General features: G+C 45.7%; 1 long non-coding RNA gene across 3 annotated transcripts; it reads right to left on the bottom strand.

Moving 5' to 3' along the window:
* Positions 1-37,017: 37,017 nt before the first annotated feature.
* On the bottom strand, positions 37,018-53,347 carry LOC309857180. 3 transcript variants are annotated; one of them, XR_014307509.1, is made up of 4 exons: positions 46,497-46,543; positions 42,009-42,086; positions 37,976-38,052; positions 37,018-37,043 (listed from the first exon to the last, which is right to left on the bottom strand). It is a non-coding gene; the product is annotated as an uncharacterized lncRNA (long non-coding RNA). The 3 variants fall into 3 exon arrangements; XR_014307508.1 differs by lacking the exons at positions 37,018-37,043; positions 42,009-42,086; positions 46,497-46,543 and adding exons at positions 51,825-51,996; positions 53,277-53,347 and having other exon boundaries at positions 37,797-38,052; XR_014307510.1 differs by lacking the exon at positions 37,018-37,043 and having other exon boundaries at positions 37,797-38,052.
* Positions 53,348-72,089: the final 18,742 nt, after the last annotated feature.

Raw genomic sequence — 72,089 nt, 5'->3', positions numbered from 1 at the left:
GAAATGGAACAAATAATGCTAAAATTTATATGGAACCAGAAAAGACCTCGAATAGCCAAAGGGATATTGAAAAAGAAAGCCAACGTTGGTGGCATCACAATTCCGGACTTCAAGCTCTATTACAAAGCTGTCATCATCAAGACAGCATGGTACTGGCACAAAAACAGACACATAGATCAATGGAACAGAATAGAGAGCCCAGAAATAGACCCTCAAATCTATGGTCAACTAATCTTCGACAAAGCAGGAAAGAATGTCCAATGGAAAAAAGACAGCCTCTTCAATAAATGGTGCTGGGAAAATTGGACAGCCACATGCAGAAAAATGAAATTGGACCATTTCCTTACACCACACACAAAAATAGACTCAAAATGGATGAAGGACCTCAATGTACGAAAGGAATCCATCAAAATCCTTGAGGAGAACACGGGCAGCAACCTCTTCGACCTCAGCCGCAGCAACATCTTCCTAGGAACAACGCAAAAGGCAAGGGAAGCAAGGGCAAAAATGAACTATTGGGATTTCATCAAGATCAAAAGCTTTTGCACAGCAAAGGAAACAGTTAACAAAATCAAAAGACAACTGACAGAATGGGAGAAGATATTTGCAAACAACATATCAGATAAAGGACTAGTGTCCAGAATCTATAAAGAACTTAGCAAACTCAACACCCAAAGAACAAATAATCCAATCAAGAAATGGGCAGAGGACATGAACAGACATTTCTGCAAAGAAGACATCCAGATGGCGAACAGACACATGAAAAAGTGCTCCATATCACTCGGCATCAGGGAAATACAAATCAAAACCACAATGAGATATCACCTCACACCAGTCAGAATGGCTAAAATCAACAAGTCAGGAAATGACAGATGCTGCTGAGGATGCGGAGAAAGGGGAACCCTCCTACACTGTTGGTGGGAATGCAAGCTGGTGCAGCCACTCTGGAAAACAGCATGGAGGTTCCTCAAAATGTTGAAAATTGAACTGCCCTATGACCCAGCAATTGCCCTATTGGGTATTTACCCTAAAGATACAAATGTTGTGATCCAAATGGGCACGTGCACCCGAATGTTTATAGCAGCAATGTCCACAATAGCCAAACTATGGAAAGAACCTAGATGTCCATCAACAGATGAATGGATCAAGAAGATGTGGTATATATACACAATGGAATACTATGCAGCCATCAAAAGAAAAGAAATCTTGCCATTTGCAACAACATGGATGGAATTAGAGCATATCATGCTTAGCGAAATAAGTCAAGCAGAGAAAGACAACTATCATATGATCTCCCTGATATGAGGAAGAGGTGATGCAACATGGGGGCTTAAGTGGGTAGAAGAAGAATAAATGAAACAAGATGGGATTGGGAGAGAGACTAACCATAAGTGACTCTTAATCTGACAAAACAAACTGAGGGTTGCTGGGGGGAGGGGGTTTGGGAGAAGGGGGTGGGATTATGGACATTGGGGAGGGTATGTGATTTGGTGAGTGCTGTGAAGTGTGTAAACCTGGTGATTCACAGACCTGTACCCCTGGGGATAAAAATATATGTTTATAAAAAATAAAAAATTAAATCACTCAAAAAAAAAAAAGAAAGAAAACTAGAACATGCCTGCTCTCTGTTTTTGAAACTTTTTTTTTTAATTTTTTTATTTGACAGAGAGAGATCACAAGTAGGCAGAGAGGCAGGCAGAGAGAGAGGGGGAAGCAGGCTCCCTGCTGAGCAGAAAGCCTGATGTGGGGCTAGATCCCAGGACCCTGGGATCATGACCTGAGCTGAAGGTAGAGGCTTTAACCCACTGAGCCACCCAGGTGCCCCATCTGTTTTAGAATCTTGCCCAGCATCCCTACTGAGCCCTAGCCCAAGCTAGTCTGCTAGAGGATGAGAGACGCCCCCCTCCCCAGAGGGCCCCCAAATATGAGAAACTTCAGCCCAGTCGAGAGAACAGAGCCCCCTACTCGACCCCAGCGGTACTCATAGCATGGTGGGCCCAGCCAAGCCCAGAAGAACCTCCAGCTGACCTGGAGACAGTGAGCAAAAGAATCACTTCTTATTTTAAGCTGGGAGCCTGGGGGTGGTCTGTTAGGCAGCAACAGCTCACCGATACAGCATATGTGTGATGATAGTTATATAAGAATAATAAGATGGTAGCGAGAGCCATCCTGTACCACATTTCAAGGACTGTGCAGGTCATTATCTCTATCTGCTTCTGTCTCTAGATCTGTGTCTGTATTTAATTGTCACAGTGGCCCTTCTCATTTTACAGGGGAGGAAGCTGAGGCTTGCTTAAGATTTATCCTCATTGTCTAGCATCACTACTTGCTTTCCTCGGAGAAGCCAGGATTGGAACTTAGCTCTATCAGACTCCCGAGTTTTCTTTGTACTGTCTCTGAAGGGTGCTGACTAATCTACAGAAGAGCTGTTCTCAGAGGAAAGCCAGAGGAAGGCAAGGCAGGCCCTCCATGATGTAGCAGCACCCCCGTCCCGATCTCCCCTTTTGATCCTTCTCTGAATACATCCATGCCTTTGCCCAAGCCATTCCCTCTCCCCGGGGGGACCTTCCTTTCTTCCTCACCTAGAAAACTCTTATGCAACCTTCAAGACCCAGCTCCGTATCACCCCTATTGGTTCTTAGTAAAGCAATAAAGTAATAAAAAGTCCTTTTTTTTTTTTTCCAAACAGGCACAACCCATATGAAAATTTAATATCCCACACAAATGGAAGTCCGGAGGTGAGGGAGGAGGGTCCCCATTTGGTTGAGGCCACTGTGCAGTGTCCTCGAGAATCCCCACCCCTTCCAATTCTTTGCTTGGTAAGCTTGACCCATGGCAGGTGGCAAAGTAGCTGCTGTAGACCGGGCATTGCATCCAGACCCAACCACATAAAGAAATCAAAGGGTTTTTTATTTTAATGTGTGTCTCACTGTGACAGTCAAGGAAACCCCTCCCTTCAGCTTCCAGGCAGATCTCCCTCAAGTCTCTCTGTCCTGGAATGGGTACGTGTCTTCTCTGAGCTGGTCCCTGGCAGGAAGAGGACTACATCACTCTCATTGGCTTTGACACATCCAATCATCTCTAATGCAGCTGATGCAGAGGGTCAGCCGCCATCCATGGCCCCCAGGAAGCTACCTCTGACTTTTGAGCCTGGAGCATGTTCTCAGAGCTTCTCAACCTTGCCCATTTTAACACCGCATGGCCACTGGAACACGGCCTCCCTCCTGCACACCTCTATTCGCTGGGCATCACAGTAGCAGCTTCATCGGTAAGGCTTCTCCTCCAGCTTAGCTCTGTCATCCTCATCCATTATCCCCTGCACCACCCCAACACCCCCCACACTTAGAATTACTTACCCACCATCCTTCATGGGACATGAACTTCATGACAGCAGGTGTGGGTACAACTGCCTCCTTTCCTGCCTTATTCCCAGCCCCTTGCAGAGCATCAGACCCATTGACATGCCCAGGAAATATCTGTCTGGCCTGTGCCTGACTTGCTAAGCCTTGCTTTGAATTAGTGCAGGAGAGGGAACTGCAAGAGAAATATTGCAACGTCACCTTCAAGGGTGCCTTTATGCAGACTATCCCTGGGAAAGGCTTGAGGCTCAGCTGGGTGGCCACGAAGCTTCACTGGACACTCAGGGCCATCATATGAACGGCTCTGGAATCCTAGACAACCACTGTGGGTGTTCATGTCCCACAAAAGGTCTGCACACATATTAGTCCTTTGATCCTCACAGAAACTCCCAGAGTCATGTGAGAACCTCACTGTATAGATGACTCCTGGAGAGGTAAAGGGACATGCAGAGGCTTGGCCGTTCATTGATAGGGCTGAGATGCACATACTGAGTCTGTGTTGATTTCAAACGGGTGCTCTCTCTGATTCATAAAAAACACCAGGAGGGCGTCCAGCTTCCAACTCTGGAACTCAGCTCTCCTTGAGTGATCTGTAACCATTGATGACTGCCTATCCTGGATTTTCTAGTAGGGTTTTGTGTGTTTTTTTTTTTCTCTCTCTCCCTTAGAATATTAAAGACCTTCTATTAAACATAGGGTGTTTTGTACTATTATCCAGCAAGTAGTCACTCTCCCCTCCCTGGTCAGTGAGGAGAGTCCATTTCCTTACCCCCTAGATGTGGGACTTGGCCATGTGGATTGATGTGGCCACCAGAATGTGGGCAAAAGTGATGATGTCTCCCACTTCTAGGCAGTTGTGTCAAAGAACAGCTGTTGTCTCCAGAGAATAGCATTTCCAGATAGGAGCTGATCCTTTACGAGGGGCCCAAATGAGAAGACACATGGAGCAGACCCAAAAGGGACCCACCTCCCCTCCAGACATAAAAGTGAGAAATGACTCTGTTGGAGCTCTCTTGAGATTTGTGGGCAGTGTTTGTCACATGGCTTCATCACAGCACAAGCTAACTAATGCAGACACGATGTTCCTGGATCATGCAAAGCATTTTCAGGCATGAGTTTATTCAGTCCTCCCAACAACCCGTGAGTGGGGTACTATTAAATCCTCGCTGAGGTTTTGTGCCCTCTTGCCCAGCCCTGCTGCAACAGAACCTAGTACTCTGCCTGGCACATTGGTAAAGCAAGAGTTCACATTTTTAGATGAGTTAATAAAGTGAATGTAGGAACCATGTGGCACTTTCCTGCTTTTGTGACCAACATCTGAGTAATCCTAATGAACTACTATGTGTCAGGCATTGTTGATGTTTCTTTAAGTAAGAAATTATGTCAGTCGGGGGTACCTGGCTGGCTTAGTCAGAAGAGCATACAACTTGATCTCGGGAATCTGAGTTTGAGCCCCATGTTGGGGGCGTAGAGATTATTAAAAGAAAAGAATGAATTCTAAATAAAATTATTTCAACAAATATTTATCAAACACCTACTTCATTCCAGACATTGTTCTAGGTGCTGGGAAGATAGCAGGGAACAAAAGAGACAAAACTCCCTCCCTCCTGGGGCTGAAATTCTACTGGGGGTGAGCTAGAACACAAACAGAATATGTAAATCTATACTACATATATGAAAAAATAAATCAGAGCCACGAAGGGCTGAAGAGTGGTGAGAATAGAGTTGTGGTTTCTGACACGGCGGGGAGACCTCTTGGAGGAGGCAACATCTGAACGCAGACTCAGAAGAGATGACTGTGTGAGTTCTAAATGTCTGGGGCAGACTGACCAGTGGGAATAACAGTTATCACTCCCTTTTATGGATGACTAAATGGGCTTGGAAGGATTGGATTGATCGCCCGTTGTCAGATGGAGCTGGAACGTGGGCCAGTTTTCTGGCCTCAGGTTACCCAACCACAGTAAACGCACCCTAAGCTACTTTGTAGAGGGTCTTAACAGGGCTGGTCTTCACGGGGCTGCTGTGACTTAGCTGTGGGGCTGGGATTCCCCATGCTGATCCCAGGGCCTCCACCCAGAGCCCTGAGCTCTATCTTCATCTGCATTTCTGCCGATGACAGCGGGAAACCACTTTGGTCCCTAATGGATTCAGCACTCTCTGAACACTCTGTCCTTTTAGCCACGGAAATGGGCTTTGTCTTGTCCAGGAGTCATCACTTGATGGAACAAGCGGACACTCCATCTCCCTAAGCCAAAGGTGATTTAAAAACATTGGGAGAGCCAGCCTTAGATGAGGCTTATGTAAAGGGTCTCTTTAATTTGTTGGGGGTGGGCTGGGGGAATGGTCTCCCCAGGGCTCTGAGTTCCTGCTGTGGGCCGCTGGTAGGTCAGCATCCATCCCCACCTCCCCCACCCCTGCCCAGGCTCCTCTGGGGCTGGTGCCTATGAGCAAAGTTAACCTGGAGAGCAGAGGCAGGTCCTCCTGTGTCTCCCCATTGCCGGTGGGCAGAAGCAGAGCACAGGGCTCTAGGCCTTTTTTGGAGATGTTACTCCTGCTTCCTGTTTATATGTTCTCAAAGATTCCCTTCCCATCCTCCTTTATCTCCTCCTCTGTTTTCTCTTTTGGCCTGACCTGATCATCACCAAGCGTATGTGAGAGGAAAGGCTTTAGTCTGACTTCTGCTGTCCACAGAAGCCAGGAGCCATGTGTCTATGGGGCACTTGAAATGTGACAAGTCCACATTACTACAGGTCACAGTCCACAATGTGTAAGGGTAACATGGACGCTGGATTTTGCAGACTTGGTGTAAAAAAAAAAGTATAAAATATCTTAATAATTTATATTGTTTCCATGTAAAAATGCTAATATATTCAATAAGTTGGTTAAGTAAAATATTTAAAATATTACAGTATTTCACCTCGCATATATGGTCTGCATTTGTGGCTCTTACCGTATTTCTGGTAGAGAGCCTTAGCCTAGCACCTCTGCCTCATCCCCCCATATTAATTAATTAGTATTTTTTTCTCCCGAGGCGCCGCCCAGGATCACCATACCAGGTCGACATTTTGGCAGTAAATAAGTCAAATGGAAAGGAGCTGATGTTCCGGGGCCCCTCACTCTGTGTCTAACTCAGTGCTGCATGATTGACTTAGATCACCGTTTTTGCAACAGTGGTACCATCGACCTTTTGTTCTAGATGATCCATGCAGCTGGGGTGGGCGTGTGTGGAGGGAAGGGGTCCCTGTGTATTCTAGAACGTTGAGCAGCACCGACACGGTGACGGTATCACCCCCCAGTTCTAACAACTAAAAATGTCTCTAGATATCGTCAAAAGGTATTCCTCGGGAAAATTTCTCTGTGAGGTGTTGTTGTTATCACACAGAGTGGTGAATTCTTCTGCACAAGGGCACACAGCTAAGTAGGTGGTGTAGGTGGTGTTAGGACCCATATCTTTCTGACTCCGGAGACTCTGTAATCAGGTGCAGGGCCACGTGCTGAACGTGTACGTGTAGACAAGTATAAATTCTGGTTCAGAACTGGGCTCTGCTTCAGAGCACGGTTGGTGTAGATGGATTGGTTATCTGGGGTACACACTTCTGAAAATTAATAAAGGGAAACCTCGCTACTTAGCGTGGGGGCCTGGAACAGGGAGATGTGTTGCTCACTGTTAATTACAGGAAGAACTGTCAACTACAGACCCCAACGGAAGTATAGTCGAGAGGTATCATCAATTACAGGTCCCAACAGGGGAGAGATGTACATCCATCTCCAAGGAGAACTCAACGATTTCCACAAGTCTGCCCATGAGGACCCGTCATCACTCTGAACTGTTGCTTTTCTCTAAGGGACTTTTGTTCAAAGTGATGTCTTCCAACTTCCTCTCCACAGAATAACATTCCTCTCCTTTGTTTGTTGGACTTGCCTATGGTTTTGCCATAGTGTGTCCCACATTGTAATTCTCTACTCTTCTTGAGTAAACCCATTTTTGCTGGTAAAAGATCGACTTTTATTTTTAAGGTGGACATACCTTGAGGACCAGGAAACCTGACTCTGCACCCTCCTCTACCCCCATGGCCCAGGGTGGGCAAGACAACGGAGACCAGGGACCCTGCTCCCTAGAAGTCCCTGCCAACATTTTCACCTCCTCATCAGCCCATGGTTGAACAGGCAAACAGGCCTTAAGGCAAGCGGGTCTCTACCCTGGCAACAATTAGAACTACCTCAGCAGCTTTTAAACATGTCAGTGCCCAGGCCACACCTTGATTTACAAATCAGGTTCTGGGGATGGAGTCTAGGCATCTCAATCTTCTCTGACAAGGCTGTCCACTGGCCTCCTGCTGGGCGACTTTCTCAGCTAAGTGCTCGCCTCTGGGTGGCCAGAGCCCAGCGTGGTGCTTAGCACATGGTCAATGCTCAGTACAGATTTCAGGGCAAATGAACTTCTGCTTGGCACAGGCTCCCTGAAGACAGAGCAGCGGAAGTGGAAAGAAACCCAAGCAGTGCATTCCAAGGCCATGGACTGAAGACATGGGAACTTGCCACCAGTCTGTTTGCCTACTCCGTCCTGGCACCTTCAGGAGCCTGGACAGCTAAGAGTCTGGCTCGTTAAAGAAAGAGACCCCTTAGCCTTAGCCCCTTTAGGACTCTCAAGGGCCTTCTATTTTGAGCGTCCCCCAGAAGAGACGCTGAAGAAGGAGCAGATCCTTGGGAACAGCAGGAAGGGTGGGAGGGAAGGGAAGGGAAGGAAACCAACAAATAGGTGTTACTGAGCAAATGAGTGCTGTGGGCAGCCCCATGGCGGGGCTCTGGGACAGACAGGGTATAATGTGGACAGAGTTAGCCCACCCCAGGGACAAGCACCTGGGACATTTACCTACTTATTCTCATTTGCCAATTCTCTAGCACTTTGGCCCAGACACCCGGGTTGGCCTAAGAAGCTACTGCCCATGGGGCGCCTGGGTGGCTCGTGGGTTAAAGCCTCTGCCTTTGGCTCAGGTCATGATCCCAGGGTCCTGCACTGGGCTCTCTGCTCAGCAGGGGGCCTGCTTCCCTTCCTCTCTTTGCCTGCCTGTCTGTCTACTTGTGATCTCTGTCTGTCAAATAAATAAAAAAAAAATCTTAAAAAAAAAGAAGAAGAAAAGAAGCTACTGCCAAGTAACAGAGTGATGAGTGTCCGGGCATACAGGTAGGATGCTGACAGCAGCAGCCACAGCTAGGTCTGAGGGTCTGTTCCCCACACCATGAATGCAGTCCCGAGTAGAAAACAGGTCTGATCTCCAGAAAAAGATCTCTGCTGTCCTACACATAGGTGGTTCCTCCAACACAGTACAAGAGTGAGGTCTGGAACCACACATCGTGGGTTTACATCCCAACTCTCGGGCTCACTGTCCACACTCTCACTGCCAAAGACCATTTAAACCCAGCAGAGGGAGAGCTCGGCACAGGCTGGGCCTGAGTGGAGGGCGTGGACGTGGCCTGTTTATTCTTAGCAATGAGGTAGGAGAGGAAAAAGATGCCTTGGGCTGCCAGAGCTGCATAGCACCTTTCAAAGGGAGAAGCCAGACCACAGTCCTTCCTGGCTTGCCAAGTTTGGCTGGAAATTCTTAACGCCCCAGGCCGTGGGGAATGCGGGGAATTCAGGGTGAGCCTGCCAGGGCCTTCCAGAGCCCCTTAAATAAAACTTCTTCACTCTGGTGTCTGAGCGGTGGTCAGACGTGATGTGGGCTGTTCAAAGAGCCGGGCCAGGCAGGCAGGACCCGTGAGGCTGGGCTCTTGGCCCGTCTGTAGTTTTCCTTCCCCTGTCTGAAAGCCTTGATTCACGCAGGAGCTGGCCCAAGGAGTGTAAGGGGAACTGAGAAGGTTAAATGTCCTCAGAGCCAAGGCAGGAGTAAGGACACCACCACAGCCTTGTTGATGCTCCAGCCTCAGAATGCTCAGAGAGAGCTGAGTGTCATGGATACCTGGCTTTTTGGTTCAAACTGTTATTGCCCTCCAGGAGAGGAACAAAAGCCCTTTGCTGGGGCAGCAGCATGGGAAAGAGCACACACCCTGGACTCCAGAGTTCTGGGTTCACATCCTGTTCCCATCACCAAGAAGCCGTGTAAGCCCTGGGCCTGCATTGAACATATAAAAAGTAATCAAAGGAAACCTCACTAAAAGGGAGTCAGGAGGCTAGAAGGGAGAGTCTAGCAGGGGGCAGAGTATTGTTCAAGTATCCATTATAGGAAGAACTGTCAGTTGCAGACTCCCAACAGAAGATTCAGGAAATAATCAATTATAGGCTAGGGCAGGGCCGGGGGGGGGGGTGTATATTGCATTCCCCACCAGAAATTCAACTACCCTAACAACTAAGCTAGTGAGAAACTGTCAGCACCCTGAAGTCTTGCTTTGCTTAGAGGACTTTCATTCAAAACAACCATACTAACTTCCTCTTTCTCCATAAAACATTTCTCTCCTTTGTTGGTTACACTTGCCTATGGTTCTTCTGTTTTGCTATTCTCTGCTGTTCCCAGAAAAAAACCATTTTGCTGGTAAAAGAACTTCTATATTTTCAAGTTAACAGATGTTGCTGTGCCTCAGTTTCCTTAAAGAATGATCCCTAGATTATGGGGTCGCTATGAGGGTTAAATGAGTACACAGTTCTTAGAGCAGAGCCTGCTTTACAGAAAGTACTTGATAAACAGTAACCCATGAGCCTGACATATGGAAAATATTCCAAAAATAGTAACTCTCCTGGATACTGACTGCTTTTCTCCATCCGTCTAGTCCAAGCGTTTAAGAATTGCAGATGTGAAGGAGGACAGGTCCGGCCTGACATCTCTGATTACTCTCTCTGAGTCATATGGCAAATGATTCCAGTTTCCCATCTGTAAGATAGGAATAATTGTAGAAGCCCCTTCATGGAGTTGTCCTGAGGATTAAGTGAGTCCGAGAATGGAAACTGGAGCAGCACAGTGGCTGGTACACAGGAAGCCCATGATACTTTTGTTGTTGTTGTTGTTGTTACACGTTATTTTTTCTGGAATGACTCAGCGATCCACATTCAGTCATCAAACACTTTTGTTGCAGACATCAGCTCTCTGAGAAGAATCAAACATGCAATGAGCCTCCACAGGCTCATTAATTCTAAGGATCTGTGTGTCCCCTTGAAAAAAGGGATTTGTTTCCAGAAGAGAGAGGAGAATGGGCAGGCAGAAGGAACCATGTCCACTCAGGCTCCCAGATCATCAGGTACAAGTGTGGGGATGAGCTGTGTACTTAAAATGGGCATATTAACGATGCCAGGAAGCAGGGCTCAAACCCATTCTTTCTGATCCTGAGTCCCTACTGTGCTGCCTGGGAAGCCAGAGGCAGCTGCACATTCTACAGAGAGGCAGAGCCTACTTCCCTTCTTGTCATTGTGGGCTGGGTTTTCAGGACCCTCCCTGCAGTACTAACTGGGACAAGCAGCACCCCACAAGCGGATGGTGGACGGCGATCTACGAGACCATCCAGGAAAACAGGTGCACTCTGATTAAGTAAACTTGGGAAACCTGCCACCTCGCGTCACCCCCCAAAGGAGCTGGTTTTTGAAGGTCCTGAGAAATCCCCCATAAGGAAGACTCTCCTCTGAATTTAACCCCTAGTTACTTGTAACACAGTTGGAATATCTGCCCCTGTAACTTACTAACACTTCCGGGAATGACCTCACAGATCAGTGCATCGGAGATCTTTGGGGGGGGGGGGTAGAGGCATTGCACAGCTTGGAGAAAAAGCCCTCCTTTCCACCCAAAGCCTTTCGGAAACCCCCTTGCCTTGGTCTCTGCGTGGGCAGGTGAAGCCTTGCAAAGCAGCTCCTGCAGCTGGTTCGCCTGAATAAAGTGGCAACATTCAAGAAAAGTCCTGCTCTTGGTCTTTGCAAATTATGGGACTCTCAGGAGAAACCAGCTGGGGAGAAGGGGGCAGGAGGGGGCGGTGATGAGGCCCAGAAATTGGGGGAATGCAATGCATCACAATGACAACTGGGGGAAAAATAAAACAACCAACGGAGAAAAATAATTTGGAGAATTATTGAATGCCAGAACCCCAAAGCTATAAACAGGATGTTTGAAAAGATTTCAAGCATAAAGGTCACAATCTGCAATATAAATGGATAGTTTGTTGCCTTTTTTCTTGGTTCTTGTTGGTTGCCACCAATTAGTTGAAGTGTGTGTGTGTGATGTGTGTGTGTGTGTGTGTGCGCGCGCGCGCGTGCCCTGCCGCACACAGGTTTTTCAAAGAGTGCTTCTCAATCAGGCTGGGATGGTTGAGAGCCCCTAAGCCCACACGGGGGTGGGCACATCCTTTACAGCATGAGAACGAGCAGAACTCATGCCACACAGCAAGGGCCTTCTTCCTCTTTCTGGGGAAAAAAATAAAACTAATAACACAGCATAAATGCCTGCTCACTCCCAGCTCTCTGCAGTGGTTTTACCCTGAAGAAAATCATCCCTAGGGTGGTATTTCCCCTAGGGTCCCACCTCGTCCAGGGGTCCTAGTTTACCGGAATCCTATTTACCAACTAGGTGGGTGCCCAACTGTCCACTTTGTGAGAGCTGAATTTGTGGCTGGCAGGGAGGTCAGTCGGCTGAAAGACAGATTGGGACCCTCCTCTGATGCTCACGGGAGGGTGTGTGTGACAGCGTCAGGCAGAGGGGCTAAACTCAGAGCAGCTCTTAGGATGGAGTTTCTTTGGATAACGCACATGTGAATCGCCTGGGCATCTGTGTTGAGCACTTCTCTCAACTACTCCACAGTTTTTCGGTCTCAGCATCTGCTCTGTGTGGCCCAGCAGCCTACAGGGGCCTTGAACTGATGCCGACTCTTCCATGGCCACATGTCCTAAATGAACAATCTGTGGTCATAAGTAAATGTAAGTTTCTTACGTGGACCCACCAAGGGCCCTTGTGATGAGAGTTCTCTCCTGCCGCCCAGGGCCATGAGGCTTACAACAATCCCACCCTTTTTGATTAGAACTGACCAATCTAGCCTCAGACTGGGAACGCATGGACCATAATGAAGGCCTGGGCCCCCAGCACTCTGCCTGGCTCTTCCTGCTCAGACCCCTTCAGGCAGCTGAGTACCCCTTGCCTGCCTGACAGGTGAGTAACCAATGAACTCTATTTCACACCACTGCTGTCTTGGGTAACTGTGGCTCAACACCCTCCTCCCCCATGCTCCATTAACAAATGTTAATTTAATGAAGTCACAACAATCTCTTTGAAATGCAGATTTCAACTCACTAAATCTGTGATGGAATTTGAGATTCTGCATTTCCAGTGAGCCTGATGGGGCTGGTTTCAAGAACACTTTGGATGGGCAGGGCTCTAGACCAGCTTGGGCCAGTGGAAAGTTCTGTGCTGAGGGTGAGGTTTTGTGTCCATGCTCCCTAATACGGTAGCCACCAGCCCCATGGGACTGCTGAGTACCTGAAAGGTAGTACATGAGTCTAATGAACTGAACTTCAAATTTTATTTAATTTTAACTATTTTAAATTTCAATAACTAAGTGAGGGTAATGCGGACTGAGCTCTGTGTGGTCAGGGACCATACTTTTCTCTCCCTCTGGCATCCCCCTTAGCAGAGTGCCTAGTCTATACCAGGTCTTTAATAAATATTTATTGACTGCATTATCACCTAATGTAATTGAAGAATGAGTTTTAAATTTTGTTTGTTAGAACCCTGTAGTTGTTAAGTGACCAAAATTCACCCTATGGTTTTAAGATCAGAACCCATCTTGAACTTGAACTCCTACTAAAGACTTCATGGGCCCCCAAGACCCATTTGCAGAAAGATCAGGGGTGAAAGCAATCTCCAGGAGTGTTGGAAGCCAGAATCTAATTCAGCAACATCCTCTCTGTGTAGTCTATTGTCAGCAAACTGGTTCATTCCCTCAAGCTAGTCATCCTCACTGGTCTCAAACCAGTATCACGGGTGGCTCTGGACATCTAAACATTAGAACCTTCCGACCACACAAAATAGCATTGTTCCCCACCAACTAGTCAGAAAACTCCCAGGGAAGTCCGTTGATTGGTTGGGCTTGGGTCATGTGCCAATTCCTGGACCAATCACTGTGGTCGGGGCCTTGGGATTCTGAGATTGGCCAAGTTAGACTCCAAGGTGTCCCTACCACATTCAGGGATGGCTTCCTCCACACACACAAGATTGGAATGGAAAGAAGCAGTTTTCCCCAAGATGGGTTATGCTATTTCTGGGCAAACAAAACAATTAGTGTGGGGTAAAGGGGATGGAGGGAGGCTTCCAGCTTCTGTAAATGGTTTTGGGGAGGCATTTCTTTGGGCTCCATCAAGGGTATGGAATTGCCTTCTCTGATTGTGTCCTAAGGCATAAAGAGAAGAAGATTCCATTGGCCCAACTGGTTTCACTCTACTCTCCCGTCCCTGGTATGTTAGTGAAGTCACAGGTTTCTAGAAACCAAGACATCTCAAAAGAAGGTACCATTTGAAATCGAACGATGAGCAGGAGTTCACTGGGTGGAGAAGCAGAAGGAGAGAAAGAACACTCCAGGGAGGAGAGAGAGCGTCTTTGAAGGCAAGGTGGAGAACAAGCATGCGGTGTGGGGGAGCAGGGGAGCGTCTGCTACAGAGGGTAGGCTGGAACCATGGGAAAGGAGGCAGGAAGTGGATTTCAGGCCCGGCTGCAGAAGGCCTTGGGTGCCAAGTGAAGGAGTCTGGGTTTCAACTGTGGGAAACAGGAAGCCATTTGGATGTCTTGAGCAGGGGGTGGTGTAGTCAGAGCTGTGTATGTTCTAAGAGATTGCTGTGGATGACTTTGGAGTGGTGATGGGAGGCAGGGTGCCAAGGACAAGGCTGTCCCAATATGTCTTTAAGGAATGGCTGCCTCCAGGGCTCTCCCGGTTCAGGCTGCTGGTGTCCTTTCTCCCTGTCTTATGCTCAGACCTTGACCTGGCTGGATCCAGGTCTTCTCTGTGCCACTTTCCAGCAGTGGGCAGGTTACTTCATTTCCCTTAGCCTGTTTGCTCACCTCAAAAATGGAAGTAGGAATACCCACGGTGCACGGCGGCTGTGGGTTTGCAAGGCCGACGTGGATGTGATGGGTCCCAGACCAGCAGACCCCAGACTCACCCCTAGTAGGAGATCAGCAAAAATTGCTGCTGTGATTCGCACAGTTGTGGCTCCTGAGTTTATTTGCATGGAAAAAGGTTGAACACAGAAGACATGGGAAAGAAATAACATTCAAAACACAAGCTTCTTGGACCAGCTCTGTAACCAGGACGGGCTGACATCCCCTGACCTTCATGGTAAAAACCTTTCAACCCACAAGCCCCGGGCTCTCTCTCTTCCTAGGATACTCATGGGTTTCAATTGGAACACACCAGAAGAGGTTGGTTTCCAAGAGTATTTCCCTGGAGGCTGGGCGGGCATCTCCAGGGAGAATGAGGACATCGGGCTGCATCTTGGACTGACCTGTTTGCCGGGCCTGACAGCCACATGTCCCGCCGGAAAAACCCCAGCATGGAGCCTGGACGACCCCAGCCTGAAACCTCCCAGTGCATGATTTCCGGAAGGTTGTCTCACCCTGGTGGGCCTCAGTTTCTCCATTGGGAAGATGGCAACAGTACTGTCCACATGGGGCTGTGGTGGGGACTGATGGAGGAAAAGCGTTAAGGTTCAAAGCCCATGGCCAAAAACAAATTCTTTCTTTCTTTTTTTTTTTCCTTTCCTTTTCTTTTTTTTCTTTTCTCTTCTTTTTTTAAAATTTCTTTTCAGTGTACCAAAAAGAATTCTTGAGACATCTTTAGTACAAAAAGGTGGTTTCATTAAAGCACAGAGACAGGACCTCTGGGGAGTAAGAGCTGCCCTGGGGTCGTGAGGAGTGGCCCATTATGCACTTTCAAGTTGGGAAGGGGTAGGTTAGAGTAAACCTTTTAAGGAATTTGGGAACAAGGTTTCTAGGACCTTGAAGAGGCTAGCTATTGTTGGAAAAGGTCATTTATTATTGTCTAATAAAACCTTAGCCATGAGACCATGTTTATCAGTCGACCACAGGCTTGTGGGGTGATTGCCAAGACCTATCTTGGGGGGGTTAAGAGATACAGGAAACTTCCAAAGGAATTTTTATATGTTAAAGTTGACTTACAGGATCCTAGGCAGTGTGTGTGTGTGTGTGGGGGGGGGGGTTGAGCTAGATTGCCTTTTGCCCTTAGCAAAGTGTCAACATCAAGGCAGTTGAGTTCCTAGAGGAAGTTCTTGTTTCAAGGGCTTGTCAATGGGCTGTAGGTAGTAAGGAAAATTAATAATTTTTCCTCTGCCTTTGTTTCCCACATCAGGAATTAAATCAACTAATGCATGTGGCACGTGGTCCCACAGCTATGCCTCCAGTTCAGGCTCAGAAATGTGCATTTATTAGTCCTTATAATGTGTGAACGCCTTGCTCTGTGCTGGTGAAGGACCCCAGGTCAGAACTATAGTATAGCCTATAAGTTTTAACATTCTTTTTATAACCAGCTTATGCTAACTAAGAAACTGTGGCCAGCTGACCATAGATAAGGGAGTCAGCAAGCAGCATAACAGGATAACGAATAGCAAAAATCTGTGTTTAACCCAGCTGTTTCTGGCTTCTGTATAATAATGCTTCTAATGCTTTGCTAAGAAATGAAAAATTGCTTAAACCCTCGTTTGCTGTGTAATCAAATAAAGTTATACCCTTCCCCTGTTAAGAATTTCCCCTACTACTAAGTAAAATTGATAAGGGTTGCCTCCCGTACCAAGGCCGGAGACGTACGGTTCAGCACGTACGCTAGCTGGAGACGTGCGGTTCAGCACGTATACAGATAAAGGTTAGAAACGTGCAATTCAACACGTACCCTCTACTGTACACTACCTGAACGGTGACTGGCCAGAATGTATGGTTGGTTTTAAAGGATTGGCTACCTATGTGTAGGCCTTACTGTAATGCTCTGAAATTACTGGCTAGAAAAGTGAGGGCTCTGATGTAATGGACTGTAAAATTCTATATTAAGGGACTCCCGAAACAGATCGGGGCTCTCGGACACTGACCCATCCCTCGCGGATTTCGTGGTCAAGTGTCCTTGGGAGTCCGAGCATGCCCGAATAAAATCCTCTTGCTTATTGCATCCAGTGGTCTGTGAGTGCGTCCTTGGGTGCGGGTCCTCTAGGGTCTTTCACTGGTACCACCTGACAAATAAGGCAGGGCTTGTGGCTCCATGGTTAGGCTTGGGGCACAGATAACTGGATACATAAGCAACAGTGTTTTAAGACAGTCTTTACTCTGGGCACCTGGTTGGCTCAGTTGGTAGAATGTGCAACTCTTGATCTCGGGGTTATGGGTTCAAGTCCCACATTAGATATAGAGATTACTTCAAATAATATCTTAAAAAACAATCCATCCAGGGGCACCTGGGTGGCCCAGTCGATTAAGAGTCTGTCTTCGGCTCAGATCATGATTCCAGGTCCTAGCATCGAGCCCCACATTGGGCTCTCTGCTGAACGGGGATTCTGATTCTCTCTCCCTCTGCCCCTTCTCCCTGCTCATGCATGTGTGCGCTCTCGATCTCGCTCTCTCTCTCTCATAAATAAACTCAAAAAAATAAAAGTCTCTGCTCGGTACTGCTCCTGTCGGTGAGAGGTGTGTCAGTATATAATTGAATATGACTTTCCCATGGAAGTCAAGGTACACACAGGATAATGTTCTTGCCTCTGAGCTGAGCTGTGGTATGGGGATTTCCCCGCACAGACTGCCTTCCTTCCCGTGGCCTTTCCCAGAGGGCAGACCTGTATTCAGTTTGAAGGCTCTTCCTGTCCGACCTTGCTTTCTCTGTCTTTTACCTCTGCAGCAGTTTCCGCCATGGAACCCCTGCACTTTGAATTGCACCTGTGAGCCTGCATGGCGGGGGACCTGAACTCCTTGAGCATCCAGTGGAAGTGAAGCTCATAGGGATGCCAGATGGGCCAGTAACTTGGATAAGAAATGGGGAATAGCGCCCCTGGTGTTCACTCCTGGGAGACTCATTCAACCTCTCACAGCTTGTTTCCTCCACCCAAAATGGGAGTTGTGATGCTACTTCTTTCCTAGGGCTGCTAGATTGAATGAGATCATCTTTGCCCAAAGGCTCAGAGCTGGGTCCTTGGAGGGGACAGGCCTGGAGCGCCGCTGGGACCAGATCGGCCTTACCTTTCTGGCGCCTATGCAGATTCTGGAAGAGCTCCTTTGGCTCCTCTTGCAGAAAGGAAACCCCGGGGTGGCACAGGCCTCTCTCTGCGCTCCGCCCACAATTAGGGCTCCAGGAGAAGGGTCCACCTGGTGGGTATTTTGGCTGGAATGTGTGGTGTCTCCATGGCAGTTTGACCATTATCTGGGGCATCTGATCCCAGGAAACTGCCAAATCAGATAATTTTCCTGTCTCTCTGGACCAGATGTCCTGAGTAATGGCCCTTGTCTCCACCTGGCTGGGTCCTCAGTAGACAATCCCCCCTTTCAGTGAGCCTGAAACGAAAGCTGGTTTCAGCTGGTACCGTTCAAGGTCAAGGCTTCAGAGAAGTTGCTAACTGAGAGGCCCACAATTGCCCTCTATATTATATGACTCCATCCGTGATGTGGCATAAACAATCAGTAACTAATAGTGGTTAAAATACTGCAATTGGCAAGTTTTTTTTATATTAAACAATATTTTAATTGAAGTGTAATATATGGCCATAAGTGTACAAGCAATAAGAGTATAGCTTATGCATTCTCACGAAGAACACACCCTGGGAACCAAGACCCAGACCAACCAACACAACACTATCCATTCCCGGATGGCCCCCCAGCCCACTTCCAACCTCTCACTGAAGCACAACCACTACTCTGACATCTAGCCTCCTGGTTAGTTTTGCCAGTGCTGAACTTCATGTAAATATCAGCAAGTAAAAGCTTTGGGTCTGGTTTGTTTCATCCACACTGTTTGGGACATTCGTCTGTGTGGTCCTGATAGCAGTAGTGTGTTCATTCTCTGCCAGAGAGTATTATCCTGCAGAAAGAGTGCAACGCTGTCCATTCTCCCATGGTTAGACATTTGTGTTGTCTCCAGTTTGGGGCTATTAACAAACTGCATTTGAATTTGTGTATTTTTGTGAAGATATATGCCTCTGTGTGTTAGGCATCAGATTTTTACTAAAAAAATACAAAATAGGGGGCAACTGGGTGGCTCAGTGGGTTGGGCCTCTGCCTTTGGCTTGGGTCATGATCTCAGGATCCTGGAGTGGAGCCCCGAATCAGGCTCTCTGCTCAGTGGGGAGCCTGCTTCCCCCTTTCTTTCTGCCTGCCTCTCTGCCTACTTGTGATATCTCTGTGACAAATAAATAATTAAAATATTAAAAAATATAGTTATATAAAATAGAAAGGGATGCCCTTGTGACATTATTCTTCTCCATCTCTTTCATGGTGACATAAATAGGCCTTGGGATTAGGAAGCCACATTAGAACCTGTCCAGGTACCTGTTTTAGTAGGTCCTACTGTTTTAGTAGGTCCCCATGTGACCATTGTTGGTTCCCTAGAAGGAAGTGAGGTTTTGAGGGAAGCATTTTGGAACAGACACCTGCTCAGCACCTTACCCAGAGGGGGGTCCTCTGCACACCTCCCATCCTCAATGCTGCCTCCCATGCCCCCCATGACCTCAGACAACTTCCCAACCTCTCAAGTCTTAGGGTGTCATCTGTGAAGATAGGTTAGAAGTGGTTGATCTTGGATGTACATGGCTGGCTCAGTTGGTGCAGCATGTGACTCTTGATCTCAGGGTTTTAAGTTCAAGCCCCATGTTGGGTGTAGAGATTACTCAACAATAAAATCTTTTTTAAAATGGCTGATCTACTTGGATGTCTCCAGTTTTCAAATAATTTGACACTAACTGCTGTTGATAATTACTTATGAATAGTTACCATTTGTTGAATACTTCCACTGCTTTAAGCAATTTACACCCATGATGTCACTTAATTCTTCCAAGATTTATTATCCCTATTGTAATGTTGAGGAAACCGAAGCTCAGAGATTAAATCCCTTGTTCGAGACACATAGCGAATATCTGAATGGAGATAGGAATTAGGCCTTCACTCTCAACAGCTAGCTTGGGTTTTTTTTCTTTAATAAAATATTTCAGGCATACAGGGGCACCTAGGTGACTCAGTGGGTTAAGGCTCTGCCTTCAGCTCAGGTCATGATCTCAGGGTCCTGGGATCGAGCCCCGCATGGGCCTCTCTGCTCGGCAGGGAGCCTGCTCCTTCCCCCCACCCCCTGCCTGCCTCCTCACCTACTTGTGATCTCTCCATCAAATAAATAAATAAAATCTTAAAAAATAATAAAAATAAAAAATAAAATAAAATATTTCAGGCATACAATAGAAAATCCAAAAAAACAATAAAACTTCTACGTATCCACCAAACGGCATCAGAAGTAGAACATTAAAGACACAATGAAAGTGCTCTGGGATCTTTGCTGCCCCCTTTCTCCCCCCACAGCCATAAACTCTCTCCTGAACTTGGTATTCACAGTTTCTCTGCTTTTACTGTACATGTAGGTGCTCATAAAAATATACTGAATTGTTTTCCATAGTTCTGAATTTTATTAACTAGTATTATGTATGTGTCCTTTTGCAATTAGCTTATTTATTATCTTGCAGCCAGCTTTTTGGCTTTTTTACTCAATGCTCTAATTTCTGAGATTTATCCAAGCTGATGCATAGAGTTCTAGTTCATTACTTTTCACGGCCGTGTGGTACCTTCCCTTTAAGAATATACTGGAATTGGTCCCTCTGTTCTCTCACTTGTTGGGCATTTGGATTCTTTCTGGCGTTCTGCCATTAAAAGGTACTGCAGTACACATTCTTCTACTTTTACATACCTTTGCCTCTTTTACTGAATTTTTAATGGGTGAACTCTCCGGATCACACCAGATATTCTTTTCATCTGTATATATCTGTGGCGATACTGGACGGTTTTATTAATTCATTCATTTCTTTCAGAGCACCTGTGCTCTAGACCAAATGTGTCCCTCCAGAACTCATACATTAAAACCTCACCCCCAAGGTGATAGTAGGAGGAGGTGAGGCCTTTGTAAGGTGAATAGGTTACCTGGGTGGAAGTCCTATGAATAGGATCCTTGCCCTTACAAATGAGACCTGAAGAGAAATCCCTCAGCCCCGTCCATCCTAAGAGGACACAGAAAGAAAATGGCTGTCTGCAAACCAGGAGGTGCGCTCTCACCAGACACCGAATCCATTGGCACCTTGGTCTTGCACTTCCCGGCCCCCTATACTGTGGGAAATAAATTTCTGTTGCTTATAGGCCACCCAGTCTTCAGTGTTTTTGTTACAGAAGCCCAAGCAGACTAACACAGCCTACTGTGTGCAGAGCACTGTGTTCAGTGAGTGCCAGGGACAGAGGAATGGTTGAAAGACACAGCCCTTGGACTCTGGGATTCTGCATGGCAGACCAGCCCCCATCAGAAGAGTGGGGCTGGGGCGGGGGAGGGGGGACATGGCGGAAATCATAGGAGGATTCTGAACGGAGGGGCTGGGGAGCAGAGAGAGATTCCTGGCAGACTCCTTTGGCTCAGGTCATGAGCCGAGACTCCCCACACCAAGCCCCAGTGTTGGGCTTCCGGCTTCTCAGGGAGCCTGCTTCTCCCTCTCACTCTGATGCTCCCCCTGCTTGTGTTCTCTCTGTGTCAAATAAAAAAAAATAAACGACATCCTAAAAAAGAAAAAGAAAACTACCATCAAAGGGGAGTTAGTTACCACCCAACACAGCTCACTCACTACTCTAACACTCTTTCCATTTATACCAGCTACTCAGGAAATTACAGCAAATACTATTTTAGGACGCTGTGGTTCAAAGACAGGGATGTACTGGTTAGTGACTTGTTCTATAAACGTAGCTTGGAGGTGTTACATCATTTTACTCACAGAAGCTCTCTTACATCATTGTTTTGGTCTTTATAATTGATTTCAAAGATGGCTTTGTTTCTTCACTCTCCTCCATGAGTCCTGCAGCAGACTTGGGCCAAGAAACAGTAAGATTCTGTGCTGAAGTAGCAAGAGCAGAGAGAGGAAGAGGCTCAGAAACCTGATACCCAAAAGAGGGCCAGGCCAAGGACCCGCTCAGAGAAGGACCTTAGCAAAAATTAGTTTGTCCAATGTCTCATTCTGCCCGAACTGACTGTGTGGTTTAGACAAAAATCCTAAAACTTTACTCCTTACTTTTTTTTTTTTTTAAGATTTTATGTATTTATTTCAGGACACCTATGTGTCTCAGTTGGTTAAGCCACTGCCTTCGGCTCAGGTCATGATCCCAAGGTCCTGGGATCGAGTCCCGCATCGGGCTCCTTGCTCGGCAGGGAGCCTGCTTCTCTCTCTGCCTCTGCCTGCTTGTGTGCTCTCCCTCTCTCTCTGACAAATAAATAAAATCTTTAAAAAAATTTATTTATTTGACAGACAGATCACAAGAAGGCAGAGAGGCAGGCAGAGAGAGGGGGAAGCAGGCTCCCTGGCCAGCAGTGAGCCCAATCCCAGGACCTTGATATCATGACATGAGCTGAAGGCAGAGGCTTAACTCACTGAGCCACCCAGGAGCCCCTACTCCTTACTCTCTATAGCGAATCTCAATCTCTTGGTTTCAGAGACCAGCAAGGGGGTTACACAGTGTTTGGATGGTGCCCTGGCAACCCCAAGAATTAGGCAAGGGAAGAAAAGGCAGAATCAGCCCCCTCCCTCCACATGGTGGATATTATATGGGGGAAAACAATTCTGTCTCCAGAGCCCCCAGTTTCCACGGCTACAGAATGTCACGATGCTCTGTTGTACTGCTTGTATGGTGATGCCTGTGATGACTCTAAGATCACAGCTGTGTATTTATACATGGTTCTACCCTCAAGGTGTTTTCCAATCCATAATTTTCCCAACAACCCTAGGAAGTAGGCAGGGAAAACATTATTCGTCCTTTTGTGGCTGATGAAAATGGGGAGTGACCAATCCAGGACACTTGCCTAACATTTGAACTTCACCTGCTTGAGTCCCAGCCTGGGGCTTTTTCCATTTCTCCATGAGCCCAGTGCCTATGCCTGAGGGGGCGCTGGGGATTGGCGTTGGCTGCTGGAGATTAATAGCTCTGTTCTCAGATCCCCAGCACCTTGCAGGGGGCTCCATAGCCAGGTGTCAGTCCCTAGATCACTCAGATCACTCCCAGGAGGAGGTTTGTCCCCCAGACAGAGCAAGAGGGTTCTGAGCTGGGGAGGGACAAGGAGGACATGGGAAAGGTACCAAGTCTGCCATTTGGAATTGTGCTGGTGATTGGGCCGCAGGGGCCAGAAAAGCTGGGATCTAACCCAACCTCTACTGTGAGCTTACTATGTACCCTCTGACAGAGGATTTCATCTCTCTGGGCCTCAGTTTCCCCATCTCTCAATGGACTAAGTCCTAATACCGATCACCTGAAGTTGTTGTTAGGAATTAATGGGAATTGTGCCTGCACTTTGCAAGGACTCAACAGTTGTTGACAATCAGTATTAGTGTTATTCAGATCACTTCTCCTCGCTAATGAAAAGCAATAGCTGCTATGAGTTGAGTATTTACTGGTCTTCGTCTTGTGTAAGCCTCACGACTCCAGAGGGTTGGTGTTCTTTCTGCCCCATGTTATAGATGTGAAACAGACTCAGAGAGGTGACAGCTGCTTGAGACAGAGCACAGATTTGAACCCAGATTGCTTGCACCTTTAAGCCGTAGCACTGCCTCGGTCCTCCTGGGGACTTCACTCTGGGAATGCTTTGTTCCTGATGGGGTTGGGCAGCCTGGAAGGTGTGTGTGACATCTGTAGTCTCTGTACTCCAGGCAAAGGAATGATTTGGTCTTCTAAAAGACACAGGAACAGTGGGAGAAGGGAAAGCATCAGAGCAGGGTTTGTCCAATGGTAACTGGGTGAAATGCACAAATCCCCAACCTGGTAAGGTTTCTATTGGACTAGTGGTAGGGTCACTGTCATCTGGGTTTGTTGAAGCTGGGGGTACCTGGGGGGTCCAGCCTCAGCAAGGGGTTCATGAATTGCATCTGCCAGACCCTTCCTATCTCCTGATACGGAATGGTGTGCTTGGGATTATTCGCCTTATGCGAACTGCCTTTACATGTGGGTATAGAAAAAAGAGTGGGGGAACTACATCAAGATCTTCATTATTACCTCTGGGTGGTAGGAATAGGGTTGATTTGCTTTCCTTCCTATATTTTAGTATTTTCTGAAATACCTACATTAGACCAGAATTAATTTTATAATTGGAAATACAACATGTTCTAATTAAAGAAATGCAGATGCAAATTCTGGTTGCTAGCCTCAACAAAGGTTGGCCCACATTAGAGCTTCTCCTTCAATCCCCAGCTTAACAGTACTGGTTTGGGAGTCAGAAGGTCCTTGGGTCCAGCTCCATTCCTCTGTAAGCATGCTAACTTGGGTGAACTTAACATCCTGGGGCACCAAATCTCTCACCTGCGAAGGGGAGTTGAAACAAGTTGCCTCGGGAGGCCTGGGTGGCTCAGCGGGTTAATCCTCTGGCTTCCGCTCAGGTCATGATCTCCTGGGATCGAGCCCCACATCGGGCTCTCTGCATAGCGGGGAGTCTGCTCCCCCGCCCTGCCTGCCTCTCTGCCTACTTGTGATCTCTCTCTCTGTTACATGAAGAAATAAAAAATCTTTAAAAAAAAAATAGAAAGAAAGAAAGAAAGAAAAGAAACAAGTTGCCTCTTATGGTTGTTTCCATAACTTAATGAGGTGATGTGTTTGGAACTACCCTGGCCAGGTGCCTGGCATTTAGGAGACTGGCTCCATGGTGGTTCTCTTGAGAGCAGCTCCCTTTCCAGAGATTTGCAGGAGGTCCTTTGAAGGTGAGCCACATCGATCATCCCCCACTTTACAGATGAGGCTACTACAAGAGGTTCAGAGGGGGTGCTGAGACCCAAGGTCACACAGTGCAGAGGGAATCTTCTGCAACAGGCTCAGAGAGGGTAAATGACTAGCCCAGGGTCACACAGCTTAAACCTATTTCCAGTTAAAAAGAACAAAGTAAACACCAGCAAACCAAACCGCCCTTTTCAGGGTGTTTACTCTGCAAGGTAACCTGCTAACCCAGCACAGCAGCAGCAGCAGCAGCAGCAGCAGCAGCAGAAGCAGCCAATCCTCTGCCATTTATCGAGCACTTCCTTAATGCCCGCCGCATGGCACTTCGCATCACTAATCTGCTCCGTTAATTCTCTACCCGACTCCCCAGAGCCGGGCCGCGAGCCCATTTTAGAGACAAGCAAAGCGAGGCCGGGAGGCCTGCCTGGGGCTGAGTTGCCTGGCTCCGCGGACGGCTGCGGGAGGGCCAGGTGGCACGTAAGGAGTTAAGCGGGGGCAGCGCTCGCCCGGTTGAGGCGTGCTGCTGGCGGCGGCGGCAGCGCGGGGAGCTCGGGCCTGAGACGGGAAGTCCGGGCAGCGAGCGAGGCAGCGCGCGAGGCGGCGAGCGCGAGGCACAGCGGCCGGAGCCCGGCGCCCGGCGCCCAGCTGCCGCCCGCGCCCGCCGTGCCCCGGCCTCGCCATCCCCCGACCCGGTGGCCGCGCGCGCTCGGGACCTCGTCCCGGCGCAGGGCACTCGCAGTGCCGCCCGCCCGGGCGCCAGGCTCGCGGGAACCGGGCTTCCACTTCGCGCCGCCGTCCGCCTCCCCGGCTCGCCGGCTGGCGTCGCCACCGCCTCCTAGTCCTCGGCCGCCGCTGTCGCCGCTGCTGCAATCCAGGACGCACACTCTTGCACTTTCCCGTTGGCCACGCGCACGGTGGCCCCCTGCGCCAGCCCCGAAGAGCAGCCCCCCACCCCCGCCCCGGACCCGGCGCTGAGCAGGCTTGGTGGCGAGAAAGGCGATCCCGAGTCGGCTTTGCTGGATGCCACTGCAGCGGCTGGCAGCGGGGAAGGCGCCCACGGAGCGGGCGAGCCAAGCGGGACGCGCGAGTCGCCGAGGGAGACCCTGGCGCCTGCTGGGCTCTGCTGGCAGAGTTTGCAAGTGGCCGAGACCCCCTCAGGTAAGGGTCGAGGCGGCAGGGCCAGGTAGAAGGGCTCCGGAGGGGGAGCGGGGCGGCCGAGCTGCCGCCAAAGGATTCCTGCCCCCAATCGGGGCTTCCAGGTCCAGCCGCTTCCCCGCAGGCTGGGGGCTCAGCGCCCAGAGCCCGGCGAGGAAGGAACCCGGAGTGGTGACAGCCCAGCACCCGGGTAAATGACAAACTTTCTCTCCTCTGGCAGAGGGTGGGACTTTCAGGCTCATCCATGTGTCCTTCCTGCAGGCAATCCAGCTGGGTCCCCAAAGGCAGGCACTCCAGGCTTCTCAGGCTGAGCTGAGCCAGGAGGGGTGGGGTTGGAGGTGTTTGGAGGCAGTGGGCCCCTTTAATTGAATTGATGAATTTCCCCATATTAGGCCTGTTCACAGTTCAGGGGAGAAGGAGCCGGTCCTAGTTTCAAGTTGGCTTCAGGAGGTGCTTATCGCGAATATATATATTGAACATATATTGGAATATATAATTTTGGACAGAAATGAAAATAGACATTGCCGTATTTTCTCCCCTAGGGGAACCTAGTGTGTCAAGGGTGTGGTGCAGGATATCACAGGGAGGAGTACAGTTTTCACAACGAAGGACAAAAGGCAGCTAGCTTGGTAGACTAACCAAAAATAGAAATCAAGGGATAAAACTAAACTATAAAACATTTGTATAACTCCGAATGACAAGTTGGGAGAGAGAAAATTTTCAATGATGAGAAAATATTTGGAGGAAGAGGGAACTATCTGGTTAGCAGCAAACAGCAGTCCGGAGATCTGTAAGAACATATCACAACAGCAGCCACACAAAATATTTCCAATCCTGTTTCCGTCCTTGAGAGTTGTACCTGTCTCAATGACTCACTCAGCCCAAAGAGGGACCTTTGGACAGCACAGCAGAGGTGTCTCTCTCGTCGCCATGGTGATGGTGTCATCATAGACCTTTCAGAGTCACTCGAGCTGCACAGTGGCCAACTCCTTCTGTCCAGACAGGTGCCTAGTCACAGACAAGGGTGGCACATGAGAGGAAAGACTTCCTTTCCAAAGTTGAACTCTTGTCTCACACATTATCCCTCTGTTTTTGAAAGGAAATGACATGAGGGGAGGTGACCTGCCCCCCCCCCCATAGAGTCACTGGCCCAACTTTAGGGTGAAGAGGGGAAAAGAAACACATATTGAGAATAAATAGAGGTCCCATTCTTGACTGAAAACACCATCCCTATCCATTTTTACCGTCCTGAGTCATCAGACATTTCTAGAACAAAATTGAACATGGGTCCCAGATGAAATCAAAAGCAGTGTTAACACCAATTCCATTTTCCAAAGTCATATTTCTCTAAGCACATACTAATCAAATTAGTCATTCTCTCACCATCTATGTATTTGATCTGCTTTTTCTCTGTGTGTAGCTAAGGCTAGGTACTTCGTTATCTCTCAACCTTTGTGAATTCACGGACCAATTTCTCGGTCACTGTGTGTGGGAAAAACAGGCTCTTCGTGAGTAATTATGAGAAACGAATCACTGTTTTTTTAACACAGCATTTCTGTATGAGTGGACCAGTGGAGGGAAATACATAAAATCGATACTTATCTAAATGAAGTATTTTAAATACTCCCCAAAAGGTAGGGTTCAGTGTGTGTTCTGGCACATAGATGGATACTACATGATTTTGTTCTGTTCATGAAAAGGATCAAAAAAAGACTGTGGACCCTGAGAATCAACAATACAACATTGTAACCAAAAGGATAGCATAAGCGGACAAAAAGGAATGGTCTGGTTCCACCAAGGAGGCCAAAAAAAAAGGGGGACCCAAGAAGAAGGCCCAGGTGCCAGGCTGGAAAGCTGTGGTTTTGAAGCAACGGCAGCTCAGACGGGGTCTTGGCGGGACCTCTGTTATGACCTGTCCTGTAAAGGAAGGCCAAGCAAATGACAACAGGCAAAGAATATCAGAGCTAGCGAGAGCAAGGGAGTCAAGCCACCATTATGTGCATTTGGCAGAGACTCCACATCAAGCAGAAGAGTGAGAACTCATGCTAGTGGGGAAAAGGGAAGGCCTCAGCTATGCCCGATGGGAGCCTATTGGCCCAGAGAACCTCAGTGAGCTGTCTAGAAGTGAGGCATCCTATGTGCCTGTTCGGGGTCCCAACTTAATGTTTTCTGGTCCGTCAGACCTAGGTGGGGAGTGGGGACAAGAGTTAGGGAAGCTCTCAGATAGAACTACGGCCATTAGGGCCTATTGTTCTGTGGGATCTGGTGCAGATTCCTGGCCTTTTGCTAGATACAGCAGCCAACCTCCTTCCAAGTCTGACATACATAGTAAGCCTGCTTGCTCGGCTGACACCAAGGATTGGGTCCTGGATTGGTTGTGGTCAGAAACCCATCTTCATGTTCGGTCTGCCTATGGCCCATTTGTGCACTCGCTTTTTCATGCAGACTGGGGACCAGAAACCAGGAAAATGCTGAGGAATTTGCTGAGCAGGGCTGAGGACAGAGACTATAGATTTGAAGATCTGAGAAGAGCAAGTGCCTGCATAAGCCCAGGTCCTACAGGATGAGAATCATAAAAAGCAGGAAAGAGGAAAGTAGCCGAAGCTACCAAAAGGAGGTTATCAGTAAGAGAGAGGAGGGCTGCCTGGTTTCTTCAGCTGGTGAAGTGTGTGAGTCCTGAGGCCATGGTCTCAGGGTCGTGGAGTCGAGTCCCCTGTCAGGCTCTGCACTCAGTGGGTAATCTGCCTGGGATTCTCTCTCTCTCTCTCTCCTTTTGCCCCTCACCCCCTCCCATGATCTCACTCCGTCTCAAAAGAAAATAATTCATTACCTAAAGAAACTAAAAAGAAAGAAATGAAAGAGTATAACGGAATGAAAGAGGAAATGATGGCACACGGATTATTGATCTATTGTTCTGAATCTTCTAAGTCTGCGAAATAGTCTTCTCTGGGCAGAGTGATGGTAACAGACATGGCCATGCCTTGCGAAGGGAAAGGGGACAGTCAGGCTGAGGTGAGGACTCAGGCCACTTCTCCCAGGATCATGTCCCTGACCCAAATACTCAATTTCTGTCCTCAGCTCTGCAGTCCCCCCATCTCATCAGCCCCAGAACCATGATCCACTGATATGAAGTCCTCCAGGGTCTCTGGGCCCTTTCTGGCCCTTACATTTCAGAACTGGCACCTGCAACCAAAGCCTGTCATCCCATTCTTTCAAGAGGCATCCAAGGTGCTGCCCATGACTTTCTGTCCCCATGATTTCCTGCCTTCCTCGGCTCCCTCCTGCTATGCTCCCTCATCCTTCCCCGAATCATGAATTTCTTCTTTCCCTTCTCCTCTCACCTCTGACAACCTGATTGCTCTGTGAAATGGCAACAGTGGAGCAATGATGATGGGTTTACTGCCATCCTCCCTAGTCCTACCTCAGTTGACCCGTGAGTCAAACCAGCTAGCATGGAGGTGATTTTCATGGGCCTGGCTTGTGCTGAGCATGAGTGTGACAGGCAACTGGGCAATAAAGGTACTGCCCTATGCCTGGGCTGATCATAGACACTGGAATCATACTTGAGTGTTACTAGAGCCCACAAGTGTCCTAGCCCAGAGAAGAGGTGAATGTGACAGGAGAGGGAAAATGACATCCAAATTCCCCTAGGCTGTCAGTGTGGAGACAGGGTTCCACAGCGAGCACAGCTATATAAACCCCAGCACTTGCCAGCAATCATGCCAAGCACCCAAGCCCTGGAAAGACTGGGGGAGGCCCCAAGCGGGTTGAGGGAAGGTCCAAGGGTGGTCTGGGACCATGATGTGGGGAGCAGGTCCATTACCGTGTGGCTGGAGCAGTGGGATCAGACAGGAGCAGAGACAATGGTCCCACTTCTAGAGCCCCTGTCCTGGGCCGGGTCGTCCAGGAAACAGCTCAGTGGGAACCTCGAGCACCAGGGTGTACGACCAGCTCAGCAGTCTTCACACAGGTCTGAAATTCCAACGAGCCTAGGAGGGTCTCCAAAGGCTCTTATGTTTGGCAGTGAGGAATGCAGCCTCACTGCACTTTTGGAGAGAATCATAAATATCAAATAAGAAAAGAGGATTACAAACAGAGCACCTTCAAAGCCCAGACGCAGACTACTTCTATTTCAAAAGAAGGGATTTGGGGTAAATTGGAAGGGGAGGTGAATCATGAGAGAGTATGGACTCTGAAAAACAATCAGAGGGGTTTGAAATGGCAGGGGGGTGGGAGGTTGGGGCAACAGGTGGTTGGTATTATACAGGGCACAGATTGCATGGAGCACTGGGTGTGGTGAAAAAATAATGAATACTGTTTTTCTGAAAATAAATAAATTTAAAAAAAAACCTACCATTACAGGAAAAGAACAAAACAGAGACTGAATCTGGATGGCTCAGTCATTTCAATGTCTGCATTCAGCTGGGTTTCTGATCCTTGGGATCAGGCCTGCATTAGGTTCCTGGCTCAGCCTGGAGTCACCATCTCCCTCTCCCATGGCCCCTCCCCGCCAATCCTTCACTCTCTCTAAAAAATAAAATCTCTCCATGGCTGAAAAACAGAAAGAAATCCTCTAATACATATACTTCATCTTTTTGATTTCCTACCTCCCACTCTCGATCTACAAAGTAGCTGCTGTAATCTGCCTGTTCCCAGGAACCCTCTCCCCTTGGTTCCTACCTGAGTGTACTTCCCTACCTGGAGGGTCTTCTTCCTCTGAGCTGACTTCTACTATCATCTCCAGGCTCCATTCTATAGAGACACAAGCATGAGCAGCGGGTTGTTAGAGAGAGGGGTTCCCTTGCGCCTGAGGCTCCAGTGGAGGCCAGGCTGGCTCGCCTGGCAACACCTACTCTTCCACCAGGTCCTCAGACCTGCCCTGGGCTCCCTGAGTCAGAGCCCTTCAACAAGACCTTGAGCACAGCTGCTAACGCTCAGCAAAAGGAACGATGCCACTTCACATGGCACTTCCCTGTCTCCATGGGATCAAGATAGCTCTCACCCGTGCACGGATCAACCTGTGTTCCCAACTTGGTGGAAACAGTGTGGGTTAGATGGGGTCTGTGAGCAGCCCCTCTGCCAAGCTCAGAACAGGTGCCCAGGGGAGCTGTCTGTGAAAATGAAAATGTTCTGTGTTGTAAACATGCATTACGGGGCACCTGTAATTTAGCTGATGTGATGAAAATGGGACTGTTTAGCTTTGTTTCCTTGAATTAACTCACACATGAGCAGACATGTCTCGCTAGGGGCAGGGACAGTTCACAGTCCCCAGGAGCCCATCTTTCTCTTCCTGGTCCATACAAGAGCCTCGGCAGGCACTTAGCATTTTGTGGGGCCACAGAGGCCCAGACAAGGTGAAGAGGGACGTTTCTGCCCCTGAAGTAGACCCTAATCCAGGCTGTATCAAGAGAGGCTGCTGAGAGCTAACCATCTGGGTGAGAAGGAATGAGAGAGATGCAATTGGTGCCCTTGCAGTGGCTACCAGGTGCAGGTCTCCTGTCCCCCTGAGTAGAAGGACACAGAGTTTGGGTGTGCGAACTCTCAGATCATTTCAGAGAAACCATCAAACTGATGTCCTCTGGGCCATAAAAGGGAGGAGCAAGAAGCACCCCAATCATGGGATCAGCTCCCATGACTTTGCTAAGTTCACCATGCCTGGAGTCTGTGCCCCTCTCACCTCATGAACACCTAGAATGTTCTACAGCTGCCATAGCCACATGGTGTGAGATCTCTTCAGCATAAATATGTCTGCAGGCCAGATAACCCTTGGCCAACTGCGTGTAGACAAGGACTGGTTACCAAGTGACTTCCAGAAGCAGGTGAAAAGTAAAAACTCGCCCCTCCTAGCCCTGGGTGGTTCAGGCTGGGAGCCTCCGTGTGTCTGGCCTGGTCCTGTTCCATCCACACTGATGTGTCTCGGGTGGGGGAACAGAAGACCTGACTGCATTCTCTGGATCTCCCTAATTTCCATGATGGAAAGAGCCTGGTTTGTCGCACAGGTGGCCGGAGAAGAGGATGGAATGAGAAGCAAGCCCCTTCCCTGGGGATTTAGGAAGACGTCCATACAGTGCTCACACCAGCCGTGACAGTGTGACCTGCCTCGTCCCTGTGCAGGAAGAGCCCGAATGGCGTCCTCAGCATGGGCCAGGCTGGGCCCAGGCTTCACCTGATTCACCTATCCTTGCAATCTTGGCATGCACTCCCTCTCTCACATGGCCTGGCTGTCCTTTGAGCTGTCCCTCTGCCCGCCCCCCCATCCCCTCTACATCTTCCCTCTGAAGATCTAGTCCAAGCCCCTGGATCATGCCCTCACCCGTCAAAGCAGAAGGATCTGATGGAGTCAGGACTCCTTAGAGCCTAGCTGCTGCTCTCACTTCTGTATTGGGTTGTGCCCAGCAGGCATTCCCTTCAACACTACCGTGAGACTATGGTCTAGAGACAAAGGTTTCTAGAACCTACAGGCTCCCACTTCTCAGATTCCCTTCAGAACAGGGTGTGGCAACCATCTGCCCTTGGGACCACCTGCCTCAGCTCTCCCCCTACGAGGAAGAGGATTCTTTCTCAGGCTCCTTTCATCAAAAAGTTGTGGGAACAGAGGAGGGGTCATAGATGAAATATCCCTTTAATCTGAAGAGTCTGATGGAACATGGCCTCTGGGATTGGGTTTGGTGAGAGCCCCGTTCAGGGAAGATCAAGAACAAGGCAAATAGCTATTACTAATGCCACTCAGTGTAGAAATGTAGGGTCTTCCCCTAGAAATTGAGATGGGAAAAATATCATGAGATCTGAGGTTGAAGGGCCTCATCTCGGTGCTAGGCTCCCCAAACACAGGCACTACATCCTCGCTGTCATTCAGCACCCTCTCCAGCCTCCCTTTTCCCTGACACCAACTGAATATGCTGTGGCTCCTTTTCTTTAGTCATGATCGCTCCCGCTGTCTGCTCAGAGGTGAGACCCATCATGAACTGAAGTCATTCCTGACAGACTCAAGGGAATTCTGATAATGTTATTATCCTCTCAGGACCCTGGGAACACTTTCCTCCATGGTGTTGGGATTTTGTCAGATGAAACCAGATGTATTTGGCATACGATAGACTGCACACATTTTTAAGTCATACAATGCCGTAAGTTCTGACACACAACACACCCATGAGGCAAGGGGCGGGATTTTCTTTGTCTTTTCCTAAATGATAAGTTCACACCAGCAACTGTGCTATTTAGGGAGACATAAATCCTGGTTACACACACACACACACACACACACACAAAACCACATGCCCATTCAGAATCACACCTCATTATTTCACACTGAGACACAGCCCACCTCCACATACACAAAATCACTACCTGAATTACAAAGACATGACCATGGGTATGCACATAGAAAACCCATTGTTTCACCACACCTCTGATCCCCATTCCAGTGGGAACCCAGGATCTGATGGTGCCCCTGACTACAGACAGCAAGAGACTGATTCCAGAATACACACCTCTTTGGCTCAGTCTGCGCGGCACCTGCAGGTATAGAAAAGAGAGCACCATGAGGCTCAGGTCATGTTGTATACTGTCTGACTTCATGATCTTTAGTTCTCTCAGTGATATCAGGAAATCAGAGGGAACCCAGTGTTTGGCCCCCACGGAAAGCAAACAGGACACTTGAAGGAAATTGTTTGTCCTAGGGGATGTGTGTGCCCAGTTCACTCAGGATGGTGCCTACCAATTCTTCATCCAAGCAAGGGAAACTGTTGCTGAGGGAATGAATGCCACCACCACAATTCTTTTTTTTTTTTTTTTTTAAGTATCATTCGTGAAGTTCAACCAACCTTTATTTGTCTATACATATTAGGAACATACTTAGTGTTTAGCAAATGCGTTTGTTCACAGAACCCCAAATCATTTTAACTAATGTAATATTAAAGCTCGAAAAGTCTAGTGTAGACTAATGTGGGTCTAAAATGAAAGCATGATCTACTAACTATAGAAAGTTCTTTTCAGCAAGGACATTTGGGATCCCTGCTTTATGTATCCTGTATAGGTACCTCATAAAAGTTGACCAAATTTAAAAGCGAAATAAGAAATTACTTTCTTTAGCTTTAAGAAAGTGAGGGCACCTGGGTGGCTCAGTGGTTAAGCCACTGCCTTAGGCTCAGGTCATGATCTCAGGGTCCTGGGATCGAGTCCCCCATCGGGCTCTCTGCTCAGCAGGGAGCCTGCTTCTGCCTCTCTCTCTCTCTGCCTGCCTCTCTGCCTACTTGTGATTTCTCTCTGTCAAATAAATAAATAAAATCTTAAAAAAAAAAGAAAGTGAGGTTATACTATAATATTTCTATAATTTGGAACAAATAGTATCAATACCTTTTCTAAATAATGATAATGTTACACCATTTTTCTTTCTTTTATCTTTTGTACACCAGCGCAATTCTAACCAGGTTTGCTGTTGCCATTGGTGAATGTCCTCTCGAATCAGATGATGGTTGGCAAGAGAAAACCACTCAGCACTCTCCCCAAAAGGGAAATTATACATATGTCTTCTCAAATGTGTGTGTATGTGTAATTACACATTTATGCAATTACACATGCACACACATTCAGACACATATACATTTGAAAAATCACTTTATTTCCATATACAAGCAATTTATAGTAGGAAAATGAATTTTTTATTATTATGTTCAATTCATCAACATATATTATCTGATTTTCACCTGAATTTGCTGAAAGAAACCAAGAAAACAATGCTTGTTCCTTGGGTAAAGACAGGCATGCTCACCTTGGCAATATGCTGGTGTTTCTGCACTTCAATGTTCTGGCGAGGCCACGCCCAGACCAAGCGGATGTCCACATCTAGACGGACATCAAGAATGTACCTGTCAGCACATTGGTGGTGCTGCTCAAGTATAATTCGGGGAGGGGCACCCGGAGGGCTCAATCCTTTCAGCATCAGCCTTTTGCTCATCTGAATTATGATCTTAGGGTTGTGAGATCTAGTCCCACATGGGGGCCACCCTGCTCAGCGAGGGTCGTCTTCTCTCTCTCCTTCCGCTGCTCCCACTTGACTGTGGGCTCTCTCTCTCTCTCTCTCTGTCTCTCAGATAAATAAAATCTTAAAAGAAAAATGAATAGCTCGGAGAGTATTGCTTGATATGAATGTGGGTTAGATCATGTGGGGTCATGTGGTTGGCTGGCAGGCGCTGAACTGCCCCTTTGGGGTCTCCCACGGCTAGAACGTGTGCCCTAGATGAGGTTTATTCTTTTCTCTGAGAATGTTGACTTTGGCCAGTGGCAGTGGTGGTAGAATCTATCTCCTGCAGAAATATACACGCTCTCTCTTGCTCTATTCATCTCTCCCTCTCTGTCTTTCTGTCTGTATCTTTCCGCCTCTGTCTCTCCATGTTTCCCACAAAAAATCACCCACTCACAATCACACTACATAGAGCCACAAAAGACACCTCAACCAAAAACCTCATGCACACAAACTCACAGCACACACACAGAACCCACTGGCTTCCTAGTCTTGCAGACAAAAGAGCATACTTTGTCACCTGGGAAATATGCCTGTCCCCAAACCACCAAGAGTCCTACCAAGAACCCCCAATCAGGGAGGCTCTCCAGACTGAAGATTGCAAGGGGGCCCCACCTGCCTTACCAGCTAGAGTTTTTCCCCAGGAAGAGACTGAGTCCAGAATACGTACCGCCTCCCTCTGTTGATGTTTCCTGAGGCTGCAGGCACAGAAAAGAGGACACCATGAGTCTCTGGCCGTGCTGTATACTTGTCTGCCTGTACTGATCTTTAGTTCTCTGAATGACTTTAGGAAACCAGATGGAACACAGTGATTGAATCCAAGGCCCCAAGAGTGGGACCTGGATGCCTGTATGAAGTTATTTTTCCTGGGAGATGTGTCTACCCAGTCCACTCAGGATGGCAACTACAAAATTCTTCATCCAAGCAAGAGAAACTCTTGTGGATGGAAAGGATCATACCACAGCAATTCTAACAAGATTTGCTGTTGCCAGTGGTAAATAACCTCTTGAATCAGACGACGGTGGGCAGGAAACAACCACTCAGGACTCTCCGCAAAAGGGAAATTATACATATGTCCTCTCAAATGTGTATGTGTGTGTATACACACGTATGTGTATATATATGGATATGTATACTTATATAAACACACATATATTTATATGTATGTATATATATATAAGCATATACATATATATATACACGTTTATACATATATATGTATATAAAATTATATATACACATACATACACACACACATACAGTTTGAAATTCACTTTAGGGGTGCCTGTGTGGCTCAGTGGGTTAAAGCCTCTGCCTTGGCTCTGGACATGATTACAGGGTCCTGGGATTGAGCCCAGCATTGGGCTCTATGCTCAGCGGGGAGCCTGCTTCCACCTCTCCCTCTGCCTGCCTCTCTGCCTACTGTGATCTCTGTCTGTCAAATAAAGTTATAAAATCTTTAAAAAACCATTTTACTTCCATGTACAAAAAATTTACATTAGGAAAATGAATTTTTTTATTATGTCCAATTCACCAACATATAGTGTATAATTTGATTGTCATCTGAATTTGATGAAAGAAACCAAGAAAGCAATGCTTGCTCCTTGGGGAAAAAGAGAGGCAACCTCACCTTGGCAACACTCTGGTCCTCTTCTTCTTTGGGCTTATGGCAAAGCGTCTCACAGACTGAGATTTTCTCAGACACATCTGGAAGGACATCAAGAATGTACCCATCAGCACATTGGTGGTGCTGTTCAAGATTAATTCGAGGAGGGGCGCCTGGAAACTCAGTCCTTTCAGCACTGGTCTTCCCGTCAAGTCATGCTCTCAGGATGCTATGATCCAGTCCCATGTGGGGGGCCCCTCCTCAGGGAGGACCTGCTCTTTCTCTCTCCCTCTGCCCTTCCCACCTGACTGTGCTTTCTCTCTCTCTCTCTCACTCTCTCTCTCTGAGAAATAAAATCTTAAAAAAATGAATAGCTCAGAGAGTATTGCTTGATATGAATGTGGGTTAGATCATGTGGGGTCATGTGGTTGGCTGGCAGGGGCTGAACTGCCCCTTTGGGGTCTCCCACGGCTAGAACGTGTGCCCTAGATGAGGTTTATTCTTTTCTCTGAGAATGTTGACTTTGGCCAGTGGCAGTGGTGGTAGAATCTATCTCCTGCAGAAATATACACGCTCTCTCTTGCTCTATTCATCTCTCCCTCTCTGTCTTTCTGTCTGTATCTTTCCGCCTCTGTCTCTCCATGTTTCCCACAAAAAATCACCCACTCACAATCACACTACATAGAGCCACAAAAGACACCTCAACCAAAAACCTCATGCACACAAACTCACAGCACACACACAGAACCCACTGGCTTCCTAGTCTTGCAGACAAAAGAGCATACTTTGTCACCTGGGAAATATGCCTGTCCCCAAACCACCAAGAGTCCTACCAAGAACCCCCAATCAGGGAGGCTCTCCAGACTGAAGATTGCAAGGGGGCCCCACCTGCCTTACCAGCTAGAGTTTTTCCCCAGGAAGAGACTGAGTCCAGAATACGTACCGCCTCCCTCTGTTGATGTTTCCTGAGGCTGCAGGCACAGAAAAGAGGACACCATGAGTCTCTGGCCGTGCTGTATACTTGTCTGCCTGTACTGATCTTTAGTTCTCTGAATGACTTTAGGAAACCAGATGGAACACAGTGATTGAATCCAAGGCCCCAAGAGTGGGACCTGGATGCCTGTATGAAGTTATTTTTCCTGGGAGATGTGTCTACCCAGTCCACTCAGGATGGCAACTACAAAATTCTTCATCCAAGCAAGAGAAACTCTTGTGGATGGAAAGGATCATACCACAGCAATTCTAACAAGATTTGCTGTTGCCAGTGGTAAATATCCTCTTGAATCAGACGATGGTGGGCAGGAAACAACCACTCAGGACTCTCCGCAAAAGGGAAATTATACATATGTCCTCTCAAATGTGTATGTGTGTGTATACACACGTATGTGCATATATATGGATATGTATACTTATATAAACACACATATATTTATATGTATGTATATATATATAAGCATATACATATATATATACACGTTTATACATATATATGTATATAAAATTATATATACACATACATACACACACACATACAGTTTGAAATTCACTTTAGGGGTGCCTGTGTGGCTCAGTGGGTTAAAGCCTCTGCCTTGGCTCTGGACATGATTACAGAGTCCTGGGATTGAGCCCAGCATCGGGCTCTATGCTCAGCGGGGAGCTTGCTTCCACCTCTCCCTCTGCCTGCCTCTCTGCCTACTGTGATCACTGTCTGTCAAATAAAGTTATAAAATCTTTAAAAAACCATTTTACTTCCATGTACAAAAAATTTACATTAGGAAAATGAATTTTTTTATTATGTCCAATTCACCAACATATAGTGTATAATTTGATTGTCATCTGAATTTGATGAAAGAAACCAAGAAAGCAATGCTTGCTCCTTGGGGAAAAAGAGAGGCAACCTCACCTTGGCAACACTCTGGTCCTCTTCTTCTTTGGGCTTATGGCAAAGCGTCTCACAGACTGAGATTTTCTCAGACACATCTGGAAGGACATCAAGAATGTACCCATCAGCACATTGGTGGTGCTGTTCAAGATTAATTCGAGGAGGGGCGCCTGGAAACTCAGTCCTTTCAGCACTGGTCTTCCCGTCAAGTCATGCTCTCAGGATGCTATGATCCAGTCCCACGTGGGGGGCCCCTCCTCAGGGAGGACCTGCTCTTTCTCTCTCCCTCTGCCCTTCCCACCTGACTGTGCTTTCTCTCTCTCTCTCTCACTCTCTCTCTCTGAGAAATAAAATCTTAAAAAAATGAATAGCTCGGAGAGTATTGCTTGATATGAATGTGGGTTAGATATGTAAGGTCATTGCTTTTCTATCAATCTCTATCAGTAGATTTCTTTGCCTGCCATTGTGTGTAAGGCTGGATAATCAATGGGTATATATTGAAATATATCTTGTTTCTATTTTCACCAGTCTATACCTCTGGGGTGGGCAAATGCTGAGTGAAGGCATGCTGCTGGTATTTCTCTATACCTATAATTTAGGCAGATTAATTAAATTAGCCAGATGTCATCAAAGACGTAATGTAAAAGAAAATGTGTGTTTTAGTACAAAAGCTTGTATCTAGACACGTTCTTCTCAGCTGTTTTGGAAAACTAGTTCTATGAATAAAAACAGCATGTGCCCAGATGTATTGAAGTCAAGACTCGGGCCACGAGAAGGGAGTTTGAAGGTACATGAAGACAAAAAGAGACACTTCCATGGGCAAAGACCATGGAGATCACCTCTTCTTCCTAAGGACAAGAGAGAGCCTGAAGACACTGAAAAATCAACACGCTCTTCTGGGATCCATAGGAAAACAGAGGACACAGGGAAACCATGGCCCTCAGGAGACAAAAAAGGGAAAACAGGGGATCGAGCTTTCCTGGAGCAGACACTCTCTCGCAGAACACACCATTTTCTCAACCTCCCATGGAACATTCAGCAGGAGACCACATTCTCAGCCGGAAAACACATCCCAACACAATCAAAGAGTAGACTCAATACAACAGCCGCTCTCAGACCTCTATGAAATTCAACTAGAGATCAACAACAGGAAGAAATCTTGGGAGAATCCCCAAGGAGCTGTGATTTAAAAATACACTTCTGAATAACCCAGTGGTCAATGAAGAAATTTCAAGAGAACCTTTAAAATATTTTTCACCAAATGAGATGCAAATGTACCTTGACCAACATTTATGGAAAGGCAGGGCTTGGGGGAACTGATAGGACTGAAAGTCGTGTGTCAGAAAATCAGAGAGATGTAACATGCCTAGGCTTGCTTAGAAAACAAGGCAAGAGTGTAGTATCATAGAAAGCGAGCAAGAGAAAAAAATAATATTATTGCAGATACCATTGAAATGGAACATGGGAAATACTCAGACCTAATCCATTAAACTAAGACACAAGCTCATTCCTTGTAAATATCAGTGAAATGGATAAAGCTGTAGCCTGATGAAAAATGAAAGAATAAGAGAGGACGTACATTAACATGGGACACAAGAGTCATCGTCACTACAGATCGTATGGAGGTTGAAAGGATTCAAAAGTAATATTGGGTATTTACTCCCAAAGATAGAGATGTAGGGAAAAGAAGGGCCATCTGTACCCCGACGTTCATAGCAGCAATGGCCACAGTTGCTCAACTGTGGAAATAGCCAAGACGTTCTTCAACAGACGAATGGATAAAGGAGATATGGTTCATATATACAATGGAATATTATGCCTCCATCAGAAAAGATGAATACCCAACTTTTGTATCCACATGGACAGGACTGGAGCAGATTTTGCTGAGAGAAACAAGTCAAGCCGAGATGAACCATGAGAGACTATGGTCTCTGAAAAGCAATCTGAGGGTTTTGGAGGGGCTGTGTTGGGAGGCAGGGTGAGCCTGGTAGTAGGTATTATGAAAGGCACGTATTTCATGGAGCACTTGTGTGGTGCATAAACAATGAATTCTGGAACAGTTAAAAGAAATTTAAAAAAATAACTAAAAATTGTTTTAAATAGGATGAATACCCAACTTTTGTATCAACATGGACAGGACTGGAGGAGATTATGCTGAGAGAAATAAGTCAAGCAGTGTGAATTATCGTATGGTTTCCCTTACTTGTGGAGCATAAGGAATAACTTGGAGGACATTAGGAAAAGGAAAGGAAAAGTGAATTGGGGAAAATCAGAGGGGTAGATGAACCATGAGACACTGTGGACTCTGAGATACAAACATGGTTTTAGAAGTGAGGGGGATGGGTGAGCCTGGTGGTGGGTATTAAAGAGGGCAGTATTGCCTGGACCACTGGGTATGGTGCATAAACAATGAACACTTGGAACACTGAAAAAAAAAATAAAATCAAATTTTAAAAAGTAAAGTAATACATGGAAAAATCCTAGGATGGCTTAAGCAAAAAGGCCAATTCCTTCCAAAACAGAAACTCTCAAGACCCACGCAAAGGAAATAGATTGTCTGAATTGGCATATATCAAAGACAGTGAATCCACAGTTCATACGTTTCCCAGAAAGGAGGTGCCGGCCCCAGGTGGCTGGACTGGTGAATTCTATCAAATCTAACAAAGCATAAGAGCCTTGCTGTGTCTAATCCAGCCATCACACTCTTAGGTATTTATCTAGTTGAGCTGAAAAATTATGTTCCTATGAAAACTGGCCCAGGAGTGCTTCTATCAGCTTTCTTTAGGAACACCACAACTCGAGGCAACTAAGTTGTCCTTCACAGGGTGAATGGGTAAACAACCAACAATATCCCCATACAATGAAATAGGATTCTGTAAAAAACAGAGCTGAACTTCAGGGCATGTAGTCGGCTCTCTCAGTTAAACACCCAACACTTGATTTTGGCTCAGGTCAGAATCTCGGGGTCAGGAATTTCAACCCCGTGTCAGGTAAGCTCCATGCTGAGGAGGAGCCTGCTGAAGTTTCTCTCTCCTTCTTCCTCCTCCTCTCCCCCACACTTTCCCTCTTTCTCTAACTAAAATAATAAAAGAAAAGAAAAATAATTCAGGTGTCAAGTCACAGAAAGATATCAATGAATGGTAACTGTATAGATAGAGGAGAAAGCTGTCAGTGTGGAAAAGCAACATGGCTTACAGTTCCAACTCTATCATATTCTGGAAAAAGGAAATCTAGAGCGATGACAAACCATCAGCGGTTGCTCTGATTCCTAGAGAAAGTGCAAAGGTATTACTAGGTGAAACACAGGATTTTTATGGCAGTGAACCTACCCTATAAATGGTGGATACAGGACTTTGCCCATTTGTCAAAACCCATACTACTGCTCAACACAGAGCAGGCCTTAATAGCAATGGTGGAATTCAGTGAATAATATCTCTAGGCTGGTTTGTTATTTGTGACGAATGTTCCACAATGATGAAGGTTTTGATACTTGTGGAAAAGGTGCACTATGGGATAAGGGGGATAAGGGAACTTTTTTTGATTATCTCTTCACTTGTTAGGATACTCTAAACCTACTCTAAGTATTAAGGTCTATTGATTAAAAATTAAGAAGAGATCTCTTTGGCTAGTGTTTAACAACACACTCATGTCCAAATGTTAGCTTCACTATACCTACCATTTAACGTTACCAAACTCGAGGTGCAAATGCAGCTTTATTCTTGTGGTTATAAACTCATGAGTGACCAGCTGAAATTCAATGTTCACAAAAATAATATGGGACACTCACAGGCTAGTATAATGATACAGCTTCTTTTTTTCTTTTCTTTCTTTTTTTTTTTTTTTCTAGCAACAAAGAGAGAGTGTGAGCAGGGGAAGGGCATGGGAATTGGAGAGAGAAGCTTAAACAGCTCCATACCCACCACGGAGCCACACATGGGGCCGAGCTCCGGTCCCTGGCATCATAACCTGAGCCAAAATCAAGATTTGGACATCACATAGGTGCTCCTACAGTAATTATTCTTGAATCCGATTCATGAATAAATTCCCATGGTACCTTCATGGGATCCATCAGTGGGTTGTATTTTTATATGATGTTTCCATCTTCGGGCCCATAGCTGGGTGAATTTCTCACCTGCAAAGGAAGGAAATGTCAACATTTGTGACAACCTGGATGGCCCTGGAGGACATCATCTTAAGTGAAATAAGCCAGACCCAGTGAGACAAATATGGCATCATGTCACTTATATGGGGCACCTCCAATAGTCCAATACGTAGAAGCAGAGAATAGAATAGGGGCTTGGAGGAGCAGCAAATAAGGGGATATTGATGATAGAACAAAGTTTCAAAGGTACAGAAGAAATGAGTCTGGAAATGGACCTTGCAACATGGGGCCTGGGATTAAGAACCCTGTATTCCAGGCTTGAAAATCAGTAAAATGTTGGAATGTAGGTTAAGTGTAGCTTAAGTGTCCTTTACTACCACAGGAAAAGATGGGGGAAAGCTCTAGCAGACACTGTATGAGACTATAGAGAAAGACAGAAGGACACTGTCATTGAGAGTGAGGGATTGGTGACTTGCCAAGAGTGACTATACTGAGGAGTGGGAAATCTGGGACAGGAATGGAGTCGAATCCTTGGGGAGAGAGATCCCTCAATACTTGAGATCTGCCCAGGGCACCTGAGATCATGCCCTGCAGTCCTGAACCAGGGCTTCCTCAGTTTAGTCCCATTCTCAAATCCTCCTGCCCCAAGTGGGAGTGTGGGAGACACTTGATGCCCTGGAGGAGGTGCCTGAGCCAACAGAACAGTCCAAATCCTAACTCAGCCCCCCACCACTGAGTTTCAATCCCCAACCTGGAACACAATGCAGATGGCCCCGTGAGAAACCCCTCTGAAGAGCCAGTGGAATCCAAGGGCCATCCACCCACAGCATTCATACTCTTAGCTCTCTCATGTGGAGCCTTCCCTGGGACCAGTGGACCACCCTCAGGGACCAGTGGTCTGCTGGGATCCCAAGCTCATGCAGAAGCCAGGACATTCCAAACCAACTGTCCCATGATGGCTCTACTAAGAATCTGCTTCCCTTCTAAGGACTCAGCATCCCTGAGCCATTCCTGCCAGTTAACTGGTAAAATGGCAACCTGGCTTAGTGCTTTGGTGGTTGAAAAAATCAAGACAGGGACCTTCAGTGTCTCCTTGGTTATTGATTTGAGTAAGTCTCCAAACAGCCTGGACGAAGGGCTGGCTGGCACAGAGTGAACAGGGGCTGCACAGGCTCTCAGTGGGCACCTTCCCTGTTCCTTCCTCCCTCCCCCAGGCCCAGTCTCTATAGACTCCTCATTCTTCTCTACACCCTGAAGTGGCAGGGGACCATGTCCCACCTCCTTTCAGGGGAACCCTCTGGGGCACCTGTGTGGCTCAGTGGGTTAAGTGTCTCACGTCGGGTCATGTCGTGATCTTGGAGTCCAGGGATCGAGCCCATCCCCTGCTTCTGCACTCAGCTTGGTGCCTACGTGTCCCTCTTCTCCTCCCCACTTTCCTCATAACCAATGACCGTTCTCTCTCTCTCCCCCTCAAATAAAATCTTCTTTCAAAAACCGGGAATATACAAAGGACCCATAGGGAGGGACCCTTCTAAACCCGAGCCCCGCGAAGCTCCCCCTCTCATGACACTCCATGAGGATCACCCAGACCTGTTTGCATTTATCTCTCCTCTGCTCTATACTTGTTGGAGCCTGAGAATCGGTGACCTTTCATTGAGACTAGATTCAAATCTAGGCATGACATTCTGTTGCTTGGTTAGGAAGCAACCAAATTGCTTGGTCCTTGGTGAGGAATCTCATCAGTTGTTGACAATATGTAAATAATGAAGTCCTATCATTGAAAACCAAGCACCCTCTTAGTTCTATGTTGATTTCCTTCTGGTCTTGCTGTGTGATGCCAGGTGTATATATTCATTGAGCATGGACTCTCTCCATGCTTGCACTTACTAGCCAACAATGGGAGAGCTCTTTAAGAAGGCAAGGTCCCCACTGGAGCATGGACACTCCCTGACCCTGAGGGATAAGCCTGTCAAAACAGAGACGATGGACACCAGGCTGTTACGAGCATTTGAGTTCTTATTGGTCAGTGTCCCTAAAGTGTGTAATTCACGGCATTCAAGCATGTTTTTAGGGCTTATGGGGGAGAATGTTATCCAATATGCTACACTAGGTCCCCAATTCTTCTTTCTTTTTTTTAGTAGGCTCCACACCCAACATGGAGACTGAACTCATGACCCTGAGATCAAGAGTCAAATGCTCCCCTGACTGAGTCAGCCAGGAACCACCCTTTATGATCCCTATTCTTATTCTATTTGTACCATGCCCTGAAAAGGGACCATGCCATGACACTGACCACTCTCTATCTCAGCTCTACAAGGCAATCGCAATGAGGGCAGTGGAGAGAAGGCTAATCATGAACCGGTTCTCTGAGTCCATTTTATTGTCTCAGGAGTGTCCCTGGGCTCACAGGATTTCTGCATTACTAGGTCTTACTCATACTGAAAATGCCATCAAATACGATGAAAGGGTCTCCTCAGTTCTGACTGGACTGAGGTGTAGCCCAGCAATGAAACAGAGTTTGACTGGGTTGTCCTAAAGTGTGCCTCCAAACCCTCAATATCTTTGAACTAACCAGGCTTTCTATGTCCCTTTCCTAGTAAGGACTATGGCAAGGTCTGTACTTGTGGGGCTCAGGAGCTTCTGTGGCCTATGTGACCCCCGAGATGACCTCATAATGCTAAACAGCACTTGGGATTTCCCTTGGCTCAGGTAATTCCTGACGTACACACTGTGACTACAGCTCTATGCACAGACACTAATGAATCCATGTCTGAGTAGTCAGTGCAGTTCAGTTCAGTAGTTAGAGCATGAACCCTGGGACCATAGGCCTAGGTTCACCTCCTGGCTCCTTTACATAGGAGACCATGAACCTGGTCACATTCATCCCTATGCCTACGTTCCTCCACCTGGGAAATACGGAGAGTAAACAAAACATCCAATATGTGTGTGATGAGCATTACTGAATTAATGCATGTCACATGGTCTGGGAGGCTCATTGGAGGGTATGGATCTTGTCTGAGATCTCACAATTTCACAACTTCCAGAGCTGGGTCACATCTGGGCATTTGAGTTCCCAGACCATTGCTTTGTGGCACAGCTGCTTTGCCTAAATACAAGTGTTTGACCCTAACACAATTTCGTTTGGATGGATCAGAGGTATCAAGAAGTCAATAAGGAAAAAACAACCAATTGCTGATTCCCTGAATACACTCTCTGGGACCCTTGGTCAGAAATAGTCATGATTATTCTCTAGATTGTTCCAGTTGCCTGACTCATGGTCAGCAGGCCAAATGAGAGGAATCCCAGGGTAAAGGATGGCAGGGTCACTATTGCAAAGTCTAGTGTTTTAAAGCATGTGAAAAAATGCCACCTTGCATTATGTATTCCTCACACAAACATAAGTGCCTCCAAACAACATATGAGTTCCTGAGGCCATTGTCACAGAAGAAAACCATAGCTTAGCTGTTGGAAAGAGATCTGGAGGAAAGGTCAAGAGAACTAACAAACACATCCCATCAAAACCACTCTAATGAAGACTCTTTCTGCTTTCGAGCTACCATCCTATGGGCAAGTGTACATGTTTATCCACTTACACGTAAAGTTTGTCTCTACTCATGGTCTCCACCTCCCATCGTTCTTTGTGCATTCCTAACAATCTATGTGCTTGGGTATCAATCACTCATTAACACAATTCATTAACTAATTAGCCATCTTTCACCATATGTTGAAAGACTGGCTATTCATTGTGTAACTGAGGACAAAATGTCCTTATAGTTTCACTATACTTACTTCTGGGGAACTGAAAAGGATGGGGGATAGCATATGACCTAGACAGCATATCACCTAGAAAAAGTAATTTTGGATAACAGCCAAAGAAGAAAGGGAAACATCTGCTTGGGGGTCATAAGTGAAATGTAGACTCTTCTCTTCTTTGGATCTCTTTGGGGCGCCTGTTTCTAGGAACAAACCAACATGTCCCCCAAATCCTGAAATACCCATTTTGGGATAAACGGTACAGGAAGACATTGTAAAACATGGATAAAACAATCATAAATATCCTCCATATCGACCTTTCCGGGTTCACTCTCACTTTCAGAAAGGAGGAATGGGAATGTATAATTTTGGACGTTAAAAAGGCGTAAATTAAAATAGATGTTGCCATGTTTTCTCCCCTAGGGAAACCTAGTTTGTCAAGGGTGAGGTGCAGGATATCAAAGGAAGGAGTACATTTTTCAAAATGGAGGACAAAAGTCAAGGCAGCTAGCTTGGTAGAATAACCAAAAATATAAATCAAGGGATAAAACTAAACTATAAAACATTTGTATAACTCTGAATGACAAGTTGGAGAGAGAAAATTTTCAAAGATGAGAGAATAGTTGGAGGAAGAGTGAACTATCTGATTAGCAGCAAACAGCAGTCAGGAGATCTGTAAGAACATACCACAACAGCAGCCACACAATCCAATCTTGTTCCCCATATAGAGAGCTCTAGGTGTCTCAATGACTCACTCAGCTCAAAGAGGGGCCGTTGGAAAGGACAGCAGAGGTGTATTTCTCGTCTCCATGGTGATGGTGTCATCATAGACCTTTCAGAGTCATCGCAGCTGCACAGTGGCCAACTCCTGCTGTCCAGACAGGTGGCTCTTCACAGACAAGGGTCTCACGTGAGAGGAAACACTTCCTTTCCAAAGTTGAAGTCTGGTCTCACACATTATCCCTCTGTTTTTGAAAAGAAATGACATGAGGGGAGGTGGCCTGCCCCCCAAATAGAGTCACTAGCCCATCTTTAGGGTGAAGAGAGGAAAAGAAACACATATTGAGAATAGATAGAGGTCCCATTCTTTTTTTAAAATGTTTTTTAAATTTATTTTTTATTTATTTTCAGCATAACAGTATTCATTGTTTTTGCACCACACCCAGTGCTCCATGCAACCCTTGCCCTCTCTAATACCCGCCACCTGGTACCCCGACCTCCCACCCAGGCCCATTCAAAACCGTCGGATTGTTTTTCAGAGTGTATAGTCTCTCATGGTTCACCTCCCCTTCCAATTTCCCCCAACTCCCTTCTCCTCTCCATCTCCCCATGTCCTCCATGCTATTTTTTTTGCTCCACAAATAAGTGAAACCATATGATAATTGACTCTCTCTGCTTGACTTATTTCACTCAGCATAATCTCTTCCAGTCCCGCCCATGTTGCTACAAAAGTTGGGTATTCATCCTTTCTGATGGAGGCATAATACTCCATAGTGTATATGGATCACATCTTTCTTATCCATTTGTCCTTTGAAGGGCATCTTGGTTCTTTCCACGGTTTGGCAACTGTGGCCATTGCTGCTATAAACATTGGGGTACAGATGGCCCTTCTTTTCACGACATCTATATCTTTGGGGTAAATACCCAGTAGTGCAATGGCAGGGTCATAGCAAAGCTCTATTTTTAATTTCTTGAGGAATCTCCACACTGTTCTCCAAAGAGGCTGCACCAACTTGCATTCCCACCAACAGTGGAAGAGGGTTCCCCTTTCTCCACTTCCTCTCCAACACTTGTTTTCTGTCTTGCTAATTTTGGCCATTCTAACTGGTTGAATACTGTTATGCTGAAAATTAATTAAAAAATTAAAAAAAAAAAACAAAGAAGATGTGGTCCATATATAAAATCAGAAACAGTGAAAACCCACCATTTGCACTGACATGGATGGAACTGGAGGGGAATATGTTAAGGAAAGAAGAGTCAAGCAGAGAAAGACAATTATCATATGGTTACACTCATCTGTGGAACATAAGCAATAGCATGAAGTGCCATAGGGGAAGGGAGGGAAATCTGAAAGGGGAGATGAAAGGGAGATGAACCATGAGACACTATGGACCCCAAGAACCAACCTGAGGGTTTCAGAGGGGAGAAGTGTAGGGGGAAGGGGTAACAGGGTGATGGGTATTGAGGAGGGCATATGCTGAGATTGGGTGTTATATATATATAAAGAATAGATCATTGAGCACTACATCAAAAACTAATAATGTACTCCTATACAGTGGCTAAATGAATATAATAAAAAAATTTAAAAAAAAATCTGGGGCACCTGGGTATTTCAGTGGGTTAAGCCTCTGCCCTTGGCCTGGATCATAATCAGGGTCCTGGAATCGAGCCCCACGTTGGTCTCTCTGCTTGGTGGGGAATCTTATTCCCCTCCTCTCTCTCTCTGCCTGCCTCTCTCCCTACTTGTGAGCTCTGTGTGTGTGTGTGTGTGTGTGTGTGTGTGTCAAATAAATAAATAAAATCTTTAAAAAAAAAATCTATCCAGGTTTCCATCCAGGGGCTCGTAGTATGGCTCCGGGGGTCATGATGGGCAGCAAATGGTACATGCATCAGCACATGAAAAAGGATTAACGTAAAATATTTGTTGCCAAGTTATGATCACATCCCTTAAATATATCCCCAATTACCAATTTTGTGAAATAGATCGGTGTATATCTTGATCTTATTTAATTGACCACAAATGTCCCCTATTAATTGGACACCTTTCCTGAGTTAACTGTAACATTAAGACAACACATGTCCTTTGAAATCAGGTATAAGTTGATAATAGACTCAACATTCTCCCCACGCCCAACAAGGAAATTGTGGATGTCATCTATAACGCACATTGTTTCATTTTCTTTTGAAGAAAGAAAGGAAGCAAGGTTTCTATCTCAAAGACAGGCTTGCTGCCCTTGGTGGTAGATGGGACCACTTTCTCCCTTGTGTCTCCAAGAAGGTTCTCCAAAAGGCCTTTGGACGGAGCTAGGGCACAGAGAAGCTGTCAGGACATTGGAAGTGCTGCTCACTTATTACTCAGGGAGATTTGCTTGGTGTGGACATGGGGCAGGAATGTATGCATATCGTTGGTTAACCAGCAAGGACTGAGCAGCTGCTGGAGCATCTTCCTCAGTGGTTGAAGGCAGGCAAAGAGAAGGAGCAGGAAGGAAATGAGAAATAGAGGCTTTGTCTTTCTAGCTAAGGGGAACTTAATCCATGTGAAATGGTCTATCTAAAAAAGGCAAACATTAAAATGTATGTTGTTTCAATGATGGAGTCCCATGATTCCTACCCATTTTAAAGCACAGCAAAATTACACTTATTCAAATGTTATAAGACCTTTTCAGCCTCCATGCTTTTTATACACAGCTACTGTATTCATCACTAGTCTATTGGATTTTTAACTTTTTTACTGTGATGAAGAATATATAACATTCATCCTTTTAATCATTTGTCTGTATACAATTCAGTGGTTTTAATTATCTTTACACATGTATATTCATCACTACTATCTATACCCAAAACTCTCTCATCCTATCCAACATAACCTCCATACCCAGGAAGAGATAACTCCATCTTCCCCACTGCTTCTGGCTCTTAATAACCTCTGTCTTTATGAGTTTGCCTATTCTAAAGACATTATATTAGTGGAATCATACAATATTGGTATTTCTGTGCTAGATTGATCTCATAGAGGATAATATTTCTTCAAGGTCCATACATGTTGGGCATATTTCAAATTCTTTTTTATAGGTGAATAGTACTTTATTGTGTGTATATAACACATTGTGATTGATCCATTCATCATTTGAGGGACTTGAGGGTTGATTCCACTTTTTGACTAATGTGAATAGTGCTGCCAGGAGCACTGATGTATGGATTTCTGTAGAATCCTGGCATGGAACCTCTTCGACCTCAGCCGCAGCAACATCTTCCTAGGAACAAGGCCAAAGGCAAGGGAAGCAAGGGCAAAAATGAACTATTGGGATTTCCTCAAGATCAAAAGCTTTTGCACAGCAAAGGAAACAGTTAACAAAATCAAAAGACAACTGACAGAATGGGAGAAGATATTTGCAAACGACCTATCAGATAAAGGACTAGTGTCCAGAATCTATAAAGAACTTAGCAAACTCAACACCCAAAGAACAAATAATCCAATCAAGAAATGGGCAGAGGACATGAACAGACATTTCTGCAAAGAACACATCCAGATGGCCAACAGACACATGAAGAAGTGCTCCATATCACTCGGCATCAGGGAAATACAAATCAAAACCACAATGAGATATCACCTCACCCCAGTCAGAATGGTTAAAATCAACAAGTCAGGAAATGACAGATGCTGGCGAGGATGCGTAGAAAGGGGAACCCTCCTACACTGTTGGTGGGAATGCAAGCTGGTGAAGCCATTCTGGAAAACAGCATGGAGGTTCCTCAAAATGTTGAAAATAGAACTGCCCTATGACCCAGCAATTGCACTATTGGGTATTTACCCTAAAGATACAAACGTAGTGATCCAAAGGGGCACGTGCACCCGAAGGTTTATAGCAGCAATATCCACAATAGCCAAACTATGGAAAGAACCTAGATGTCCATCAACAGATGAATGGATCAAGAAGATGTGGTATATATACACAATGGAATACTATGCAGCCATCAAAAGAAATGAAATCTTGCCATTTGCGACAACATGGATAGAACTAGAGCGTATCATGCTTAGTGAAATAAGTCAAGCAGAGAAAGACAACTATCATATGATCTCCCTGATATGAGGAACTGGTGATGCAACATGGGGGCTTAAGTGGGTAGGAGAAGAATCAATGAAACAAGATGGGATTGGGAGGGAGATAAACCAAAAGCGACTCTTAATCTTGCAAAACAAACTGAGGGTTGCTGGTAGGAGGGAGAAGGGGGTGGGATTATGGACATTGGGGAGGGTATGTGCTTTGGTGAGTGCTGTGAAGAGTGTAAACCTGGTGATTCACAGACCTGTGCCCCTGGGGATAAAAATATATGTTTATAAAAAATAAAAAAAATTAAAAAAAAAGAAACACGCCAGTGAAAATTCACAAAAATTTTAATGTTTCAATGTTCTATAAGTAGCAAAAATTTGGAAGAAGGTAGAGTCATGATAGATTTTTGACCAATCATTTGGTAAACTTCTATTGAATTAGACTGATGTCTGTGTTAAATGGTATCTGTGACAATAAATTGTATCACCAGCCATCATTTGTCACCAGTTATGTTCTCACTGATTTCACAAACCTAGTAGGAAACCTAGTAGGAAAAGTACGTCAGATATAGCCAAATATTTAACTCAACTCTTTTTTATATTGGTTTTGTTTTTCTGTCTGTAATAAATCTATCAAAGTAAAAAAAAAAAAAAAAAAAAAAAAAAAAAAGAATCCTGGCATGGTGATGATACACAACACTATACATTTGTCACAACCCCCAGAATGTCAAAGCACAAAGAGTGAATTTTAATGTAAACCGTGGACTTCTAGTTAATAGAAGTGTATTGATATTGTTTTGCAAATTATAACAAATGGACCACATTCATGTAAGATGTCCTTAATGGATGAATCAGGGGGCATGGGTTATGGGAGCTTTCTATATTATCTGTTCAACTCTTACATTCATCTAAACCTCCTGTTATAAATAATACCTATTAATTTTTTAAAATCTGAAAACACTTTTTCAGTCAAAGATCTGTTTCAGCCAATGTTCAAAAATCAGCTAAAAGTCTATATGTTAACTAAAGATGTTGTTTACTGTTAAAAGGAAACCCATTCTTGAGTTTGAAAAGTACCTGTATTCTAGAGCTACAGCAATACTGAATGGCTTGCTCATTTATCTTTGCATACACAAGAGAAGAATGTGGCTTAACATTTTTATGGTTTTCTCTTAAAGATAGGCCAGGGAATAAAATAGAATCATTATTCTTGAATGAACCTAATGAGTCCATTTCCACAGTACCTTCAAGTGGGTCATCTATAGGGTGCCCTCTGTTGTGTGGCCAGAGGTAGAGTTTCCTGAATCACTGCTTAGGACCAGTTGATATTCTTCACCTTATGTGAACATTTCTTCTTAATCCTTGAAGCAAGATCCCAGGAAATGCATCACAATAGAGAGAACTGTGGACAACTTGCTGGCAGAAGAACACAGGGAAATGGGTGATCATCTATTCCTAATTCAATCCTTTCATCCCATTATCCACCTGCTGCCCGCTCAGTAGAGCCTCCTGAATCCAAGTAGGACTTCTGGAGTTCTTGTGGTTGGCTATACGCTTAGAACACCCTATAGACAGATCCTGTGATCAAATACTTTTATTTCACTAAGGCATTAGAGAAATGCAGCAAAGGGCACTATCCATGACTGATGGCCTGGGTTCAAACTCCATTTAGAAGTCACAAGTGCCTGAGAAAGTGACAAAAACACTCTGTGTAATTCCCTGTTCTGAGATGTTCAAATGTGAATATGGCCTACTTTTTTACTATTATGTTAAGAGCCTAAACATAATTAAATACAAGAAAGCCTTATTACAAAAAAAACCAAAAAAACAAAAACAAACAAACAGATGACTGGTGTTTCCTAATTGCCCTAAGTGTTCAATCCCTGAGTGACTGCAAGAAGGAAATAGACACTTGGTAGTGGTTGAATCCAGAGAGCGGATTTGGATGGCTCCACAGCAGGGAGGAAGGAAGCTCCCTCTTAGCTTTTACATGGGAATGATGTTTCACAGCTCGTGGACAATACAATACATGTGACCATCTCCTGTAATTCCCAGGTGGGCCCTAGTGAGGTGGGTGAGGGCAGGGCAGAGGCTGTAAGCCTTATTCTTATTTTTTTTTATAAACATATATTTTTATCCCCAGGGGTACAGGTCTGTTAATCACCTGGTTTTCACACTTCACAGCACTCACCATAGCACATACCCTCCCCAATGTCCATAACCCCACCCCCCTTCTCACAACCCCCCTCCTCCCAGCAATCCTCAGTTTGTTTTGTGAGATTAAGAGTCACTTATGGTTTGTCTCCCTCCCAATCTCATCTTGTTTCATTTATTCTACAGTGGGAGGCCCTGAAATTCACAGAGATGAACTGACATGCCAGGAGTTACCATACAGATGAGGATGGGGTCCAGGACAGGAATAGAGTTGTTTCCCTGGGGAGAGAGATCCCTGAACACCCAAGACCTGCCCAGGGCACCAGAGATCATGCCCTGTCGCCCAGAACCAAGTCTCTTTCTTGGACGCTCCTGCTGGAGGAGGTGCCTGAGCCAACAGAAAAGACCAGATGCTAATTCAGCCTCCCACCTCTAGGTGTTAATCCATAACCCAAAACACAAGGCAGTTAACCCCAAGGGAAACCCCCTGGAGTGCCGGTGGAAGACCCACTGTGGCCATCCTCCCCCAGCATGCACATCACCAGCTGTGTCACGTGGAGCTGGAGCCTTCCCAGGGACCAGTTGGCTATGCTTAGTGACCAGTGAGTGGTCTGCTCAACTGCTAACTGACTCAGAATACGGAATATTCCAAACCAACTGTCACAGGATGCCTCTGCAGGATGCCAGATGGCCTCTGTAGGATGCCGGAGCAGTTACTGTGAATAAACTGTGAAAGTGGCCATCTGCATTGGTGCTTTGGTGGCTTAATAAATTAAACCTGTGACCTTCAGTGTCTCATAGGTTGATCTGAGAAAGTGTGCAAATAACCTGGACTATGGCCTCAGAGTGAACAGGGGGTCTGAACACTGGCTTGAGTGGGCAACTTCCCTACTCCTTCCTTCCAAAGAGTCTCCCCAGATCCAGGTTCTACAGACTTTTCTCCCTTACTAGTTCCTATAGGGGCAGGGGACAATGTCCTGTCTCCTCTTAGAGGGCCCCCTTTATACCCAGAACCTGCAGACCCCCTCCCCAGGACACAAACCAAGGATCACAAACCAGACATATTTTCCTATTTTCTCTTTCACTCAGGAAAACTCTATGCTCATCAGCTCCAAACTTTCTGACCTAGCATGGCCCCACTTCAAATCTAAAATTTTGCCCACACCATGCCCCAGACATCCAGAATATTACTCAGCAATTCCACACAGTTGTCTCATGCCTCAGTCTTCATATTTCCAAAGCTGAAGACAAAGACAAAAGAACCTCTAGAACCAGACCCCTGCTGGAGCAATCTCGAGAGTGGAAATTGATGGGCAAATTGTGCATGTCCAGAGTCACCCAAAACAGGAAAATAGCAGTGTGGGGGAGTACATGGGCCAGAACCTGACTTTACAGGATTTCCTTCTAGCAGGGTGGGCCTAGTACACCTGACTCAGTCCAGCTCCCTGCCTGGACCATTCAGGGTTTCTTGACACTATTCAGTAGTGATGTGCATAAAAACGAAGACCAACCGTATGATAACAAGTAAAGGGGATTTATTCAGAACTTGCTAGAGCAAGGGAGTCAGCCACTATCACTGCATTTGGGCAGAGATTCAAAAGCAGGAGAAGAGTGCAGAAACATTGTAGAGCCAGAAGGAAAGTCTTCAGGGATGCCTGATTAAAGCCTCTTGGCATAAGGAAGCTGAAGTCAGGAATCTAGCAGCAGGACATCCCATGTCTTTGTCAGGGCTATTGTATATGCTGGGCCTCAGGTGCAAAAATGGAGAAAAACCAGGCTCAGTCTGTTACAAATCATGTGCTGGTCCTTCGGGGCCAATTGCTACAGAGGTTATTTGTTAGCTTTCTGGACTGGATGCCCCAGATAGTGGTCTGATGTCTTAAAAGATGAAAACTGTAGATAATGGGTTGGTTTCCTGGGCTACACATGTCAGGCCACAGTCCTATTTTTATATATATTCAGGGCACTTTCTTTGGGGTCTTCCATGTGTCTATCCCCCATTTTGGTCCTTATCTCACTTAGGAGAGGTTGGCCTATTCAGACAAGACCAGAGATCCCACACTTCACTGCTGGACATGGTCTAGTCATCTTCATGGGCAACTGTATTGGAAGGTCTTCTTGACCATGCATGTGATGAGAGAACATCTGTATAGATGCTTGTAAGACTAACACTGGCTAGAACACAATGGACCAGCACGATGACCACTATGAAGACAAACAAAACAAAGAATATGTTGATAGTCTGTATAAGGTGCTTCCAAACCAGGAAGCCCTATTGCCCAACCCAGGCCAAGAGAACAAATCCCATAAGGCATGAAGATCAACCTTAATGCCAAACAGCTTCTTCTTTAAGACATTTGAGAACCTGTTTTACCTGCCCTCCTTTATGGGGTCAAGCACAAAAGGTGTAAACACTAACACAGATGCCACCACATCCTGCCAACAAGAAATCTATGGCAATGGGACAACTGTCAAATGCCACCAATATGCTGAGACTGATCCATATTCCATCTCAAACAAAAATTGTATTATCAGTAAATTTTGCCAAAAGTAGAGATAGGTTTCTTTCTTTTTTTTTTTTTTTAAGAGATCACAGGTAGACAGAGAGGCAGGCAGAGAGAGAGAGAGGAAAGCAGGCATTATGCTGAGCAGAGAGCCCGATGTGGGATCAATCCCAGGACCCTGGGATCATGACCTGAGCTGAAGGCAGAGGCTTTAACCCACTGAGCCACCCAGGCACCCTAGAGATAGGTTTTTGTTTTTTTTTTTAAACATAATGTGTTTTTCTTTCTTTTTTTTTTTTTTAAGATTTTTATTTATTTATTCGACAGAGAGAGAGATCACAAGTAGGCAGAGAGGCAGGCAGAGAGAGAGGAAGGAAAGCAGGCTCCCTGCTGAGCAGAGAGCCCGACGCAGGACTCCATATCAGGACCCTGATTTCATGACCTGAGCCGAAGGCAGCGGCTTAACCCACTGAGCCACCCAGGCGCCCCCTGGAGATAGGTTTCTTATAGGCTTTCTTATTTTTGCAGTTTTTACCAAAGGGAACATTGCTCTAGTTTGGGGCATGAATAGTAATTCCCCCAAATTGTGTGCCTGAGTAACCAAACATGGCCTCCTTTTGGAGCTCACCCAGGAGTTGGAAATTCTGGTATTGGTGATTCCTTTCATTTGATGAAATCTGAATTGCCCAGAGGGATTTCCCATGGGGACCAGAGCTGGATGGCGCATCCCACAGTCAGAAACACAGAAGAGGTATAGAGTATGTTCTGACTTTAAAAGGATAATAATTAGTATAATGATTATAATAAGACAAAAGGAGTAAAGGGGTCATTCTGGGTGAATGGCAGCAAGGGATTTAAGTAAAATGAGAAGAATAATTTTAACTAAGCAGATACAAAATGAAAAAAGAAGGAAGGGGCACCTGGGTGGCTCAGTGGGTTAAAGCCTCTGCCTTCAGCTCAGGTCATGGTCTCGGTGTCCTGGGATCGAGCCCTGCGTCGGGCTCTCCGCTCAGCAGGGAGACTGCTTCCTCCCTCTCTCTCTCTGCCTGCCTCTCTGCCTACTTGTGATCTCTCTCTGTCAAATAAATAAATAAAATCTTAAAAAAAAGAAAATTAAAAAAGAATGAAATGGATGACTTGACCCAATATCTTGTGTGTTACATGCCTGCTTCTCAAATGAACGATTTGGCTCAAATCAGGTTGTGCAGAGTTGGTCTTAAAGACCCAAGTCATCATTGGTGAAGTTGTGGGGAATAATAATTGAGATTGTGATGAAAGTACACATGAGAAGCAGATCTTTTTTTTTTTTTTTTTAGGGAGAACAAAGAGTTTAGGTTTAGAGGATTCCCAAAGAAGTGGTGATGGTTGGTTGAAATAGAACATTTGTATATCTCATACCTTGAGCCCCCATAATGGCAGTTGGCCACCTCTGAACACAGGTCCATTAATATGGACTCTCTAGCCAGTGGAAAACCAGAGAGAGTACTCCCAGGACCCAACATTGACATAGTGGGAGAACTTTAGCTGGTTTCATAGAGGATCTTCATCTCAGTTCATCCCGGTGGATGACAGTCTGCTGAGATCATTAGACTCCTTGTCTGTGAGGCTGGCTCAGACAAGATTCACAAGAGCCTATGCATGGTTCTATGCTCAGATTCTTCTTCTTATAACTCACAACAGTTTTACACAGCACAACACAACATTGTAACCAAAAGGACAGCCTAAGGGGACAAAAAGGAATGGTATGAATCCACCAAGGAGGCAAACAAATGGGTCCCCAAAACAAGCCCCAGGTGCCAGCCTGAGTATCAACAGCCTAGGAACTCACTGCAAGAGAGCAAATTTCAGATTCAGTGCTCACTCATAGGCTTTCTTATTTTTGCAGTTTTCACCAAAGGGAACATTGTTCTAGTTTGGGGCATGAATAGTAATTCCCCCAAATTGTGTGCCTGAGTAACCAAACATGGCCTCCTTTTGGAGCTCACCCAGGAGTTGGAAATTCTGGTATTGGTGATTCCTTTCATTTGATGAAATCTGAATTGCCCAGAGGGATTTCCCATGGGGTCCAGAGCTACATGGCACATCCCACAGTCAGAAACACAGAAGAGGTGTTGAGAAGCTGCATGCAGCAAGGCCAAGGGGCCTGGTGGGCACCACACAGGCTTGAAAGCTGTGGTTTTGAAGCAACAGGCAGCTAGACAGGGTCTAGGCAGGAACTCTGGGATGACCTGCCCAGTAAAGAAAGGTCAATCAAATGACAACAGGAAAAGAACACCCAGAGCTTGCTAGAGCAAGGGAGTCGAGCCACCATTATGTGCACTTGGCAGAGACTCAACATCAAGCAGAAGAGTGAGAACTCATGCTAGTGGGAAAAAGGGAAGGCTTCAGCTATGCCCTGATGGGAGGTTATTGGCACAAAGAGGGTCTAGTGAGGTGGCTGGAAGGGAGGCATCCTCTGTGGTTGTTAGAGGTGCATACTTGGTTGTTTTATGGTCAATTGGTTCTTTGTGGGGAGTGGGGACAAGAGTTAGGGAAGCTCTCAGATAGAATTATGGCCATTTGAGGCCCACTGTTGAGAAGGACCTGGTGCAGAACCCTGGCCATTTGCTATGTACAGCAGCTAATCTCCTTCCAAGTCTGACATACATAGTAAGCCTGCTTTCTCTGCTGACACCAAGGATTGGGTCCTGGATTGGTTGTGGACAGAAACCTATTTTCATGTACGGTCTGCCTACGGCCCATTTGTGTGCTCGCTTTTTCATGCAGACTGGGAACCAGAAACCAGGAACATGCTGAGGAAGTTGTTGAGCAGGGCTGAAGAGAGAGACCATAAATTTGAAGATTTAAGAACATCAAGTTCCTGGATGAGCCCAGGTCCTGCAGGATGAGAATCATAAAAAGCACGAAAATAGAAAGTAAGCAAAGTTACAAAAAGTAGCTTATCAATAAGAGAGAGGAAGGGTGCCTGGTTTCTTCAGTTGATTAAGTGTCTGAATCCAGGTTTTAGCTTAGGCAATCGTCTCAGGGTCCTGGGGTTGAGTCCCCTGTCAGGATCTGCACTCAGCACGCTGTCTGCTTTGGATTCTCTCTCCCTCTTCCGCCCACCCTCCAACTCATGTGATCTCACTCTCTCTCAAAATAAAATAATTCATTAACAAAAGAAAATAAAAAGAAAGAAAAGAAAGAGTAAAAAGGAATGAGAGACGAAATAATGGCACACGGATTGAGGATCTAGTGTTCTGGGTCTTCCCAGTCTGCAAAATAGGCTTCTCTGTGCAGAGCAATGGTAACAGACATGGCCTTCCTTTGGGAAGGGAAAGGGGAGAAAGAGGACTCAGGCCACTGCTCCTAGGATCATGTCCCTGACCTCAGAACTCAATTTCTATCCTCAGCGCTACAGTCCCCCCACCTCACCAGCTCCAGAACCATGATCCCTTTAACCCACTGATAACGAAGGTGTCCAGGGTCTCTGGGCCTCTTCCAGCTCTTACATTTCATAACTAGGACCTGCAACCAATGCCTGTCATCCCATTCTTTCAAGAGGCAGCCAAGGTGTTGCCCATGACTTTCTGTCCCCATGATTTCATGCCTTCCTCTGCTCCCTCCTGCTATGCTCCCTCATCCTTCCCCGAATCATGAATTTCTTCTTTCCCTTCTCCTCTCACCTCCAACAACCTGATTGTTCTGTGAAATGGCAACAGTGGTGCAATGATGATGGGTTTACTGCCATCCTCCCTAGTCCCTCAGTTGACCCGTGAGCCAAACCAGCCAGCATGGAGATGGTTTCCATGGGCCTGGGTTGTGCTAGGCATGAGTGTGACAGGAAACTGAGCAATAAAGGTACTACCCTATGCCTGGGCTGATCATAGACACCGGAATCATACTTGAGTGTTACTACAGCCATTAAGTGTCCTAGCCTAGAGTGCCAGGGTGTGCGACCAGCTCAGCAGCCTTCACATAAGCCTCTGGAATTCCAACCAGTCTACGACTATATCCAAAGGCTCTCCTGTTTTGCATTGAGGAATGCAACCTCACAGCTCCTTAGGAAAGAGAATCTTAAATATAAAATAAGAAAAGAGGATTACAAACAGAGCACCTTCAAGGCCCAGAGGCAGACTACTTCTTACTATTATTTCAAAAGAACCTACCATTACAGGAAAGGAACAAAACAGAGACTGAATCTGGGTAGCTCAGTCATTTCAATGTCTGCATTCTGCTGGGTTTCTGATCCCTGGGAGCAGGCCTGCATTAGGTTCCTGGCTCAGCCTGGATACGCCATCTCCCTCTCCCATGGCCCCTCCCCGCCAATCCTTCACTCTCTCTAAAAAAATAAAATCTCTCCATGGCTGAAAAACAGAAAGAAATCCTCTAATACATATACTTCATCTTTTTGATTTCCTACCTCCCACTCTTGGTCTACAAAGTAGCTGCTGGAACCTGCCTATTCCCAGGAACCCTCTCCCCTTAGTTCCTACCTGAGTGTAGTTCCCTACCTGGAGAGTCTTCCTCCTCTGAGCTGACTTCTAATATCATCTCCAGGCTCCATTCTATAGAGACACAAGCATGAGCAGCAGGTTGTTAGAGAGAGGGGCTCCCTTGCACCTACTGCTCCAGCAGAGGTCAGGCTGGCTCACCTGCCATCACCTGTTCTTCCTCCTAGATCCTCAGACCTGCCCTGGGCTCCCTGGAGTCAGAGCCCTTCAACAGACCTTGAGCACATCTGCTAACCCTCAGGGAGAGGAAGGATGCCCCTTCACATGGCACTTCCCTGTCTCCATGGGATTATAATAGCTCTCACCCGTGCACGGATCAACCTGTGATCCCAACTGTAGTGGAAACAGTCTGGGTTAGATGGGGTCCATGAGCAGCCCCTCTGCCAGACTCAGAACAGGTGCCCAGGGGAGCTGTCTGTGAGGATGAAAATGTTCTGTGTTGTAAACATGCATTATGGGGCACCTGTAATTTAGCTGATGTGATGAAGGATGGGACTGTTTAGCTTTGTTTCCTGGAATTAACTCACACGTGAGCAGACATGTCTTGCTAGGGGCAGGGACACTTCACTGTCCTCAGGAGCCCATCCTTCTCTTCCTGGTCCATACTAGAGCCTGGGCACGCAGTTAGCATAATGTGGGTGGACATAGACCACGACAAGCTGAAGAGGGAAATTTCTGCCCCTGAACTAGACCTTAATCCAGACTGTATCAAGAGAGGCTGCTCAGAGCTAACCATTTGGGGGAGAAGGAATGAGGGAGATGCTGCTCGTGTCCTTGCAGTGGCTACCAGGTGCAGGGCTCCTGTCCCCATGAGTGGAAGGACACAGAGTTTGGGTGTGTGAACTCTCAGATCATTTTAGAGAAACCATCAAACTGATGTCTTCTGGGCCATAAAAGGGAGGAGCAAGAAGCACCCCAACCGTGGGATCAGCTCCCATGACTTTGCTAAGTTCATCATGCCTGGAGTCTGTGCCCCTCTCACCTCATGTGCACCTAGAATGTTCTACAGCTGCCATAGCCACATGGTATGAGATCTCTTCAGCATAAATATGTCTGCAGGCCAGATAACCCTTGGCCAACTGCGTGTAGACAAGGACTGGTTGTCAAGTGACTTCCAGAAGCAGGTGAAAAGTAAAAACTCGCCCCTCCTAGCCCTGGGTGGTTCAGGCTGTGAGCCTCCGTGTGTCTGGCCTGGTCCTGGTTTCATCCCCACTGATGTGTCACGGGTGGGGGAACAGGAGACCTGACTGCATTCTCTGGATCTCCCTAATTTCCATGATGGAAAGAGCCTGGTTTGTTGCACAGGTGGCCAGAGAAGAGGATGGAACGAGAAGCAAGCCCCTTCCCTGGGGATTTAGGAAGACGTCCATACAGTGCTCACACCAGCCGTGACAGTGTGACCTGCCTCATCCCTGCTCAGGAGGAGCCCGAGTGGCATCCTCAGGGTGGGCAAGGCTGGGCCCAGGCAGTGATCCTGTACTGATTCACCTAACCTTGCAATCTTGGCATGCCCTCCCTCTCTCACATGGCCTGGCTGTCCTTTGTGCTGTCCGTCTGCCCCTCCCCCCACCAACCCCTCTACCTCCTCCCTCTAAAGTTCTAGTCCAAGCCCCTGGATCATGCCCTCACCCTTCAATGCAGAAGGATCTGATGGAGCCAGGACTCCTTAGAGCCTAACTGCTGCTCTCACTTCTCTATTGGGTTGCATCCAGCAGGCATTCTCTTTCACACTACCAATTGACCATGATCTAGAGACAAAGGATTTCTAGAACCTGCAGGCTCCCACTTCTCAGATTCCCTTCAGAACAGGGTGTGGTAACCATCTGCCCTTGGGACCACCTGACCCAGCTCTCCCACTAAGAGGAAGAATATTCTTTCTCAGGCTCCTTTCATCAGAAAGGTGTGGGAACAGAGGAGGGGCAGAAGCAAAGAATCCATGGGGAGAAAAATCCCTTTACCTTAAAGTATGTGAGAGAGCAAGGACCCTGGGATAACTGTAGTCTCATGACTGGCAAGCACCCCACAGTAGAAGGATCAGGAACAAGTTGTAAAAGTATTTTTGATACGAAACTCCGTGTAGAAATGTGTGGGTCTTCTGCAATTGCATTACTGGGTATTTACCATAAAGATACAGATGTAGTGAAAAGAAGGGCCATCTGTGCCCCAATGTTTATAGCAGCAATGGCCACGGTCGCCAAACTGTGGAAAGAACCAAGATGCCCCTCAACAGATGAATGGATAGGAAGATGTGGTCCATATACACTATGGAGTATTATGCCTCCATCAGAAAGGATGAATACCAAACTTTTGTAGCAACATGGACAGGACTGGAAGAAATTATGCTGAGTAAAATAAGTCAAGCAGAGAAAGTCAGTTATCATATGGTTTCACTTATTTGTGGAGCATAAGAAGTAACATGGAGGACATGGGGAGATGGAGAGGAGAAGGGAGTTGAGGAAAATTGAAAGGGGAGGTGAACCATAGAGACTATGGACTCTGAAAAACAATCTGAATGTTTGGAAGGGGCGGGGGGTGGGAGGTTGGGGGAACCAGGTGGTGGGTATTGGAGAGGGCACGGATTGCATGGAGCACTGGGTGTGGAGCAAAAACAATGAATATTGTTACGCTGAAAATAAATAAAAAATTTTACAAAAAAATGTAGGGTCTTCCCCTAGAAATGGAGAGGTGGGAAATGGTGCATGAGATTTTGGGTTAAAGAGCCTCATTTCAGTGCCAGGCTCCCCAAACACAGGCACTAGGACCCCGCTGTCATTCAGCACCCCCTCCAGCCTCCCTTTTCTCTGAGGCCAACTGAACACCACAGGAGTCCTTCTCTTTAGTCATGATCGATCCCACTGTCTGCTCAGAGGTGAGACCCATCATTAACTGAAGTCATTCCTGACAGACTCAGGGGAATTCTGAAAATGCTTTTTCCTCTCAGGACCCTGGGAACATTTTTCTGTGTGGTAATGGGATTTTTCAGATGAAACCAGGTCTATTTGGTATATGATAGACTACACACATATTTAAGTCGTACAATGCCGTAAGTTCTGACATACATATGCACCCATTAGGCCAGGGGACAGGATTTGCTTTTTCTTTTCCTAAATGGCAATGTTCACACCAACAACTGTGCTATTTAGGGAGACATAATTTCTTGAAAATATACACACACAGAGAGACACACAAAACCACATGCCCACTCACAATCACACCTCGTCAGTTCACACAGAGACACACTCCACCTCCATACACACAAACTCACTACGTGAATGCTACACAGCCGCAAAGACATGACCATGGTTCTCCATGTGGAAAACCCATTGTTTCAACACACCTCTGATCCCCATTCGATTGGGAACCCAGGATCTGATGGTGCCCCTGACTAAAGATAACAAGAGATGTATTCCAGAATACATACCTGTTTTGCTCAATCTGGGTGGCACCTGCAGGTACAGAAAAGAGGGCACAATGAGCCTCGGGTCATGTTGTATACTGTCTGTCTGCTAATCTTTAGTTATGTCAGTGAAAATAGGAAACCAGATGGAACCCAGTGCTTGGCTCCCATGGTAAGCAAACAGGATGCCTATAGGAAGTTGTTTTTCCTGGGGGATGTGTCTGCCCAGTCCACCCAGGTGACTATAAAATTCTTCATTCAAGCAGGAGAAACTGTTGCTGAGGGAAAGGATCCTATCACAGCGATTATAACCAGGTTTGGTGTTGCCAATAGTAAATGTCCTCTCAAATCAGATGATGGTTGGCAAGAGACAACCACTCAGCACACTCCCCAAAAGAGAAATTATATATGTGTCCTCTCAAATGTGTGTGTATGTGTATGTGTGTATGTATATATGTGTGTATATACACATACACACAAACACTCATACAGTTTAAACATTTTATTTCCATATACAAGCCATTTATTTATTTAGCCGATGTTTTATTATTTTCAATTTACCAACATATAGTATGTTATATGCTTTTCAACTGAATTTGATTAAAGAAACCGAGAAAGCAATACTTGTTCCTTGGGCAAGGACAGGCAAGCTCACCTTGGCAACACATTGGTCGTCTTTGTCTTTGATATTCTGACGAAACCTTGCCCAGATCGAGCTTTTTTTGGGGATGTCTAGAAGGACATCAAGAACATACTTGTCAGTACATTGGTGGTGCTGCTCAAGAATAATTCGGGGAGGGGCTCCTGGAGGGCTCAGTCCTTTCAGCATCGGCCTTCCACTCAGGTCATGATCTCAGGGTCCTGAAATTGAGTCACACGTGGGGCCTCCGTGCTCAGCGAGAGTCTGTTTTTCTCTCACCCTCTGCCCCTCCCAACTGACTGTGTTCTCTCTTTCTCTCTCTCTCAGGTTAATAAAATCCTTTAAAAAAAAGAATGAATAGCTTGGAGAGGATTGCTTGATATAAATGGTGTTAGATCATTGGGGTCATTTGGTTGGCTGGCAGGGGCTGAAATGAACCTGTGGGGCCTCCCACGGTCATAGGGCTAGAACGTGTGCCGTGATGAGGTTTTTTTCTTTTCTCTGAGAAGGTTGACATTGGCCAGTGGCAGTGGGATTGATCTGCAGAAATATACACTGTCTCTCCTGCTCTTTCACTCTCTCCCTCTTCCTCTCTGTCTCTGTCTCTGTGACTGTATCTGTCTTTATCTCTTCCTGTCTCCCACACAAAAGCACCCACTCACAATCACACTACATAGAGCCACAAAAGACACCCTAACCCCAAGTCTCATGCACACAAACTCCTATCACACACACGGAATACATTGGCTTCCTAGTCTTGCAGACACAAGAGCGTACTTTGTCACCTGGGAAATATGCCTGTCTTGCAAACCTCCAATAGTCCTACCAGGAACCCCCAACTGGTGAGGCTCTCCAGACTGAAGATTCCAAGGGGCCCCACCTGCATTACCAGCTAGAAGTTTTTCCCAGGAAGAGACTGATTCCAGATAACATGCCACTTTCCCTTTGCTCCCGACATTTCTGGGGGTTGCAGGTATAAATAAGAGGACACCATGGGGCTCAGGTCATGCTGTACACTTGTCTGTCTGCACTGATCTTTAGTTCTCTGGATGACTTTAGGAAACCATATGGAACACAGTGGTTGAGCCCAAGACCCCAAGTACATGACCTGGATGCCTGTAGGAAGTTGTTTTTCCTGGGGGATGTGTCTGCCCCATTCACTCAGGATGGCAACTACAAAATTCTTCATCCAAACAGGAGAAACTGTTGCTGAGGGAAAGGATCCTACCACAGCATTTCTAACCAGGTTTGGTGTTACCAATAGTAAATGTCCTCTCTCATCAGCTAGCGGTTCAAAAGAGGGCACCACTCAGCACTCTCTACAATAGGGAAATCATAGGAGATATATATATATCTCAACTGAAATGTACATTGTCCCATTGTCATCTGTATTTGATTGGAAAGAAAACAAGAAAGCAACATTTGTTCCTCGGACAAAGAACATCAAGCTCACTGTCACAATGGATAGATCTTTGGTAATGATGTTATCACCCAGAGCTGTTCCTAGGAAGTCCTCTGAGAGATCTAGGACACAGAGTACCCATCAGCATGTTGGTGGTATTGCTCAAGAGTAACCCGGGGCGTGTTAGTTGATATGGACGTGAGCCTAGAGTGTATGGCGCCAGTTGGGTACCAAGCATGGACTGAAATGCCAATGTTGGGCCACCCACAGCAGTAAGTTTTAAAGTGTGCCATGTGATAATATTTTTTTAGAAGGTTGATATCATGTGGTTTCTGTCTGACAGTATCTCCTGGAGAAACACATTTAACTCTCTATCATCTCTCTCTGTGTGTCTTTATTACTTCTCTCTGTCTCTGTCTCTGTCTCTGAAGGAGGGTACATGACGGAACACACGAATCACTCAATTCTACCTCTGAAACCAATACTACAGTATCTGTTACCTAATCTGAATTTAAACTTTTAAAACAAGCATGCAGGTGGCTCTTGGTGAGCCACCCTTCTTCATGGAAGGAAATGCAAGGCAGAAGAGTAGAAAAGAAGGGAGAAACAGAGTCTTGGCTTTGCCATTGAAGACAAAGTTACACCTGAAGCTAAGGGGACATTGTATGTCAACTTGGCCTCCATTAAAAAACAATAAAGGAAAATAAAGAAACCCTAAAGAGAGAAGAATGTCCAAAAATTTCAAAACATGAAATTAATACAAGTAACCATCATTAATCTCATGGTATCTTTCCATCCAGTCTGTGTCTCATCTCTGTATTCACTGAGTTGGGTGGCTCTCCGAGTGAGCAGTAGTCATTCACTCATGGGATGATTCTTTACAATGGGAGGCCTGGGTTCCTTCCAATGTTCTCTATCTAACCCAACTCTGTATGAGAGTTGCAAGAAAGAAAAAGAGTGGAGCCTAGGTTCATAGCCAAAGGTGACTTTGAGTTCTTGTTTGTGCTTGTTGCTTGCTGTGTACCTTCCAGTATCTGAGGCTTTCTGGGGCTCAGCAGTCAATGAGTACTAACTTTCTCCCCATTTCTGTTTCGGACTGGCTGCTGAGAGGTGACCCAACACTGAGATCGACTTACCAGGTTTCTCAATGTTATGCCTCCCAATCTCAAAATCTGTGAGATGGCCAGACAGTTTAGACCTTTTCTGTGCTTGTCACACTAATGGCTATGCCGACATTGGTCCTCCATGGGACCACTGAGGTCACCTTATGAGGATAGACAGTGTTTGGGATTTCTGTAGACTCAAGCAGTTCAGAAATCTATACAGACCTTGGAAAGACCTTCCATTGTTTCTACTGAACCCATGGCTCAGAGCTACCCTTGTCAGTGTGGTAAGTGCAATTCTGTATCTCAGAGGATCAGCATAGGGGTTTACATTTTGGCATTTACACTTAAGAGCTTGTGTGCCTGGGCATATTCATCTCTGTGCCTCAGTTTCTCCATCTGAAGAGTGCCATTAGCAAGGAAACCACTAAATTGGTGGTGAGGGTTGAATGGTTCATATAAGTAAAGCATGCCGTGTAAATGATCAGAAAGGTTACTTAGAGGTGAGATGCCTTGTCTGAGATCCTATAACTTCACAAAACTCAGAGCTACATTCAAACCCTGGCATCCAAACTCCCAGGGCAGTGCTTTTTCCATGACTTACAGCTGCTCTGTCTAAACATGACCACTTTATCTTAAACCGACCCGGTGTTGAAGGAGTCAGACAAAGGTCTCAGAAATCTTTTGGTTGAGTATACTGCCTGAGTATACACCAAGTGGGTATTTCCCAAAATAATGTGCATCATGCTTCCAGAATGTGTTAGTTGCCTGACCCAACAGCTATCTGGTAAAACACAATGAACACCAGTTTTCTAGGGAGAGAGGATTGCCTACATAACATATGGGTGTTCCAAAATGTGTGAAACGAATCATCTCGTGTGATTTGTTCCTTCTCAAGTAGGCATGTCAAACTAAGACCTGTTTCCAAGTCATGCAAATGATGTTAACCTCACCTTTGAAAAGAGCTCTAGGTCTTTCACGGGACCAGATTTGCGCATTACATCAAAACAACATCCATAGAAACTTGTTCTTTTTTAAAGCTGGTGCTCTATATGCAAAAGTATGCAATGATCTATATACATAATTTTTTTATTTCTCTTTTCATCTCAAAAATTTACCTTTCATTTTTTTGTTATGGTATCAACTCCCTATGGACTTGCTTTTTGATCCATCTCTGTCAATGGATTTCTTTGTCTATCATTGTGTGTGAAAGGCTGGATACTCAATGAGTATATATCTATTTTTTTTCTCTTTTCACCAGTCTACACCTCTGGGGTGGGCAACAGGTTGAGAGAAAGCATGTTGCTGATATTTTTGTACACTTATAATTTGGGATAACGATGAAAAGATGTAAAGGAAATGTGTTTTAGTACAGAAGCTTACATCTAGACACATTCTTCTTAGCTGTTTTGGAAAACTAGTTCTATGAATGAAAGCACCATGTGCCCACATATATTTAACTCAAGACACATGCCAGGAGAAGGGAGATTGAAGGCACATGAAAGCAAAAGGAGAGGCTTCCATGTGCAAAAAGCATGGAAATCAGCCCTTCTTCCCAAGGACAAAAGAAAGGCTGAAGACACTGAAAAATCAACCACTCCTCTGGGATCCATAGGAGAGGGGAAGACACAGGGCAAACCATGGCTCTCAGGAGACAGAAAAGGGAACACAGGGAATAAAGCTTTCCTGGAGCACAGGAGCAGAGACTTTAGTAGAACACACCATATTCTCAAGCTCACATGGAACATTCAGCAAAAGAGACCACATTCTGGGCTGTGAAACACACCCCAACACATTTAAAAGAGCAGAAGCCATACAATAGTTGCTCTCAGACCTCTATGAAATTAAACTAGAGAGCAACAATAGGAGGAAATCTTGGAGAATCCCTAAAGAGCTGGAGATTTAAAAATATATTTCTCAATAACACAATGGTCAAAGAAATTGTTTCAAGGGAAATGTTAAAATATTTTGAGCTAAATGAGATGTAACTATATCTTGACAAACATTTATGAAGAGGTAGGGCTTGGGAGAATTGATAGTACTGAAAGATGTGTGTTGGAAAATCAGAAAGACATAAAGTGACTAGGCTTCCTTCTTAGAAAACAAGGCAAGAGAATAGTGTCATATAAAACAAGCAAGAGAAAAAAATAATATTATTGCAGATACCAATGAAATGGAACACGGGAAATTCTCAGACCAAATCCACAAAACCAAGACATAAGCTCGTTTCTTGTAAATATCAGTGAAAAGGATGAACTCTAGCCTGGAGAAAAATGAAAGAAAAAGAGAAAATGTACATTATTATTGGACACAAGAGGATCACTACAGAGCCTATGGAGGTTGAAAGAATTCAAAAGTAATACTTGGTATTTACCCCCAAAGATATAGATGTAGGGAAAAGAAGGGCCATATGTACCCCAACATTCATAGCAGCAATGGCCACAGTTGCCCCACTATGGAAATAGCCAAGACGTTCTTCAACAGACGAATGGATAAAGAAGATATGATCCATATATACAATGGAATATTATGCCTCCATCAGAAAGGATGAATACCCATCTTTTGTATCAACATGGACAGGACTGGAGGAGATTATGCTGAATGATATAAGTCAGAGAGAGTCAATTTTCATACCAGGGAGACGGGAGTGATTGGCTGGTTTTCTCTGAGGGTGCACTGAGCATGGGGCCCTGATCTCTTGGCTCTTCCGGACCAGAGATTGAGAGGCCACCATTTTCACTCTCATCCTCCAAAGCTCTATGGAAAGTACTCAGGGAACAAAACTCCCGAGAACAAACCCGAGTAGATTACTTGGTCCACCCCCAAGCAAGGTTGGTGCAATTCTACCTCAGACAAAGACAACTGAGAATCATTGCAACAGGCCCTTCCCACAGATCAGCAAGAACACCACCGAAGACCAAGCTCACTGATTAAGGAGAACAGTTGAACTCCAGAGCTAGGGGAAAGGAATGCATAGAATTCATGACTTTTCCCCCATGATCCTTTAGTCTTGCAAAGTTAAATTAATTATTTTTTAATTTTCTTTTTTTCTTACTCTATTTTTTAACTTTTGTTCTTTCCTCTTTTAGTGTTTTTTTAACTAGTTTATCTTCACAATAGATTTCTTTTAAAAAAATCTTTTTACACCTTCATTGTTAGAGTCATATTTTATCCCTTCATTGTATTTAACCTAATTTCTTGTATACATATAGGTTTTTTTTTCTAAAAAAATTTTGCGATACAATTTCTTCAAGTTGATTAAAATATACCCAAATCTAGCACATGGCTTTGTCCTGGTTGCCAGCCAGAACGCGTTCCCTCCTCTTTCTTTTTTTTTTTTTATTTTCCTATTTCCAACCAACTTATCAATTCCTTTTTAAGAATTTCTTTAAAATTTTCATCATTACACTCATATTCCATCCTTTCATCATGTTTAACCTTATTTTTGTATATATATATATAAGTTTTTCTTTCTTTATAATTTTGGGAGGTAGTTTCTCCTAAGAGACAAAATACACCCAAAATCAAATGGGTGGCTCTGTTCTATTCACTAGCCAAATGTGTGTGTGTGTGTGTGTGTGTGTGTGTGGGTGGGTGGGTGTTATACTGGTGGCTGGGGACCTAATCAATATGGACATTGGCAATTGTCAGAACTAGAGTTCAGAATGATGGTTCTCAAGGTGTTAACTGGGCTCAAAAAAGGCATGGAAGATATTAGAGAAATAAATATATTAGACTAAAATATAAGAAAATATAAGAAATATATATATAAAATATAAGAAAATCTTGTGATTTAAAGGGCACTTTAAATCTAAAGAGCCTGATTGGAGCACCATTCTTCTTCTTCTTTTTTTTTTTTTAAGATTTTCTTTAGAAAGAGAGGATGCGCATGTGTGAGTGAGGGGAGGAGCAGAGGGAGAAGGAGAGAGAGAATCTCCAGCAGACTTGACACTGAGCATGAGACCCACATGGGACTCGATCTTCTGACTCTGAGATCACGGCCTGAGCCGAAATCAAGAGTCTTGTGCCTCACCAACCCAGCCATCCAGGAGCCCTTTGAGCACCATTCTCACAAGGGATATTACTTCCTGAAAAGAGATTCCATACCAGTTGCTCTTTAAAGAAGGAAGAAAGATGGGACGCCTGGGTGGATCAGTTGGTTAATTGCCCAGCTCTTGTTTTCAGCTTAGGTCATGATCTCATGGGTCATAGGACAGAACCCCTGGGCAGTGCACACTCTCAGCAGAGAGTCTCCTGGAAGATTCTCTTCCTCTGTGATTCTGAAAGCATGTGCACGCCAGATTTTTTTTTTTTTTTAGATTTTTTTTTAATCTCAAAAAAAAAAAAAAAAAGTAAAGAATGAAGAAAGATCAAAAAGATGCAAAAACAGGAGCTGTTGTGAAATCACCTTGTCAGATCATGTACAATAAGACACCCTCTTCTCGCTCTATGCCACCATTCTGATCAAACAAATCTCAGCTTTTCTCTACATGGCTTCTTTTGATCTCTATATTCACAAAGAAGGCACTTGATGGCTTAGTCCTGGCTGGATCCTTGTGATGGGTTTCTCCTTTGGGTAATGTGCTCACCATGTCTGTACATCTATGGTCATCTGTCCCATCTGTGTGTGCCAAGCACTTCTCTGTCTTCCCCACTAGCTGCAGCAGTCTTTCTAAAAACAACTTTGTTCTGACTGCTATCCTGCTTAGTGTCATTGGATAGGAAAATAGCACCCCTATTCCTATACTCTTTTCCCCTTTCCCCCAAAGCCCACGTGGCCAAGGGCCCTATTCTTGGCCTCCACTCAGGCCTGCTGTGGACCTCAACTCAGAGCAGAATGAGTACAATGACCAGCTATGTCTTCCTGTTTCAAATGACTGTCATTCAGTGCCTACAAAAGAGATTCTTTCTCTGGGAACTAGACCAAAGGGTTAATTGAGAAATGAAAAATGATTAAAGGAATCCTAACAATAAAGTGTATACAGTTCGAATATACAATATCCTACTTAAGTATACACTTAACTTTCCATACAAACACTGTAGACGTTGTATGATGTGGGTCTCGGATGATCTCTCTCTTGCTGAAACAGTCCATTAAGTGCAGCAAAGGAAACTGGGCCTCTGAGCGTTAGCTAGACTTTCCTCTGTGTTCATGACTCTGCCCACCTGGTTCCGTCTCCCTGCTGATAAGCACGTGCCTTGGGCCTGCATACCAGCCCTGGGGATGCCTTGTCTCTCACATTGTGATTCCTCAGTACTCAGATGTGAACTACAACCCCTTCATCAACCATTCATGTACTTTTTAGCTACCTAAGACTCTACACGCGATTAAGCAGCCCCTGAAAATCTCACCCTTAACTGCATTTGTTCCCACCAAATGAGTCTCCGCAAAATGTTCGCTGGAGCCGTGTGTTACGCACGAGTAGATTCTCTGCTTTCAGGCTGGACTCTGTTTTACAATTCCACGGTCCTGACACTTTTGGATGGGGGTAAAGGAGGTCAAATGGGTGAAGGGGGTCAAAAGGTACAAATTTCCAGTTATAAGATAAATAAGTCCTAGGGATGTCATGGGTAGTACCATGCGTGTAGCTAACAATACTATATTGTATGTTTGAAAGTTGCTAAGAAAGTACATCTTAAAAGTTTTCATCACAAGTTGAAAAAAAAATTGTAGCTTTGTGTAGTGATAGATGTTATCTAAAAGTCTTGTGGTGATCATTTTGCAATATCGCCCTATATCAAATTATTATTTTGTTCATCTGAAACAAATATGATGTTTTTTAAAAAGCTAATACAATGTTATTTGTCAATTAGAT

This window comes from Mustela nivalis, assembly GCF_964662115.1.
Source record: "Mustela nivalis genome assembly, contig: HAP1_SCAFFOLD_472, whole genome shotgun sequence".
In the NCBI taxonomy this organism is placed as follows: Eukaryota; Metazoa; Chordata; class Mammalia; order Carnivora; family Mustelidae; genus Mustela; species Mustela nivalis.
This window is presented reverse-complemented; position numbering and strand designations above follow the sequence as displayed.